The 72,089-nt window shown below is 31.7% G+C and overlaps 6 protein-coding genes and 3 long non-coding RNA genes across 14 annotated transcripts; 6 read left to right on the plus strand and 3 right to left on the minus strand.

The window, feature by feature from the left end:
• Nucleotides 1–23,063: 23,063 nt before the first annotated feature.
• LOC11428205 (probable LRR receptor-like serine/threonine-protein kinase At3g47570) lies at nt 23,064–26,775 on the minus strand. The gene is made up of 2 exons (XM_003602296.4): nt 24,046–26,775; nt 23,064–23,803 (listed from the first exon to the last, which is right to left on the minus strand). The coding sequence occupies exons 1-2, from the start codon at nt 26,756–26,758 to the stop codon at nt 23,382–23,384; spliced, it is 3,135 nt and encodes a 1,044-aa protein (XP_003602344.1). The 5' UTR covers nt 26,759–26,775; the 3' UTR covers nt 23,064–23,381.
• Nucleotides 26,776–29,141: 2,366 nt separating this feature from the next.
• Nucleotides 29,142–29,874, plus strand: LOC11430813 (uncharacterized). The gene is made up of 2 exons (XR_003010342.2): nt 29,142–29,439; nt 29,587–29,874. It is a non-coding gene; the product is annotated as an uncharacterized lncRNA (long non-coding RNA).
• A 2,726-nt stretch (nt 29,875–32,600) lies between these two features.
• Nucleotides 32,601–34,092, plus strand: LOC112420338 (uncharacterized). The gene is made up of 2 exons (XR_005645287.1): nt 32,601–32,968; nt 33,321–34,092. It is a non-coding gene; the product is annotated as an uncharacterized lncRNA (long non-coding RNA).
• A 1,294-nt stretch (nt 34,093–35,386) lies between these two features.
• On the minus strand, nt 35,387–39,074 carry LOC11430815 (probable LRR receptor-like serine/threonine-protein kinase At3g47570). The gene is made up of 2 exons (XM_003602299.4): nt 36,269–39,074; nt 35,387–36,052 (listed from the first exon to the last, which is right to left on the minus strand). The coding sequence occupies exons 1-2, from the start codon at nt 38,844–38,846 to the stop codon at nt 35,631–35,633; spliced, it is 3,000 nt and encodes a 999-aa protein (XP_003602347.1). The 5' UTR covers nt 38,847–39,074; the 3' UTR covers nt 35,387–35,630.
• A 1,389-nt stretch (nt 39,075–40,463) lies between these two features.
• LOC25489788 (uncharacterized) lies at nt 40,464–41,098 on the plus strand. Its single transcript, XR_003010024.2, has 2 exons — nt 40,464–40,646; nt 40,742–41,098. It is a non-coding gene; the product is annotated as an uncharacterized lncRNA (long non-coding RNA).
• Nucleotides 41,099–45,549: 4,451 nt separating this feature from the next.
• LOC11421664 (myb-like protein X) lies at nt 45,550–49,917 on the plus strand. 5 transcript variants are annotated; one of them, XM_039831683.1, is made up of 5 exons: nt 45,550–47,810; nt 48,079–48,145; nt 48,433–48,585; nt 48,733–48,797; nt 49,205–49,917. In XM_039831683.1, the coding sequence occupies exon 1, from the start codon at nt 46,055–46,057 to the stop codon at nt 47,225–47,227; it is 1,173 nt and encodes a 390-aa protein (XP_039687617.1). In that variant the 5' UTR covers nt 45,550–46,054; the 3' UTR covers nt 47,228–47,810; nt 48,079–48,145; nt 48,433–48,585; nt 48,733–48,797; nt 49,205–49,917. The 5 variants fall into 5 exon arrangements, with proteins under 5 accessions (XP_039687617.1, XP_039687618.1, XP_039687619.1 ...); XM_039831684.1 differs by lacking the exon at nt 48,433–48,585 and having other exon boundaries at nt 49,205–49,323; nt 49,418–49,917; XM_039831685.1 differs by lacking the exon at nt 48,433–48,585 and having other exon boundaries at nt 49,205–49,323; nt 49,469–49,917.
• A 627-nt stretch (nt 49,918–50,544) lies between these two features.
• Nucleotides 50,545–51,982, plus strand: LOC11419465 (small heat shock protein, chloroplastic). The gene is made up of 2 exons (XM_003602303.4): nt 50,545–50,996; nt 51,406–51,982. Exons 1-2 carry the CDS (start codon nt 50,705–50,707, stop codon nt 51,819–51,821), a joined length of 708 nt encoding a protein of 235 aa, XP_003602351.1. The 5' UTR covers nt 50,545–50,704; the 3' UTR covers nt 51,822–51,982.
• Nucleotides 51,983–52,708: 726 nt separating this feature from the next.
• On the minus strand, nt 52,709–53,478 carry LOC11437933 (uncharacterized). The gene has a single exon (XM_003602305.4). It carries the CDS (start codon nt 53,357–53,359, stop codon nt 52,934–52,936), a length of 426 nt encoding a protein of 141 aa, XP_003602353.1. The 5' UTR covers nt 53,360–53,478; the 3' UTR covers nt 52,709–52,933.
• An 11,807-nt stretch (nt 53,479–65,285) lies between these two features.
• On the plus strand, nt 65,286–67,185 carry LOC11444762 (RNA-binding protein 38). 2 transcript variants are annotated; one of them, XM_013605995.3, is made up of 6 exons: nt 65,286–65,762; nt 65,861–65,978; nt 66,110–66,224; nt 66,494–66,539; nt 66,613–66,799; nt 66,909–67,163. In XM_013605995.3, exons 1-6 carry the CDS (start codon nt 65,550–65,552, stop codon nt 66,983–66,985), a joined length of 756 nt encoding a protein of 251 aa, XP_013461449.1. In that variant the 5' UTR covers nt 65,286–65,549; the 3' UTR covers nt 66,986–67,163. The 2 variants fall into 2 exon arrangements, with proteins under 2 accessions (XP_013461449.1, XP_003602355.1); XM_003602307.4 differs by having other exon boundaries at nt 65,290–65,762; nt 66,616–66,799; nt 66,909–67,185.
• Nucleotides 67,186–72,089: the final 4,904 nt, after the last annotated feature.

Consider the following 72,089-nt stretch of genomic DNA (forward strand, 5'->3'; position numbering starts at 1 on the left):
TCGTACTTTGTTGGAACCTAGCTGATTTTGATGTACTATTAAAATATATAAAATAAGCATTAAGTAAACATGTATGAAGTCTGAAGCATTGTGACTTTGTGAGTAGAGAGAGTACAATCTTAGCTTTTGCTGTAACGACAAAAATCCTAGCCATCAAACATGTGTGTGTGGTTGGGGTGAGGTGAGGTGGTGGGGTTTCAGTTATGTCCATGTTATGTCAAATTGTATACTGGAGGATCAATCATTTTCATATATATAGTAGAACATGTGAAATATTATCTTGTCTCCTTGGAAAGACACATTAACAAAATCTTTTGGCACATGATATTCTTTATCTTGAAGTCGGGGAAGAAGGAAGCAGCAAAAGTGATCTAAATGAAAGATCAAGTTCAATACTGTTACATTACACTCATGTGTAGTGTAAGGTTGATGTCCATTCATCCGACCAATAAGCAACAACAATGCACTCTTTTTTGTTGTTGACAAACGATAGTTAACTCATTGTAGGCCCGAGTAAGTGTTGGTTTTATGAAGTAGGAGAACATGTAAAGCATTATACACCTTATTTTTTTCAGTCAAGTTCTCTCTATTAAACGAGTGACTGACTGTGATATAGGCGATCTTGATCATTTTAAATTGGACAGTTCAAATTAAAGATTCAAGAAATTAACTTTAAAATGATAATTGTTATTGATTCAATATTCAGAGGTCGAGATTTGTAACTACGTCGCATGGTTACACAAGAGAACTAAATCTAGTAAGGGATGGATGATGGCCTTCGATGCAATTTCAATATGAAATTTTATTCATAGTGTGAGGGATGGATACACTTTGTTCCGTGTTTTTTTTGTAACCCGAAATGCTAGATGATGCCTATGTCAAAACTAGTTGTTGCCTTTGCCTTAATTGCAGTTTGTTATATAGCGTGGAGGATAGAAATGTGGGATATCTATCGAATAATCAATAATATGAGTTTGTTATGGGCAGTTGACATCATGATTCATGCCTATATAGGTACTGAGTTTCTCATACTAGAAGTAAGTACAAGATCTGACAAACCTTATCAAAGGATTTGATGGAGTTCTTCAAAAGGTGGAAGAGATAATAGTCAAGATGCCAACGCCATATAGTTATATGATCCAGCAATTTTAAATTCTTGCAATTCGGAGGTATTATCATCATAATTCATATTTTCTAATTTGGTTGCTGCGTTTAAAAAAATCGCAGTTTATTAATTTGTCATACTTTTAGATTCATTATGAGACCACTATATCCTAGATTTGGAGAGACTGTGGCTGGAATGTTGATGCTATGGTTGTAGGATAAGAACTGGGAGAATAAAACAGGTGATGGGAAGGCCCTAAGGCTTGTTTGCGAGTTTGACGGAAAGGGAGAGGAGGGTTTTGAAAAAAAGAAAGAAATAGAGGATGTTGGGATGGGTGGGCTTTGAGGGGTTCATTTTTCTTATGTGTTTAACATAGATATTTTATTTAGGGCAAGATGTGAATGTAGGAACAAATTTTTATCTATGTAATGAACCAACTTAAGTCTGTTCTGTATAGTTATTTTTTGTCTTCAGCCATCCATTGCTATTTTAGTGTGTGTAAAATTGTGTACTATAGTTGTATGCATTCAAGACTAGAAGTTAAGGATGTATTGTGCTCTAGTTTGATTAGAATTTATGAAATGGTATTAGCACAATTTTTAGTTTCATACTTAGATAACGTTTAGTTAGACTTTTTTTCGGTTTAAAAGCTACTTTAAAACAAAGTTTAAATAAAGCCCTTTAAAAAAAAGGCTAAAGCTGTTTGGTTTCTTTATTTTTTTTAGTTATAAAGTTATTTTTAAGTTAAAAGTTGTTTGGCAAAATATTGTACAAAACTTAAAATTTATTATTTTTTTGGTGGTGTCTGGGATTCGAATCCGGAACCTTGCATATATTTATGCATTGTCTATAAATAAAAAAAAAAACTTTGAATTCATTATGAATTAACATAATAAATAAAAAAATGTCTAAAATATTTTTTGAAGGGAAAAAATGTTTAAAATATAAAAGATATATTTTTACAAATACTATATTTACTCAATGACGTTTATTTTGTGTAACATGAATACAAATTTGTATCATTATATAAAGGACTTGTTAAATATTTGAATAGGAGAAATAATTTAAGGAGGCTCAAATAATAACATAAATAATATCAAAGAAAATTAAAAACAATAATCATCTTTTAAAAAAAAAACATAAATCATCACAGACTCAAACATTTCTACTCTCTATCAACACAACTCCTATTTAATTTCTAACTTTATTCATGTAGTCTCCATCTTCTACTCTTCCTGGATTATATCAACTGATTTCTTCATTTATATTGCTTTCTTCATTACGCTCAATCATATATTCAAAGATAACCTCTATAATATGTATATGTGTGTGTATATATAATGAGAATAATTGATTTTTTCTTTTCCAATTATACTCTATAACAAATTTTGTTATAAGAATACCATATTTTTAGTGTCAGTCAAAAAGATAAGAATTTATATTATATAATATTATATTTGTTACATTGCTGGTGTCATTGGAAAATATATGTTTAATTTTTTTAATAAGAAAAAGATATGTATAGTTTGTTACAATACAAATGTATAAAATACATATAAGTATAATTTTTGTAGGCAACTACACTTGTACTTTTAATTAAAATCAAAATTTTATAAAAATAATTATACGCATTACGCAACACTAAAAAAAATTATACGCATTAGCGTAACAAAAAAAAAACCGACGAACATAAAGTATTACTCTAAACGCTAATGCGTGTCTATATATTTCCGAGGTTGAAGAAAGGGAATAAAAATATTCGGTGTCATTCATTGACAGCGTGAATAAAAATATTTGCGAGGTTGTGATAATCAAAAGATATTGAAATTAATATATAAGTGATAAAAAGATAATAAAATTCCTTAAAAAATAGATAATAAACTTAAATGGACCGTGATTAAAAAAAATTAAATGGATCGGTTCAAAAATTAAAATAAAATAAAATGGAAGAAAAAAATATATTGAAAAAATAAAAGAAAAGGTTGCCAGCGTGAGTTGAAGAGAGGTGCTTGTGAAATAAATTGGGGAGAAGTAGTTTTTTGAAGTAGCATTCAACAACTTTTGGTTAAAGCTCATTTCATTCAATTTTATGCATTCTAAAAAAAGTACTTTTTTTCGAAGGTACTTTATTGATATTGTGTTTGGCCTAACTTCTCCTTAAAAACGTAGAGAAGCTGGAAAAAAGCCGGACCAAACGGTACCTTAAGCTTTAGCAGATTTGACTTCCCACCAATGTTTCACCATTCCCTGAACCACCTTTGAGTAATTATCAGAACATTTTGCATTGAGAAAAGCTCTTCATATATTGTAACATATCTTTGATATAATTCATGCATTCATTTTTCAAAGAGTATAAGTTCAAATGTATCTCTATTCTCTAAAAAAAATTCATATCTGTTTTTTGCAAAGAATATCAGAAAATTTGCTGACAAAATCTCTAATAAGCTCAAATGCACATTTGTTCTCTAATGATTTTTAGTATTTTTGTTGTTGTTGTTGTTGCAGTGTACTTACATCACCTTTGAAGAAAATAATTACATGCAATACCACACTGAAGTATTTCACATATTTAGAAGTTTCTGCATTGGCATGATCAGACATTGTTGTTTCTTAAGAGCTAGCTTGCTGTCTGTTACATGATAAGAATCAGAACAGGTGATGCATTTGTTTAAGCAAAGTTCGCATTGATTTCAGATATATTTGGTTGTGTTACTATAGAACGAGGAAATAATTAAATATATGGTTTTGGAATTAATTTTTTTGCAGGATGTGATGAACTCTATATATGAACTATCTAATGCATCTCATCGTTGATCTGTTTGCATAATTTCTGTGAGCGGTTCTGTATCAAATTAAAGGTTGTCCTTCATACTCCAAATGGTCCTTTCACACACCAGGTACGTACATACATAGATTATCGGTCCAATCTGAATCTGTCGATTTAGTTAAATTTTGGCTTAAATAGTTAAATCTCAAATCTGATGTAGAAATTATACTTCATCATCAATCCCAATAGGTGAAATTAAACTTGGATGCAAGTGGAAGAACCAATATAAGCAGCAATAGAACTCATAATTTCCCCTCAGGTTCCAATGCATATTTAGTTTAAGCCTAAAAAGAGGTATAACAGTGCTACTCCAAATTCGAAATATGATACAAGTAACATTTAAAACAGGTGAAAAATATGTACAGATGCATTGCATGGAATTCGATCCATAGAATTTGAAATCATGATAAGTCTCTTAAGTTTGGCTTCATGAAAGCCATAGAGTGACTTTAGGTATGAAACTCAAATGTGATAAGCTTTTAAGTCCAAACCTTCTAAAGTTTTAAATTGGTAAAGTTGATTAGGCTGAAAACTATGTGACCAAAATAAGGTATGTATAAGTAATTAACTTCGATTTCTCCTATGTTTCTTTTTTATCGGTATGCTATTAGTGTAACGAATATCGAGGCCTAACTCATCCATATAAAATCGGTTTGTACGGTGAAGAGTGCCTCCTCTTATAAACTCTTCTCAAGATTCCTATCTATCCGATGTGGGATTAAATCCCACCCGAGAGTTGGCCGCTAACAATTAGCATATTTTTTTACATTCTCAACCCTGAAAATTATCATGTCATTTAAAATACATTTCATAACTATTATGAGATCGGTACTCATGTATATTTTTATTTATTTATATGGAAGCACATGAGACTTATTAGTTATTACAAACACGTATAGATTGCATCGGTTAGTACAGATTAAACATGTATAGAAGGAATGAGACCAACATCACAAGCCAAGATAGATGGCTTAATTCCATGCAATTTTGATAAGGCCTCTCACATGACAAACCAACTCTCATTACAGCAGTTATGGACTCCTCAACTTTATGCATCCCATCTGTGTTACCATCACTATAATGGTTCCTAAGCCTTTGATCAACAACCTTCAGTAATTTCTTCTCATCCATTTATGATACAAATTTTTTCATGCTTAATCCTTCTTTGAAAATCTCATCTGTTGGTTTTCTGGCTATGAACATCTCTAACAGTAGGATCCCAAAACTGTACACATCACCACTAGTTGAAGCCTTTCCACCTAGACCATATTCTGAAACATTAGGCATGAATTGCATAACAAGGGCCTTAAAATCACACCCCTTGTAATCAGTGCTGGAGCAAGAAGTGATTGTTGGAAATATAGGTCTTAATATAAATAGATTTCATAATACATGTTCAACAATTGTGAATCAATAGCGGAAGCAAACAAAACATTGAACCTGATTATGATCGGATCTACGACATGTTTGATTTATCAAGGGTATTAAGAATTAGGGTATTAGGAATACCTGGATAAAGCTTTCAAGGCAGCCCTCTCATCAACAACTATAACCAAAGAGAGGAGATGATCTGAAACACACAATAGAGTTAGCGGTGGCTGATTTGGTTCTTCCTCAACCGGTACCTTTATGCCTCAAGTTCTCTTCAGATGGGGAGAAGAGAGAGTATTGCCGTGTACGGTGTATTGGGGACCATAGCCTCTTTTATATTGGATGGCCATTAGGGTTTCCCATTATTCCGTTAATGGGCCATCCGGACATCCACTCATGTTGAGTCCATATCAACTAATTAAATAATTAATTATCCAAAATAGAAATCTAATTAGCCTTATTACTTAATTTGATCACTAATCAATTAAGGCTCACAATTGATAAATAGCTAATATAATTATTATTACGATATTTGCCCACATAATGATATTGGAATATTATTAAATAATAAAATATTCTAACAATCTCCTACTTGGGCTACATATCTTAATAATTATATCATAATTCTTTAGGCGCGCGTCTGAATGCTATTTATCTTTAGATTTCAACTTTTACAATCTAGTCCACCTCGTACATTAATAATGGGACCACCGCGGCTGTCGTCACTGACATATAACGTGACGGAACCCCGACGACCACCATATCAATGCACTTGATGACATAGATCGATATGGATGAGTGGCATGGAAATTTCATGCAATGTGATCTCTAAATCATGTCTATTTCCAACTGATCCAACTTAAAACTTTAGTGAGATCGAACTGAAGTATGCAAATTCAATATTTGCACAAAATGATACAGAAATGGTTATAACAAAAAATAACCTCATGAACTTTATTTCTGCAGAAAATCATAACATAAAGTCTGTATCAATTCCAAAAATTAAAAGTATAGAACATAAACTAAGAGACTCCCACTAATCCAAGACATCCTTAATGACAACAACCATATGAAAGACCTTATGTGTCATGTCTTTGATTAGTGGATCAGTTAGCATAAAGTTTGTCTCTGCATGTTCTATCATTTAACAACAATAATCTATAAGGTAATGAATTTTTAGAAATTTGTTGTTAAACAACTATACGACTGAATTATGTCACTATATAACTTGATCGGTCTTTCAATACCTTTAACAATATGCAACCAAGTGACATAAATACTTACAGTCATTTCTTGAGTTAGGATGTGTATTATCTACTTACATCCAAAAGCCAAAGTCTGACACATAAATGATCTCCAAATTGTCAGATTTCTGATGTGAGCATAAGCTCTCTTGTTCTCTTTAATAATCCTTATGGTTGCTTTTTAAACAATTCAAACTTTGAATTGCTAAAATATCTGCCAAACAATTTTATTATATACACCATTTCAAAATGCGTATAATAATATTATACATAAAAATCCTATAGACAAAGTGTAGGAAAATACTTAAATTTATGAATTCATAAATTTTCTAATGGGCAATATTTGAGACTGAAAAGTCTCTCTCGGTGATTGAGGTCATCCAAAAATTACGTCATTTCATTTTCAACTTTATTGATATAACTCTTTTGTGATATCCGAATAATACCTTGAGAAGAATCTCTAAGTATTGAAATGCCTAATACAAAAGAGGTGTCCCTAGGATCTTACATCACTAACTTTTGTTAGAGATTTCCTTAGTTTCACATAACAAACATATATCATCGTTGACTGAATAAAATAAAATTGACATATTAAACTAGAAATATAAAATTACTCCCACTGAACTTGCTAAGTCCACAATTCTCCATAATATTATCTCAAAACCAAATAAGACAATTACTTTATGAGAATTTTTGGGTAACACTAAAGAGACAAATTTCTTAACTTATAAGTGGATTTCATGACTTTGCAAACCATTTACTTTGTATCAATTGACACAAAAGTTTTATTCACATGCACCATATTGTATCGTTAATGTCACCATTAAGAAACACTATATTATAATCCATCTTATGCAGCTCCAAAATTATAATCAGCAAACTAGTATCATGACTTTCCTAATAGAGTCTTTCAATTAAACTAAATAGAACTTCTCTTTTCAGTCAATTCTTAATGACACTAGAAGCCATATTTCTTGAGGGTGTTGAGTTTGATCTATATGAATTAATTTCTTAACTTGATTGAGAGAAAGAACAATAATGTCCTCACGAGGATCCAAATATACTATACTAATAGTAACTATATGAATTAGTTTAGAACTAATTCTTCCTCATTCAATTTTGTTCTAAAAAACCATATCTCTCCCCCAAACTCAATATCCTCAAGAAAGCTTAACAATTTATGTCTCAAAAAAAAAAAAATTTCTTAATTTGTGGGACGAAAAACTTATAGTATTCAAAACCTTAAACAATATAGAATGTCACAAGTCATAACTGAATTGACTCTTATAATTGAATTTAAAAGACATATTGAATCATTATTTGCAAATGAAACTCAAAACATCTTGATTTATTCAAAGAGAAATTAAAACAAAAATTCATTCAAATAATGATTCACCAAATGTCTTTTAAATACAAAAATAAACTAGTAACGACAATCTAAAATTGGTTTAAAAAATGAATAAAGCAATCTTTATCGACTTTGTCCATTCTTAATTGATGTATCTTTCAACATCATTGGACATAAGTCAGTCAAGACTACCATTCTTTTGCCCTTATCTTTTATGAGGTATTTTCCAAATGAGCACCATTTTATTTTCTCTTGCTTCAGCCTTTCCTTATTTGCACACTTTATGAATTGATCATTTAAACGATCATTTCTAACTGTAACAGTTATAAACTTAACTGTGCAAAGATAATACAAAATACTGAATTCTCGAACAAGTCATATGATTGTCGAAATTACTGAATTTTCGAACCAGTCATAGATAGTCGAAATTATAGTGTCTTAGCAAGATTAAATATTTACATGATGTGCTTCTTACATTTTCTTTGCCAAATAATCTTAATGAAATACACTCTCTCCAATGAGAGTTTGTCTTTCTCTATATTGCTTTAAAAGCACCTTAGTTTAACCAAAGAAAATATGACAAAAATTGTCATCTTAAACAATACCTCTAATGCATATGAGATTTTAACTTTATGATCACATATGACCTATGAGATTTGGTGTATACTCACTTGTCAAACTTGATTCTCAAATTAGATGCTGAATATGTGAGAGAATGTGAGTTTCACCACCCTTATCTAAGGTCTAGATCCAAGAATAATGTTAATATTATACTTCAATTCCTAAAAGTTAGAACTTTTAAGAGTTTAAAAATTCAACTCAGATTAGCAGATACATAAACTATATTAGTTTAAAGAGAACAAGAGTAGCAAAAGCACTCACCAAAATACCTAATGCATCATCAATATCAAGTCTTTAAAAAATAATATCAATTGCTAGTGGTATTTTATAACAATGATCAAACAATGACAATTTACTTTGACAAAGAATAAATTCTTATAATTGTCAATTGTTTTCCATCATAGGTGTGGATGTAAACTCTTAAATAATTAAATAAGTTTACACTAACACAACATCAACATACATGTCAGTAAAATATTAAAGAAACATGCTTCTTTATTTGTAAATAAAAGACCTTAACAAGATACCAAGCGCACCATTAAAACACAATCTTTGGATTGCTAAGAATTAATTGCAAGCGGTACTCTCAATGTAATGATCAAACATTGGTGATAAGTCCTGTCAAATAATAGTCACCTTTGGACATCCTATTATCCACATGGATAATTACGTTATAATCACCACATATTTACCATCACAGGTATGTAACTATCCGGCCAAGTTGTGCCTTCCTTGGGGCCGACGACAACTCGCATAAATAATTACACACTACATCTTTTGTAACTTCAGTTGAATCGAATCTACGCAACAGAGGTTACTTGGGCAACATTATTGTTTCAACCGACTCAACTGCAGTTACTAGATAATCTTAATATATATTAAATGAGGTGATAAATCCTGTCAAATAATAGTCACATTCAGGTATCCTATTATTCACATGGATAATTACTATATAATCACCATACATTTACTATCATATGTATGTAATTATCCGGTCAAGTTGTGCCTTCCTTGGGGCCGACGACAACTCACATGGATAATTTCATACTACGTCTTTTGCAAGTTCAGTTGAATCAAATCTACGCAACAGAGGTTACTTTGGCAACATGTTGCTTCAACCAAAACAACCGCAATTACTAGACATTTCACAACAAATTAAATGGGAATGATCTTAAATTTACAAAGCACTACTGACATAATGTAGGCTGAATTAGTCCATTATGTTGCTAAGTAACCATAAGGTCACTTGACAACCCTTAAGTGTGAAGACAAATTCACGAATTTGAAAGAAGATGAAAGTCACAAATCACACCAATGTGTGTATGACAATACTTTAAGTGTGAAGACAAACTCATGAATTTAAATATATCGCATAAAAGCAGCAACAAACATAGCATGAAATATATTCAAAATGCATGATAAGACAAAATATTATTGTAGAAAACTTAATAACAATAAACTCTAATATGATAATCATGCTATAACCAAATATTCAATTTCAAATAAAAAAAAATTGAATCTTATATATACAAAAAAAAAATATTCATGCGACAATTGATTCACATATACCAAATGATTCTTTAAATAAAATAATGAATAACTCTAGACTCAATTATTTCCTAAATAAAGAAATATACTTTATGTTTATAAATAAACAAACAATACTAAAATTATTATTTCTCAAACTTTAAAGAATCAAAATTTTTACTTCATGTACTAAAAGTTTCTTCATAATATTTTGAGATTCCTTACATATTCCACAAATATATACAACAACCAAATATATATAACAAAATTTAATTTGCCTTATTTCTCAAAATAATCTCCATGTACAAAATCTTTGTGAATAAATACTAATTTCAAATAGAAATTAAACTGGAAGATATGATAAAAAAAAAATATTGGAAAATTATTTTGACCAAAAGATTTAATATAGAATCAAATCATCAAATGCAAATAAAGTCAAGAGCAGACACAATTGATTTCACAAATTTGAAATATGCAAAATACTTACTTCTAAAATTTCAAGTATGTGAATTCAATTTCATCAATGTATCTTGCTTTCGAAAGCTGCAGCAAACCAAATTCATATCCAAAAAGAAAAAATATAGCTCACAAAATTACATACACTTGAATTTAAATATTCATACTGAAAGAATATTTCTTCCAAAATCCAAATATTCACAGTAAAAGAATATTCCTAAAAGGACAAAAATACAACCCAAAGGATGCAATATTGATATCTTGAAAAGAAGCCAAACCAAATTATCTATATTCATGGACACAAGATTTAATCAAATTATTTGTTTTCATAAAATTCATGCCTAATGAATCACCAGCGTGCAACAAGGAGGATCCAGAAGAAATCAATTGATTAAACCGATTCAATTGAAATAAAGGTCAAACAAGAACCGATTGGAACACGCATAAAAAAAAATTGATTAAAGTAAAAGTAATCATCCACAAAAAATTGTTGTCCTTTAGTAAGCAACTATACACATAAGACATGGTTTGCTTGTTACGGTTATTCTCAAAACAAATAAAAAAAAAAAATTATTTCACGTTTTCATGCCGAAACGAGGCAAACATAAAAAAAATCCCCAATTAACCAAATTTAGGGTTCAAGCGATGGAAGAACAAAGAAAAATTTGTGATTTTAAACAAAATAATCCTAATAAATCAAACATGAAGACCGCTCTGATACCACTTGTTGGAAATATAGGTCTTAATATAAATAGATTTCATAATACATGTTCAACAATTGTGAATCAATAGCGGAAGCAAACAAAACATTGAACCTGATTATGATCGGATCTACGACATGTTTGATTTATCAAGGGTATTAAGAATTAGGGTATTAGGAATACCTGGATAAAGCTTTCAAGGCAGCCCTCTCATCAACAACTATAACCAAAGAGAGGAGATGATCTGAAACACACAATAGAGTTAGCGGTGGCTGATTTGGTTCTTCCTCAACCGGTACCTTTATGCCTCAAGTTCTCTTCAGATGGGGAGAAGAGAGAGTATTGCCGTGTACGGTGTATTGGGGACCATAGCCTCTTTTATATTGGATGGCCATTAGGGTTTCCCATTATTCCGTTAATGGGCCATCCGGACATCCACTCATGTTGAGTCCATATCAACTAATTAAATAATTAATTATCCAAAATAGAAATCTAATTAGCCTTATTACTTAATTTGATCACTAATCAATTAAGGCTCACAATTGATAAATAGCTAATATAATTATTATTACGATATTTGCCCACATAATGATATTGGAATATTATTAAATAATAAAATATTCTAACAGTGATCACCTTTACCAGATTCCGATGCCTAACATTTTTCAAAGCTTCACATTCTGCACAAAAACTCTGAGAGGCCTTGCTTTGTTGCAGGTCAAAAACTTTAACAGCAAGTGTCGTTGTTTGACTTTCATAAGTGCTGATGTTAAGCACACCCTTGTAAACAGAGCCAAACCCTCCTTTTCCAACCAAGTTTGCATCTGAGAAATTGTTTGTAGCAAGCCTAATATCACTGTATGATACATTTTGAGGCAACCAATTTAGAGGAGTTGATGACAAACTTGTTTTCTCCACCTTGTGTTTCTTTCTTTAAGGACATTTGCAGCCACAGTAGATAGAGAATTGACGTGAACAAAACAGTAGAACCTGTAATTGGTAGTATGATAGGGAGTAAAATGTTTCTCTTGTGTTTTTTACCTGCAACATACAAAGTTACTCCCAACTTGTGCATAACTTGATTGTTAAGGCCGCATAGTTTGTTGTTACCTTGGAGATCAACCTAGCTTAGGTTCATAAAAACACCTTTCATAGGAATGTCTCCTTCCAAGTCGTTGAAAGACAAATTTAATCTCACCATATACTCCAGCTTTTCTAAACTATCAGGAATTAGACCAGTGAGATTGTTTGATGAATAGATCCAAAGTCACAAGTGATGCTAAATCCCCTAGACTATTTGGAATTGAGCCACTAAATTTGTTTCTAGCCATCACAAGTATTTTCAATCCGCTTAATTACTTCTAATTTAGGAATGTTCCCTGACAACCAGTTGTTCGAAATAACCATGGTCTCTAGATGCTCCATTTTTAACTCAGGAGGAATCGAACCTTTCAAAGAGTTTCCTTGCAAGTTCAAGGTTGTCAAGTCATTGAATTGAAAAATCTCCATTGGTATGGCACCAACAAGATTATTCATTTCCATGTCAACAATACTCAATCTCGTGCATTGTCCAATACTGGCAGGAATTCTTCCCGAGAACTGGTTGTTTCCTATTGCAAGAATATAGAGATTTGTAAAATTGTCAAATATGTCTGAAATTTCACCAGACAATCTATTTTGGTACATCAATAGTCTCTCTAGTTTCTTGAGTGTTCCTAGTTCTAATGGCAACACGCCGGTGAAGTAATTCTGTCCTAAAGAAGTGGATGTGAGATTTTGAAATTTCTGCATTCCCTGAGGAATGCTTCCACTCAGCTGATTATGAGCAACACAGAACTGTTGTAGATTGCCTCACAGATATTCAACAGAATTTGGAAGTTCCCCAGTCAAGTTGTTATAATTGACCATAAGAACTTGCAACTGAGTTGAGTTTTTAAGGGAATCAAAGAACTGAAAATTCAATGATGTGGTGGAAGTGAGATAGTTATAACCAAGAGTCAAATGAGTGAGGTTTTTCAAGTTGTTGTAACCTTTTTATATCATTATAACCATAGTGAATCGAAAAACTGTTTGTTTTTCTTCTCTTTTTTCTTATCCAAATAACTCCATAATAGTCCAGTAGGATTAGTTTTATAAAGGTAAATTACACTAACCTCTGATAAGGTTTTCTTAAACAACACAAACATCCTCTCCAATTTTTAACTAGACATTAAACTCAATTATTTTGTTATTAAATTGAGGCTAAAATATGGTTTTGGTTTTAGTCCTTGTAAATTTTTTTTGTTGTTTTTGGTCCTGCAAAATATTTTGTTTTTAAAATAGTACCTCCAGGGACTATTTTCAAAAGTAAAATATTTTGCAGGAGCTGTTTTCTTCGAACTGTGGCCAATACTGTTTTTCATTCTATGTTTTTTTCTATGCACCCTTTTTTTTTTTTATGAAAATGCCCTTGAGATTTTTGCATTATACAATCCAAAAATCACAAAGGGTATATTTTGAAAGAAAAAATAAAGACGCAGAAATGCATAGGGTAAGAATAGTAAAAGCTATTTTATTTCTTTTAATGAATTAGGTCCAAATAAATTTTATTCATAAAGTCCATTTCTGTTTTTTTTTCTTGTTTTTTTAATGAACTCAGTCCAAAGTCATTTTATTTAAGTCGGGGCCACATTTTTCTGAGTTGGAAGTTGTTGCTTGTATGCCACATTTAATGTGGTTTCTAAACCGTGGATGTCAGCAATTTGGTTTGGTTTGATCAGGATTTTGCAATCTGTGACAGATTCACACATAGTTTGTGATATATAGTATGGTGTATCTAGGGATTGTGTTAATGGATTAACTTGAAAAATTGTCTCCTGTGGAGTTGTTCTAAATTCTAATTGAAGGTATTGGGAGTTTGTAAATTATTGCTATCTAGTGTTTGTAGGAGTATGTATCTTAGTTTCTAATCAAGATCAAGGTTCTAGTGCTGCTGCATTGCTGTACTATAACAATTTAGTATTTAACTTATGGCAATTTGTTCTGATTGAACCTATATATGGCTTGGTTTGGTATCGTTTTGTCGGCAGTTTTTGCGGCTTGTCTTCTGCTGTGTCTTTTATGTGTTTATGGCTTGCAGTTTTAAATTTGGTGCAGTGTTTTGTTATTATGTTGTATTGAGTTGGTTCTGTTTGGAAGCATTTTAGTTTAGTTTTTTGGCTTCAATATCAGTTGGATGCTCCCTAGCATGTGACGGGTCAGTATCTTTTTACCAATTCCGGATTCGTCTTGTGTGGAATTGGAACTAATGAAATTTTATTAGCCGATAAATAAAGAACTTTGAATGTCTTTGGGCTGTATTTTTTTATTATTTTTCAGTTTGGACTGTAACTTTAGATTAATTTTCAGTTTTGGAATGTAACTTTGAACGTTTTATTAGGATAGACATGGTACAGAGACAAAAATTAAAGAACTTAGAATTGCATTTTTTTTTTCCTTCAAGAAGTGATCCATCTCCTCAATGAAATAGCTTATGAGATAAATTGCAGAAATTTGTGGATTGAAATTGACTCTACTTTGGTGGTTTTATCCTTCAACTCTTCTAATTTGGTTACTTGACCTTTAAGAAATAGATGGAACAGTTGTAGGATCCTTTTTAGAGAGAGATATGATCTTTTTAGTCACACACATTTTTATGGGTCAAGTTTCAGCCACTTTAACTAATATTGGTCTTAATTTAACTTCTTTTGTTTTCATGGAATGATTTACCCTTGGTTATTAGAGAAGCTTCCATAAGGAATGAATTAGTGTTTCCTAACTTTAGATTTATTATCTATTCAGAAAGTTTTGATTTGGTTGCCTTTCTCTTTGCATCTTATTTTCCTTTTGATCAATATATTTGGAGTTGTAGTATCTAAGCTACACTCCTTCTTTTGGCTTAATTTTTTTTTTTCCGCAAATAAATCAAAATAAGCTCCCTTATTGTTCCTCTTATTTTGGATAAGGTATTATTTCAAACTGTTTCTATTGTCATGCGTTTTAACTAATTTTTTAATCAAAATTTTAAACAATACCATAAAATGATAAAAAGCTCAGCTTAGGCATAGCCTTGATATGCAATGCAGGTTTAAAGACTGGATGAAAGAGGAAATTTGTGTTACGTCTTAACAGTCAGCATAAAGGTTTGTCGAATCTCTATGAAGCCGACCCCATTTAATGAAAAAATGTCTCGTTGTTGTTGTATTATAAAAAAGATAAAATGAGAAACAAAAATGTTTAATGAATGACATGATTGAAACAAATAAAAAGCCAATCCAAAGTATACTAAGTACTAACCTTTTTATATTATTTTTTTGGTAGAAAGACAAAAATCCTTTTTATATATTGTTAGAGATTATTATTATTTTTACAATTGCATTCAAAATCTTTATAAGAAAATCATATCTCGTAGATCTTTTTTTTTTTTTTTTTTTTTTTAACAAATCGTAGATAATATTTCTGTAAAAGAAAAATCTATTAGATATATTTTTTGACAAAATCCTTATTATTATTTGTAACAAATTTTATCTTTTTCGATTTATTTTTTGACCTAATCTTTTTGGATATTTGAAAGTTAATTAACAGTATCACTATATTTATACGTGCCTACCAATTATTTTGTATTGGACTAACCAAGCTATAGTACAGTACTCCACAATTTGATTCATCTGATAAAGAATACAATACTCGTACCAAGAATGATGAAGCGCAAACATGCTTTGACGGAGGAAAGTGAATCCATTGATATGGTTGTTACTAGTGATGATCATGCTACTGAGGTAACAATGCTTGATGCAAGATTTACATCTTTTCTTGAGAAAGATAATTCTTTTCTCACACCATGGAGTTGGGAGTGGGACCCCAATGCTTCCATGAATAATGAGACTAATTCTACCAAAGAAAAGCAGTATCTATCTTTTCAGCCAGAATCCTATTTTACTTATGAGGTAATTTTTTCTGTTTTTTATTTTATTTTATTCCTAAATCACTAAATGTTCAATTATGTTCTCGATTCTTGGTACATACCATTGTCTACCTTTATAATTTGAATTCACCGCCAGACCTATTTGCCAGATGATATTTAAGAACCTCTAATAATGTTAGTCAAGTCTTGATGCCCGCCCTTACTAAAAAAAAAAAAATTGAAGTCTGCCAACTCTAGTGAACTTTCGAAACACAACTCACTTGAACTTTTTAAAATCTTAAAAAAAAAAAAAAAATCACCGTCACGTAGAGCTGTTGGATTTGGTGTTAGCAAAACTTATTTATAATAAATTAATAACATCTTAAATTTTGATAAGGTTTTCAGAATTTTGTAAATTTTATTTTGGCCATATATCATTATTTGTGTTGTATGATCAGTTGTTAAAGGATGTTTTGGCCATATTGGTGTTACATGAATTTTTAAAATCGCAAGAAAAAAAAAACTCACTAATACGTGTTAGCTTATCATGTTAATGACCACAAGACTTAAGTTATTTTTATGTTGTTTTCAGATTATTGATCAGAAGTGTTGGAACCACAATATTCAAGTAATCGATAATCAGTACAGGCCGTCTACAAGGTAATATGAAAAATAAATTGGAAAATTAAGGATGATTAACCCATAAACTTATTATGTTTTTCATAATGGTTTCGTGATACAATTTTTTTTTTTTTTCCTTCTAAAATATGTCTCCCACAACATGCAAAATATAATTTATTTATTGTACTTTAATATATGATATAATTATATTGAGGCAGATTTTTTTTACTTGTAAAGAAATATTGTTTTATTTGTAGTTCATTTTCAAAGATCAATACATTATTAATGATTGATTTGTTATTAGTGCCTTAAGTTATTTATTGCAGAGAAAAAATAGATGAAAGACATAATTTTTTTTTATGAAAGACATAAATTATTATTTGCATTTGAAGTTAAAAGAAATATAATTGTATTTTTCATTTTGAATTAAATCTTTTCAAACCTAAGGTAAGTCTCATCTATCAAAATGTTGACTACGTCATACCTACACAATATTTATACACATGATTGTATTCAATTATATTATTTTTTCAAATAATTATAAGCATTGATATGTCGGTATCGTGTATGTGCTTCATTCTGAATTTGCACAAGTATATCAGTGATCAATCCTAACCACAAATCACCATAATAACACAATATCTATTTATTCATCATTGTTATTATTATCCGTTTTCAATTCATATTTCTTAATTTTTGTCACGATACTTGAAATTTTATGCATGTTTTGGTGCTTGTTGTCTTTTTAATTTCAGTTTATACTCGCAAGTTTGGAATCCTGTCCCGCACACATTTGTCAATCAAGCACCAACTAGTTACCATCCTGCTCCACGCAAATATGTCAATCAAACACCGACAAATTACTTTCCTTTATCATATTATTATACAAACAGAAATTGTAATTAACAAAGAAGATTAGCAGTTCCTTAAAAAAAAAAACAAAGTAGATTAGCAGTATGTATAGATTTAATTTTAATTTAGAGGAGACAAAAGTCATTTCAGCAACATATATTTGATTTTAATTTGGTTGTGGAGTTGAATTATTTTTGCTTGCATAGTTGATTCCAATTTAAAGAATGAATATGAATTTGGTGCCATCTTTCTTGAAAGATGCCTAAAATATTTCTACTGCACTATAAATTTCCTTGCACTTTGCATATTAAACCAGTTTCATTATACTTTAACCCCTACATTTTTAGTTTTTACCATCATGCATACCATGCAGTTTTATAATCACTGCATATTATAATACATGCACCTATACTATCATACATACTTGCATATTAAATTTCAAATTACACATATTATTGCATATTAAATCTCAGAATTACAAACTTTAGCACGTACAACTTCGAATCTCAAATTACAAATCAGATAGTTCACTTAAAATTATACCAAATAAATTTTTAATATAAATTAAAATAATAGTTCACTTAAATGATTTTTTTTTTTTTGGGAAGTTCACTTAAATGACTTGATAATACACTCAAATGACTTGATAAAAAAAATAACTTTCAACTTCAATTTTTTTTTTAGGGAACTTCAAACATCTTTATTGACTTGCATCACAAATTCACTATGCTAAAATCAAATAAACACATGGTTAGAATATAGACCATTGAATTTATTTCCAATTTGAATATATTGAATTAATGTTAACCTTAGATTGTTTTCATTATGGAAAATTCTATCGTGAAGTCGTGAGAATGACTTTTCTGATGAAGTTAACCATATGACCTATTATTGAGCATTTGTGTATTTAATCTATGTCACATCGGATTATATGGTGTATTGCATATTTACTCATAAGGTGTGTCATATATCTTTACTTATTGCAATTGAGTCCTGATTAAATCAAAATTAAACATTTTTATTATTATTTTATTTTGTAAATCATAAATCTTATTCATCAAAATTGGGAAAAACTTTTCAGCTTTCATTATCCCTATCCATCATCGATTTTGTTCATCCCTTTCTCTCCAAAACTCATCTGCTCCAACACAAACCATACCGTCTTGCTCAATCAAAATTCATCTTCTCCAAAATTCATATTCTCGACCCCTAACACCGTCTTGCTTAATCAAATCGATCTTCACATCCGTTTTTGGGCTTGATTGGGGCGGTTGTGGCTGCTGTTACTGTCGGCAGTTGCTATTGTTTTCCTGTTGGTGCGTTCGGGTGCTGGTGCTGTCTGTTTTGAGGAGAGGTCAAGTTTTTTGGATGTTGTTTTGGGCTTGCAGCTGTAATTGTTCTGTTGTGCTCATGTTTATTTCATTTTCAATTTTCTGTCATGGCATTTTTTTTTACTGTCATGCCTTTTCTTATTTTGGTGTTAGCTCCCTTACCCTTTTAGGTACTTCTTGTGTCGGGGTTTATGATACTTATATGCTAAATTTAAAAAAAAAAGGACGAACGAAAGCGAACACGAAGGAAACTAAATTTTCACTTTTGTGTGAATTCATGTTTGTATGAAGAAGGACAACCGAGACAAAACTAACTATACTTTTGTATGAAGAGATATGAGATTGAGAAGAGTTGGGATTTGTTTGGAAACTTAATTTTCACTTTTGCGACCTCTCCTTCTGCAGTAATGGAGACGAGGAAAGAGGAAAGTGAAATTGTAATTTAAAATTAATTATAGACTTTATACATAATTAATAAATAAAATAAATTCATAAATGAAAAGTAATTACTCTTTTATGTGAGGATTGATTTGTAGTAAGGAAAAGTTTAAACTTACAATGGTCCACCATCAATACACTAGCTGACATGGCATCTAACAGTTATCCTAATGGCTAAACAAAATAACTTTTTAAAAAAATTTAGTTTCCTGACTGCACCGTAGAAGTGTCATTTCATTATTTATCTTTCCAAGCCACAAAATGTTGGTTGAAGCTTAAGCGTGAGAATGTGTGAGGAGGGATATTAATAAAATGTATAGCGGTATTAACATTAGTTTGTCAGTTCTTTATATCTCAAAATTAAAAACTAGAATAAATAAAGCAATTCAGTTTACGTCGGTTCAGTTTTGAAGTGAACCATAGGAGGTCGGATATTATGTTTTGGAACACACAATTATAAACATGAAACAAGTTAAAATAAACACAAATGTATACAAATATGTTTCATTAACTCTTTTGGTTCATAAATAAAGTTGGTGTAATTTAGCAAAGTGGGTGTAAACTAGCGACAATGAATTTTTTATGTCCAAATGAAAATGTACGCACTTGCTAACTTAAACATTATTGTTTTTAGCTTGGTCTAAGTTAGCAACTCTCTATGGAAGGCAGAAGGATAAAAAGTTGTGTCGCTTAGCCTTTTAAGATGATAAAATCAATCATCGTAAACACAACGTTTATGGATCTAGGATACATTACATTTCTATGCATGACCATTTAAACTCTATGTAGAATGTCAAATTACCTTTGATGCTAGAAAGTCAAAAGTGTCAAATGCAAATGAGTTTAACATCTAAGTTAAATTATAATTTTTTTTTTTTTGTTGTTGATGAAAACACTATATTGTTTATACTATACTTCAAACTAATAAATTTACAATATTTCACTATGCATCTCATTAGTAAAAAAATATGGTTCCACTACAATATTAAAATAAAGGTCATGCTAATTTGTGTCCTAAAGCACATGTTAAGCAACCAAAAAATAGAAATATTCTCTTAATACTTATGCATTCAATAAATTTAAAATTTAAAATAATGGTAGGGGTTTATAAAGCAATGACCGTAAAGAAAAAGGTAGTTGGCCGCAAAAAGCCCATAAGAAAAGCATCTCTATAAATAGCACAGTCATTCACGTTTGCTTATATGTTACGCTTCGAACTTACAATGCTAATGCGTTTGATAGGTTTCATTATTTTTTCTTTAAGAAAGAAACCATACGATTACGAATGTTTGGTCCCTCGATCATCTTTTTCGTTTGATACTCCAACATAAATTCAATCTTCTGCTTGAGAAAAGAACCGTGCTCAGTTGACGCTAATGTTTCGAAACATAAATGTTTTTGTTTGCTACGGTAATTTTGTTTCGAAACATTGATACATGCTAGGATACCTATTCTTCTTTCTTGATTATTCAACAACATTCAATTAAAAGAGAACCTTCAATTTTGTAACATCAAAAAATCTTGCAGTGACATTCATCTGAATGTTGGGTCCCTCGTTCAATTTTGAGGGTAGGAATTGATGCACATACATCGTTTCATAAATATTTTGTAAGGGATTAGGGATGGATGCCTCCTCAATGACGTTATAGTAAACTGCATGCATTATGAACTCTTTAGTCATCAATTTGTTATGAGCAGTGGGCATCATCATGGCTCTGTAAGATATTAGCTCTGAGAATAGTAGGATATTCATTTTTCTGTATTTTATTTTGATGAACTGTTATAAGTGGGTACAAAAATTTCAATTGATGAACTGATCATGTATGTGGTAGTTGTACAGCCTTTAGGTTATGCAGCCTTTCTGTTATATTATGCTTTGAGTGCTTGTTTGAAAATTGATCAATTACATGTAGCATATGAAAGCTTGGGGAACTCTTCTAATTACTCCACTCTTTCTTGTTGGATAGTAGACACCAATGTTGAAACTTCACATGAAGTTGATTCGATTCTGGGCAGAGAATATGTATCCCTTGGTTTGGTGATGGATAAACTAACATGTGTGACATCTGTTCAACTTCTAAAAGAGACTGCATTTTAGATCCTTCTGTTATTGAGGTTTCATTATTTTTTCTACAAGAAAAGAACAAAACTATACGAATGTTGATCGAAACTTTTACGAATGTTGGGTCCCTCAGTCATCTTTTTCGTTTGCTACGGTAATTTTTGAATTTTAATTCCAACATATTTGCATTCATACATGTTGGGATATGCCCATATTCTCATTCTTGATTTTTCAACAAAATTCAATCTTCAGATTTGAGAAAAGAACCGTGCACAGTCCCACGACTCTATTTTATGCTAATGTTTTGAAATATAAACTTTTTTGTTCGCTACGGTAATTTTGGAATTTTGATTCCACCGTATTTAAGTTGATGAATGCTCTTTTTCATTCTTGAATCTTGATTATTCAAGAACATTCAATCTTCTGCTTGAAAGAAAGAAAACGTGAGAAACTTACTCTCTGCCAAGACCCTGTTTGGCATAAAAAAAATTGAAAGATATTTTACATTTGTTAGTTGTTACCATAATGGAGTTTCCCACGTTGTTTCCACTAACGGTTTATAATTGATGCCTATTGGGAATGATGTTGGGTTACCTATTTTCGTGTTCTTGGTTATTCAAGAACATTCAATCTTCTGCTTCAAATAAAAGTGAACCTTCAATTTTGTAAGTTAAAATTTTACAGGGTAATGATAAACCCTACAAGACTGTGAATCAGTGCGGGATGGAGTCTTATTTCATAATTGATAAGGGTAGCATATATGACTCTAGTAACCCCAAATCCGACGGTATGAAAAGATTGATGACTTAAATGAATATTTGCCATTTAGTTGGGTTGGCGAAATCATTTCGGCAAATTTTACAAACTCACCGTGATACCAAACATGCTTACTTTGTTTTAATCAATGACCACAAAGTAAAATGCATTACAAACTCTTCATTCATAATGTAAAGGTTTGATTCAGGCCTTCAATGCAATTTCAAGTATTTACAGATTGCACCCGCAAGTAGAAATATTTTCTCTGTGATTTCATCTCTCAAATTTAAGATAGAGGTGTATGCTAATTCTCGTAAATCATAATATCTAACATGAGAATGTGACTGTACTGTTTTAGTAATATTGTTCAATTTCCCCTTTGAATTTTGGTGGACATGGATAGATTCAGAGGTATATAATAGTCTATTATTAATAGTGCAGCTTTGGTTTTGTATATCAAAGTTTTGTTATATCCATAAGTATGTACATCTGATATATGCCTGCATAAACATGATTATGATAGTTGCATAAACATGATTATGATAGTTGCTATATGAGAAGAGGTTCTGTTAGCTTGTGTAAAAATTGATCAATTACATGAGAATTAGAAGTAGGGAAAGTGTTACTTAATGGCATGTAGCATATGGAAGCTTGGGAAACTCTTCTAATTCCTCCTCTTTTTCTTGTTGGATACGACACCAATATTGAAGTATCACATGGACTCTTAGCTTGGATACTAGTTTATCCCTTGGTTTGGTGATGGATAAACTAGCATGTGTGACATACTGACATCAATTTCTATTAATTGATCAAATTCTGAATATGGAGAATGCATTTTAAATCCTTTTCTGTGAATTGTTAGAAACTGGTACAAAATTACTATTTAATTGTGAAAACTGACTTTTATTGATGGTAGAATATGTTTACAACAGAAACCGAATTACACACTAAAGGGAATGCAAAATTCACACACAAACTAAGGGAAGAGATAGTCTGTTGTTACGAGACAATTCCTCAGCCACTAGCAATAGAAGTTGGTCTGATGCAATTTTGTTTGTCATTTTAAATACATTTCATAACTATTATGAGATTCCTATTCATATACAAATTTTTTTATGGAAGCACATGAGGCTTTTTACAAATATTTACAGATCGAACCGGTATACAGATTATACAAGTATAGCAGGCATCAGACCAACATCACAAGCCTAGTATAGACTGCTTAATTCCATGCAATTTTGATAAGGCTTCTCTCATGGTACACCGATCTTTGGGATGATGGGCTATACATGACAAGCCAACTCTCATAGTAGTAGCTATGCACTCCTCAGCTTTGTGCATCCAATGTGCGTTACTACCATCACTATAGCTGATGCTGCCAGACTCACCACTATGACTATCACTGCTTGAAATTTGTGTCGAATATTCGTATTGGTTAATAAGCCTTTGATCAACAACCTTTAGTAATTGCTTGTCATCCATGTCTGATACAAATCTGTTCATGCTTACTTCTTCTTTGAACATTTCGTTTGTTGGTTTTTCAGCTATCAACATCTCTAGTAGTAAGATCCCAAAACTGTACACATCACCACTAGTTGAAGCCTTGCCTCCTAAACCATATTCTGAAACATGTCACCCCAATATTAGATAGCTATATATACACAAATATATAGTTATGCATAAAAGAAGTGTTGTTGAATAGTGGTGCCATAGCGCTGTAGCATAGCAGAATTTGAACAAATTGCTATCGTTACACAGCGAAATTTGAACAAACCGCTATTTTCTGCAATATGCGGTTGATAACACTGGTAGAAGGTAAAAGAAAGTACAAATCGATGGAGAAGACTCATTAGTAAGTAAGTACCTGGGGCGATATAGCCGATTGATCCCTTCAGTTCTAGGGTGCTGTTATGTTTCTCTGATGGATTTTGAGAGAGAAACCTTGCCAATCCAAAATCTGCTACATGTGCAACCATATCTTCATCTAGTAGAACATTGACAGGTTTCAGATCACAATGGACTATTGGTGGGTCACAGTCATGGTGCAAGTAGTCCATGGCAGATGCAACATCAATGGCAATGTTTAACCTTTGCAACAAGGTTAGAGAAGATCCTGACTCAAAATCTTCCGGGTATAAACTCATCTCCAAATTACCATTAGGCATGAATTGCAAAACAAGGGCCTTAAAATCATCCCCCTTGTAGTCAGTGCTGGAGCAAGAAGTGATCACCTTTACCAGATTCCGATGCCTAACATTTTTCAAAGCTTCACATTCTGCACTAAAACTCTGAGAGGCTTTGCTTTGTTGCAGGTCAAGAACTTTAACAGCAAGTGTGGTGGTTTGATTTTCATAACTGCTGATGTTGAACACACCCTTGTAAACAGATCCAAAGCCTCCTTTTCCAACCATATTTGCAGCTGAAAAATTGTTCGTAGCAAGCCTAATATCACCATAGGATATATTTTGATGCAACCCTTTTATAGTAGTTGATGACAAACTTGTTTTCTCTGCCTTGTGTTTCTTCTTTAAGGACATTAGCAGCCAAAATAGATAGATCATTGAAGCAAACAAAACAGCCGCACCTATAATCGCTAGTATGATAGGTAGTAAAATGTTTCTCTTGTTTTTCTTACCTGCAACACACAAAGTGACTCCTAACTTGTGCATAACTTGATTGTTAAGGCCACATAGTTTGTTGTTACCTTGGAGATCAACCTGGCTTAGGTTCATAAAAATACCTTCCATAGGAACTTCCCCTTCCAATTTGTTGAAGGACAAATTTAATTTCACCATATACTTGAGCTTTTCTAAACTCTCAGGGATTGGACCAGTGAGACTGTTTGATGATAGATCTAAAGTCACAAGGGATGGCAAATCCCCTAGACTATTTGGAATTGAGCCACTAAAATTGTTTCTTGCCATCATAAGTGTTTTCAATCCGTTAACTTCGATTTTAGGAATGTTCCCTGACAGCTTGTTGTCCGAAACAACCATGGCCTCTAGCTGCTCCATTTTGAATTGAGGAGGAAGCGAACCGTTCAGAGAATTTCCATGTAAGTATAAAGTTGTCAAGCCAGAGAGTTGAAAAATCTCCATGGGTATGACACCAGCAAGCTTATTCATTCGCAAGTCCAGAAAACTCAATCTCTTGCATCGTCCGATACTTGCATGAATTCTACCTGAGAACTGGTTGTTTCCTATTGCTAGAATAAACAGATTTGTAAAATTTCCAAATATATCTGGAATTTCACCAGACAATCTATTTTGGTATATCAATAGCCTCTCCAATTTCTTGAGTGTTCCTAATTCTAATGGTAACTCTCCTGTGAAATAATTCTGTTCAAAAGAGAAGGATATGAGATTTTGAAACTTCTTCATTCCATGAGGAATGCTTCCATTTAGCTGATTATTAGCAACACAAAACTGTTGTAGATTGCTTGAAAGATAATCAACCGAACTTGGAAGTTCCCCGGTCAAGTTGTTATCATTGATCATAAGAATCTGCAACTGAGTTGAGTTTCGAAGGGATTCAAAGAACTGAAAATTCAATGATGTGTTGGAAGTGAGATAGTTTTTACCAAGAGTCAAATGAGTGAGGTTTTTCAAGTTGTTGAAAAGAGGCATTGGCCCATGAAACCTATTGTTAGAAAGATCAATAATTTGAAGATGTGATGAATTGGATATGGAACTAGGAATTACCCCTTCAAATCTATTGGTTGCCAAAGCAAGTGTCCCTATATTCGGAAAAGCTTCGCCGAAATTTTGTGGCAACTCGCCTGATAGATTGTTCTGTGTGAGGGATAAGAAAACTAAGGAAGATAAGTTGAAGATAGAAGTAGGAAGCTTGCCGGTGAAGTTATTCTCTGAGAGTTGAAGTCTTGAAAGATTGTGGAGATTGCCCAATTCACTTGGAATTTCACCCTCAAGCATGTTCCTTGCCATGGAAAGATTCTTGAGAGATAAGAGATTGCCAAAGGTTGAAGGAATTTTACCAGTGAGATTATTGACAGAAAAGTCTAAACTTTGTAGATTATGGAGTTGACCCAATTGTGGTGGAAGTGTGCCATTGAGATCGTTCATAGCTAATTGAATGACATTGAGGAGTGAGAGATGAGAAAATTGGAATGGAATTTGGCCATGAAAAGTGTTATTGGAAAGGTCAAGTGAATGAAGGTAAGTGAGGTTGGAGAGGTTAGAGGGTAGTTTACCAGAGAGGCCAAGTCCCCGTAAGGTTAGAGATTGAACTCTTTCATCAACTTTGGAACAGTTGACACCATACCAGGTACAATGATTAGAATCTTGTTTCCAACTGGACAAGGCATTGTTTGGATCAGTTACTTGTAATTTGAATGATAGAAGAATATCTTTGTCTGTGTTATTGTTGCAAATGATGACATGGAAATGAGAAAGTAGGAAACATAGGAGCAAAATAAGTCGTATTTGGATCATATTGATAGTAGTATAGCTCAATGTGGTTGGTAGTAGTAGGACTGAAATCCTTGTTTGATATTTGATGTCTGCTAAATGGTGCCTTTGGACTTTGGTTTTAGTAGTAGTAGGAAAAGAACTGGTCATAGTATTTTTGTATTTGGACGCGGTAAAATTTGAGAATTTTTTTGACCTTTTCAACTCAAAAGTGTGATAATACACAACTCATCGTTTACTTGAATATACTTTTTAGGCTAAGATGTAACATGTAACCTTGACAATAAAACACATATCACGATCAATAGACATATTATTTCATTTGCTTTGATCATAAAGTTTACAACAATATATGTATTATTGTTTGACATTATCTTTGAGCAAAATTAGTCGTAGGTTCTGTTGTTGACTTGCCGGAGATAGTATGTTTCTATGATTGATTATTTGGTACAAAATAAAGTATGAGTCTAATTAGTATTTAGAATATTTAATTAATTCGATGTGACAAACTACCCAACTAATTAAGCACTTTTGTCACGGTTAACTGAAATTTAATCATTATTATTATTAGTGATGTATGTGAGAAAGAATTAGTCTGGGCCACGGGGAAGAATTAGTAAAGGCTTAATTACTCTTTCGGTCCCTTAATTTATTTTTTGGTTTCGTTTTGGTTCCTTAACTATTAAAAGTTTCGTTTCGGTCCCATAATTTATTTTTGGGTTTTCTTTTGGTCCCTTAACTATTAAAAGTTTCGTTTTGGTCCCTTAACTTATTTTTTGGTTTCGTTTTGGTCGCTTAACTTATTTTTTGGTTTCATTTTGGTCCCTTAACTTTAATACATTCATCCTAACATAAAAGTCCAAAGTGGTTGACGGAGGAAGAGTTAAGGGACCAAAACGAAACTAAAAAGTAAGTTAAAGGACCAAAACGAAACTTTTAATAGTTAAGGGACCAAAACGAAACCAAAAAGTAAGTTAAAGGACCAAAACGAAACTTTTAATAATTAAGGAACCAAAACGAAACCAAAAAATAAGTTAAGGGACGAAAAAAGTAATTAAGCCATCAGTAAACAACGGGATGATAACGCTTCTAAACATATATGTTTCGCTATAAATAACTATTCTTCATGTGATTTTAATTTGTTAGAAATGACACCTCTCCAAATTACTTTTATTACTTTGTCTTCTATGATAGGTATTGCTGCCCAATCCAATTTTGACAAACGCCGTATTTTGTAGTTTACATAATTTAATTTAGAATAGTGATATTTTAGACATAAATTTAAATTAATACAGTGAATTTTTCTATAAAGTGTGATAAATCTCAATTGAATACTTAAATGATTGAACTCAAGTTATTATTAATGAACTTTGGTTAAAGATATATTCTTCAGAAAAATCCAAGTTTGAATTCTGATTTGGAATAATTTTCGGCCACCTTCTTATAAGCTCATTTAACACAAAGTTCTTGAATCTTTTGTGTTCTTAAACTAAACTAATTCATCATCTTTATTTAAAGAATATATCACCATTCTTATCAATTCCAATAGGTTGGCCAATGTTGTGTTGGTGTGTTTTTACCAACTCATGTGTTACATATTAATCATAAAAACATGGACTAAGAATAAGTTCATTATTTTATATATTAGGAGATTAGACTCATATTTCTTACTAGTAAAGATGTTGTATCTCGATCTCATGATAGTTCTAAATCACACTAGCTTGTTGGATTTTGTTGGTTTATATAAGTATCAATCAATTCTTAAAAACATCCATCCAATATAACCATTCAACAACTAAAAATAGTCTCGTATCTATGCATCTTAGGATCATAATTCACAGACAATCACTCTTTTGTCCTTGTGCCTAGGCACACGACACCCATATGTACGGTCGAACAACTTTGCTTGAGTAGATGTTATGTTAGCAAATGCCCTTAAGATACTTGGCAAAAATTTAAAAAAGAAAATAATTTACAAATTTAATGTATGAAAAGTTGCTTTTTAAAATATCAATACGTTGGATACACAAATCCTAAGAAAGAAAAAAAATCTTTAGACTTCTTTTTTTTAACAAGTGTTTTGTTAGCATTTCCTTAAATAAATTCACAGAAGTTGCATACAAGTTGAAGAAATTTTTTTTAAGGAAGTTGAAATTTTTGTTTGTATGTATATTTGACCTTTTCAACTAAGAAGTGAAATCCCTAAAAAAAAAAAAAATAGTGAGATGATAATATACAACTCATCCTCGTTTACTTTATTTTACGCTAACATCATCTAACTTTGACAAAAAAATACATATCAAGATCAACACACATATCAGTTCCCTAAATTTTACAACAGTGCATGGTTTGAGATTGATATCATCTTTTAGCAATATATAAGTCTAACTTCTGTTGTTGACTGCCATGCTAGTTTGTTTTTAAGATTGCATATTTGGTCCAATAGTATCTTACTATTAGTTACTGCGTTTTTAAGCGATTGAATTAAATGAGCAGCTGTAACTTATTTAGATTTTTTAATTAATTTGACGTGTGACATATATACTTCTCAATTGGAGTAATTATTTATTTATGTCACTAACTGTAATGCACAACAGTCATGTAATGTAATTTGAGAAGGAATCGGTCAGCAAAGGGATGATCATCAGCTTCTAAACATCTACGTTTCTCTATAAATACAATATTCTTCAACAAGTTATACATATTGTTAAAAATGACGACTCTCTTCAATGCCTCTAAATTGAAGTCGTTTTTTGCTCTTTTAGGAATACTTTTACTACTCATGTCATCTATGATGATGGTTAGTGCTGCTCAATCCAATTTCAAACACGGTATGTTGCCCTAGTGGCCTATATATTAAAATTGTGACAATCATACATACACTAATTTAAAATATATAACCATATGTATATCATGATCTTTTTTTTTTTTTTCTTGTTTGATTAAATGATTCATTTAATTATATATATATGGTGCAGGGCGGAAACTTTTCGATGATACACCCACTTATAGTCCATATCCCGGAGGTGGAGGATATCCATGAAATATTAAGTCCCGTGGAAGGTGTTGAAGTACTTATGTCTATAGCTATATAGTTCTAAATAAGGAGTTATACAAGTTATTTGTATCTTATTTGGCATTGTACTATTAGAATAATTTGGCAAGTCCAATTTCAACATGATCATATCATATTTAATATGTAATATGCGAGAATATCTACTTTCCTGGTACAATCGAGTATGTAAGAAGAATTAGTCTCCGCCAAATTATATAGCTTTTCATATATATCTAATTATGGAGTTGTACAATTTATTTCTATCTTATTTGTTAGTAGTATAACAATATATAATATCAAATATAATATCATTACCACAGCCACTTATGATTGGAGATGGTCGTAGCAGGTGTAACTTTCCTCCTCATTAATTCGTCCTTCAAAATTACTCAGCGAAATATATGAGGGATAGTATGGGATTGGGAAATGTAAACATGCCTTTATGGATGTATATAAGAATTTTAAATTTAATCGCTTTTGGTTTGGTTTGGTTTTTAAACCATGCACATCCCTGCTTAGGATATGAATTCAAAGCCACAATCTCTCACTTGTGAGCAATATGACTTTAGTTGATAGAGTTTTTCAAAAAGAAATAAAAGAGAAATGATTTTTCTATAACCACCAATTGATATCTTTTTACAACAATTTAACTCTAAGTGCAAATAAATCGTGTGGTTAACTATGTTAAATATATTTCTTTCAAGAAAAAGCTATGTTAAATATATTGTTATTGTTAATGGATATTGGACATCGAAACTCATTAATCACTGGCATAATTTCATTATCCACGAAATTAAACATGATTAACCATATTTAAGACACTTAGTGTGAGCCAATAGCAAGTATGTGAGTGAGATCATGTATGGCTATTTGTAGTGAGACACGGCGAGCATAGTTTTAAAAACCGGCTCAGACCGGCCGGTCGAACCGGTCCGACCTGGACCCGGTGTCTATGCCGGTTTGAGCCATACATTGGATCGGTTATGTAAATAAACCGGTAGAAACCGGTAAGACTCGCTAAAAACCGGATTAAACCGGCAACTCGGCCGGTTTTCGGAGCTAACCCAGTTCAATTATTTTTTTATCATAATTATTTATTAATTAAATTTATTAATGATCCATAATGCTGTTTAATACCGTAAATGGTCAGACTTTTTTCAGTCTTTTAAACTTTGTAGAAAAAATCAGAATTTGAAAATGTTGGGGATTATGGGAATCGAACCACACACATCAAAAGGAATAAGCGGGAACATACCACCACAACAATGAGTTGTTTTTTGTTTTTAAATGAAATTTATTATATATATTTAAGTAGATAATATTTTTCTTTTATGGTAAGTATTTCATTATTAGATATATTATTTACACAAATTACAATAATAGTAATATCTAATATCTTATCATCTCTCCCCTAGAAAACATATACACATCAAAATATAACTATACATATTATATGTCAGTTTTTTTTATTTTTAAGTGACCGAGTCATTGGTTCAATCCGATTTAATCGGGTTAATTACCTATAAATATTAAATCTTAAAACCGAGTCATCTAGCCGAGTTATTCGGTTTAATCCGATTCAGTCATGCGGTTCAACCAGTGACTCAGTGGTTCGACCATTAACTCAATGACCCAGTACCTTTACCGAGTCGATGACCGAGCCGAGTTTTAAAACTATGCTGGCGAGTATGCCGAAATTGATTGCTATCATGTTTTTATACATTAGTTGTTTAATGAATTTGAAAAATAAATTTTTGTTTATGCCCCATTTGAAAAATAAATTTTTACTGATCACAAAGATTCTATAACCCTAATACTCCATTTGAAAATCAAATTTCTCATTTTTCACCAATTTTATGGCATAAGACGGGTTTGAAATATCTGTAGGAATGTTTGGATTATAAAATCTGAAATGATTGTTTTTGTTTTTATGGGGTTTTTTAATTTGAATGTCTCCTATACATGATTTGAACTCATCTTTATCGAAAATTCATGGGAAAATTAAATGAATCATAAGTGTTTATATTTTCAGATTTTAAAATTCAAATGAAGGGTGTGTTTGGTAACACATCTCAATTAGCTTATAGCTTATAGCTTATAAGCTCGTTTGATAAAAAAAGCTCTGTTTGGTAATACTTTTTCACCATGAGCTTATAGCTTATTTCACGAGCTTATAAGCTATTTTTCAGAAGCTATTCCAAGTAACGTTTGAGCTTATAGCTTCTCATATTTTATCTCATTTTTACCCTTATTATTTTAATTAAAATCCATGTTTACCCTTTATAATTTATTATACTTTGAAAGAAAAAATGCTACTGGACAAATGTGACATATATACCTCCGCTAAATTAAAAAAAAAATATATATATATATACATACCTCCCACTGTGTGTTTTTATTTAAATGATAATATACCTCACTTTTTTTTTTTTTTTTTGCCTTCTTTTGAACCGTATAAAATTGTTTTAAAAATCTATGATTGATAATGCATTGATTTAATAATTCAGTCAAATAAATTTCAAGAAGGTCCCTTAAAAATAATCAAGAAGATATTATTCATTGTGACTATCAATTATTGCTTTTTTTAGGAAACTATCAATTATCGTTAATAATACATATAAAACCCTTTAATATCAATTTTTATTTTATTTTTACATATCAATTTATATAAACTTTATTACATATTAATAATACCCTTTTATGTCATTTTACATTTATCAGCTAGTTCAACCGCTAATTTTACCAAACACTTCAATTAACTTATAAGCTATTAGTCATCAGCTATAAGCTATCAGTCATCAGCTATTAGCTATAAGCTATCAGCTATCCGCTGTTTTTACCAAACAGAGTCGAATTTTCCTCCAAAAAAAAAAAACAAACAAATTGATTAAAAAGGCATTTTGAAAAACCTTAATTAAGCATTTATATTACAAAAGCTGAAAATAATGGCAGAATTTCGGAGAGAAGGTGGGAAAATAAATTCTCTTCTCCATGCATAGTTGCATTGCATGCACTACTACTCGTCTTTATTTCTCGTTTTGATTACTCAAGAACCTTCAATCTTCTGCTTCATACAACAAACATTCAATTTTGTAAATAAAAATTTGAATCACTGCGAGATGGAACTTTTTTCATAATCTGAACCCCCAAATCAGACGGTAGGAATCAATGGATGATTATACCTTGTATGCAATTTTAATGTGAATTCTTATTCTAATAGTATCTTTTGTGCTTTGATGACCCTACTCCCTAAATGCTATTTTGCATATGCCTTTGCTGGATTAGCTTACTGATAAGGGTTTCTGGTAAGTATCTTTATGGAATGCATAATTATTGGGTTCTAGTATAGTTCAATTTCCCCTTTGATTTTTTTGATTGATTCAAAGCTCATGAGACTGTATTTTATATAAGTATTCTCCATCCTTCCTAAAGTAAAGATTTTTCTGCAAATAGATATCCTATCCTATCTTGCTTTATATTCTCTAATAAATTAATTGGCAATATGATCTTTTCACAACAATTATCAAACCTATTCTTGGTGTATGATATGCAATCTGTTGGTTGTAATTTACTTCAAGATTTATTAGATGGAATTCCCTGGTCATCTGCAATTCAAGCTTTATTTGTATTGCGCTTTAATCGATGCTTTGGTTGCAGGATAGAAACTAGTGGCAACAATAACAGATTTTGGGAACTTTATCAAGTAGAGAATCCCAGGTATCAAGGTTGATTTGTTTTGGAATAATGCATGTATTTGCAATTGTGTGCTAGCATATCCTCAAGAACTTTGAACATGCTGCCAAATTTATTTGCAGTAGGATTTCGAATGCTGTAAACAATTCAGTTGTTGTCCATTGTCAAATTAACCATTAATAACTTGGTCGGGATTTAAAGGTGATTGCTTTGTTATAATGACTGTACTGATGTGTTTTTTTTATGCAATAACACTTTCTGCCAATTATCTCAAGCGCCGGCAAATTCATGATGCTGTTATACAACTGCAGTTCTGTAATTAGTTGGAACAAGAGTACCTCTATGACTTATGTGATGTATTTGGGAGATTGGTGCTTAATGCAGTTTATTTTGGTTGCCTGAAACTTATTCAGCCTGTAAGCTATAGTTGGTTAGCAACTAACTAAAGGCTAATTGAGTTTAGCTATGTTTCATCCTTTAATATTTTCCCACAGTTTGTGCTGAAGTCTAGATCTTATGCTTATTCACTAAATAATAGACATCATTAGTTATTCAATAGAAAACACAACATTGGATGCTTTTGAGTCAAAAGTTACTTATTTTAAAGCATTGATCATGAAGAGTTAAAGGTTTCTGTGAATGATCAACATGTTATCGAGATTACATGTTTTGGTTTTGTGTATCAACGATTTTTTATGTCCTATAAGTATTAACAATTTATATATGCCTGCAAAAATATGATTATGATGATTGCTGTATGACGAGAGGTTCTATTATAATATGCTTTCAATTCTTGTTTGAAAATTTATCAATTACATGAGAATTAGAAGTATGGAAAGTGGTACTTGAGGGCATTGGCATGTAAAGTTGATTTTGGATGGGGTTAGGATTAGCACCTCATACTTTGATCGGTATATGCTATTATAAGTCTAAAAATGAGTCATTTCAAAAATGACAAGTGGTTTAGGATATCATAGAAGTATACGGATGATCAGTTAACAAAACCATAGGTGATGATGCAATATATGACTTACAATTTTAAAACCTAAACCCTCAGACTTTGTCTCCTTTAGAATACAAATATTTTTTTGTCTTTGGTGTAGAACCAACTTAAGTCTTGTTCTGTATATTATTTTATTTTTTTGTCTTCAGTCTTCTATTGCTATTTTAGTTTGTTTAAATACTTTGCTCTATTGTTCTATGCATTCAAGACTAGACGTGAAGGAATTATTGTGTTCTCTTGTGCTCTAGTTTGATTAGAATTGATGTAATTGTTTTATCACAATTTTTAGTTTCATACTTTAACTTTAGCAGATTTGACTTCCCACCAATATGTCACCATTCCCTAAACTAAACCACCTAAATCAAACTCAATATTGTATTCAAGAGTGAACTTTTGGGCTGGTTCAAGCCCAATACCACCTCTTTAGGCTATAAGCTTCACATCATCACCTGTCAAGGTATGTCTCGTTCTAAACCCAATCATATACTAATTTGAGTGTCGGAGTGTTTTCAGGAACACCCTACCAGCTGGCAACATCTCTGCCGTGGATTCCAGCTGAATGCCACTGTTCTCAGGCATTTATCCCACCGATCCACCATCAATATGAGCTCCGTCGTCTTCCTTGATAATATCTGAGTTATGATCAGAACATTTTGCTGACAAAAACTCTAATAAGTTCAAATGTAGTTTTGTTCTCTAAGGATTTTTGGTATTTGTTTTTGTTGTTGTTGCAGTGTAGTTACATCACCTTTGAATAAAATAATTGCATCCAATACCACAAAGTATTCACAGATTTAGAAGTTTCTGCACTGGCATCATCAAACTTTGTTGCATCTTATGAGCTAGCTTGCTGTCTCTCACATGATAAGAATCAGAACAGGTTATGAAATTATCTTATTTTCTTTTCTCTAGTAAAAATACTAAAGAAAAAGTTATTGATTGCTCGAGACAAAGAACCAAGCTATTATACAACTGCATATCCATTCTAATCCAAAAATTCATGGAAAAAAGTGAACTTCGGCAAAAATAAAAGGTAGCTAAATAATAAGAATTAAAATTCAAAACTCATCTTACAATGTTCTTTTCTTATCAATAAGCTATTAGCATGTTTATTTTACATTTTTCACCCCTGAAAAAATTAGCAGAGGAACAAAATTATTTTGTTTGTGAATTTAAATACATCTCATAACTTTTTTGAGATTCCTATTTATGTATAATTTTTTTAAGGGACCACATGAGGCTTATTACAAATAGCAGGCATCAGACCAACTTCACAAGCCTAGTATATACCGCTTAATTTCATGCAATTTTGATAAGGCTTCTCTCATGGTCCACCGATCTTTGGGACGATGTGCTACACATGATAAGCCAACTCTCATTGCAGCAGTTATGCATTCTTCAGCTTTATACATCCAATGTGCTTTACTATCATCACTGTAACTGATGTTGCCAGACTCACTACTATGACTATCACCGCTGGAATTTTGTGTCATATATTCGTAACGGTTAACAAGTCTTTGATCAACAACCTTCAATAATTGCTTTTCATCCATGTCTGATGCAAATCTGTTCATGCTTAATTCCTCTTTGAAAATTTCATTTGTTGGTTTTTTGGCTATGAACATCTCCAATAGTAGGATCCCAAAACTGTACACATCACCACTAGTTGAAGCCTTGCCTCCTAGACCATATTCTGAAACATGGTACCCCAGTATTAGATAGCTATATATATATATAATAGAAGGTAGTGTTGTAAAATAGGGGTGCTATAGCATAGCGGAATTTGAACATCGCGCTATTATTACACAAAACTTGGAACAAACCGCTATTTTTTGCAATTTGTGGTTGATACCACTGGTAGAAGGTAAAAGAAAGTGAAAATAAAAGGAGAATAATCATTAGTAAGTACCTGGCGCGATATAGCCGATCGATCCCTTCAGTTCTAGAGTGCTGTTATGTTTCTCTGATGGATTTTGAGAAAGAAACCTTGCCAATCCAAAATCTGCCACATGTGCAACCATATCCTCATCTAGTAGGACATTGGCAGGTTTCAGATCACAATGGACTATTGGTGGATCACAATCATGGTGCAAGTAGTCCATGGCAGATGCAACATCAATGGCAATGTTTAACCTTTGCAACAAGGTTAGAGAAGATCCTGACTCAAAATCTTCCGGGTATAAACTCATCTCCAAATTACCATTAGGCATGAATTGCAAAACAAGGGCCTTAAAATCATCCCCCTTGTAGTCAGTGCTGGAGCAAGAAGTGATCACCTTTACCAGATTCCGATGCCTAACATTTTTCAAAGCTTCACATTCTGCACTAAAACTCTGAGAGGCTTTGCTTTGTTGCAGGTCAAGAACTTTAACAGCAAGTGTAGTTGTTTGACTTTCAAAAGTGCTTATGTTGAACACACCTTTGTAAACAGATCCAAACCCTCCTTTTCCAACCAAGTTTGTAGCTGAAAAGTTGTTTGTAGCAAGCTTAATATCACCATAGGATATATTTTGAGTCAACCCCAATAGAGTGGTTGATGACAAAATTGTTTTCTCCTCCTTGCGCTTCTTCTTGGAGAACATAAGTAGCCACAGCAGATAGAGCATTGACGTGAATAAAACAGTACCGCCTGTAATTGCTAGTATGACAGGGACTAAATTGTTTTTCTTACCTGTGAGACACGATGTGACTCCTAACGTGTGCATAACTTCATTGTTAAGGCCACATAGTTTGTTGTTACCTTGGATATCAACCTGGCTTAGGTTCATAAAAACGCCTTCCATAGGAACTTCCCCTTCCAATTTGTTGAAGGACAAATTTAATTTCATCATATACTCAAGCTTTTCTAAACTCACGGGAATTGAACCAGTGAGATTGTTTGATGATAGATCTAAAGTCACAAGGGATGCTAAATCACCTAGACTATTTGGAATTGAGCCACTAAAATTGTTTCTTGCCATCACTAGTGTTTTCAATCCGTCAACTTCGATTTTAGGAATGTTCCCTGACAGCATGTTGTCTGAAACAACCATGGCCACTAGCTGCTCCATCTTGAACGAAGGAGGAAGCGAACCATTCAGAGAATTTCCATGTAAGTATAAAGTTGTCAAGCTAGAGAGTTGAAAAATCTCCATTGGTATGACACCAACAAGCTTATTCATTTGCAAGTCCAGATAATTCAATCTCTTGCATTGTCCTATACTCGCGTGAATTTTACCTGAGAACTGGTTGTTTCCTATTCCAAGAGTAATCAGATTTGAAAAATTGCCAAATATGTCTGGAATTTCACCAGACAATTTATTTTGGTGTATCAAAAGCTGCACCAATTTCTTGAGTGTTCCTAATTCTAATGGTAACTCTCCTGTGAAATAATTCTGTTCAAAAGAGAAGGATATGAGATTTTGAAACTTCTTCATTCCATGAGGAATGCTTCCATTTAGCTGATTATTAGCAACACAAAACTGTTGTAGATTGCTTGAAAGATAATCAACCGAACTTGGAAGTTCCCCGGTCAAGTTGTTATCATTGACCATAAGAATTTGTAACTGAGTTGAGTTTCGAAGGGAATCAAAGAACTGAAAATTCAATGATGTAGTGGAAGTGAGATTATTCTTACTGAGATACAAATGAGTGAGGTTTTTCAAGTTGTTGAAAAGAGGCATTGGCCCATGAAACCTATTGTTAGAAAGATCAATAATTTGAAGATGTGATGAATTGGATATGGAACTAGGGATTACCCCTTCAAATCTATTGGTTGCCAAAGCAAGTGTCCCTATATTCGGAAAAGCTTCGCCGAAATTTTGTGGCAACTCGCCTGATAGATTGTTCTGTGTGAGGGATAAGAAAACTAAGGAAGATAAGTTGAAGATAGAAGTAGGAAGCTTGCCGGTGAAGTTATTCTCTGAGAGTTGAAGTCTTGAAAGATTGTGGAGATTGCCCAATTCACTTGGAATTTCACCCTCAAGCATGTTCCTTGCCATGGAAAGATTCTTGAGAGATAAGAGATTGCCAAAGGTTGAAGGAATTTGACCTGTGAGATTATTGACAGAAAAGTCTAAACTCTGTAGATTATGGAGTTGACCCAATTGTGGTGGAAGTGTGCCATTGAGATCGTTCATAGCTAATTGAATGACATTGAGGAGTGAGAGATGAGAAAATTGGAATGGAATTTGGCCATGAAAAGTGTTATTGGAAAGGTCAAGTGAATGAAGGTAAGTGAGGTTGGAGAGGTTAGGGGGTAGTTTACCAGAGAGTTTAAGTCCTGATAAGGTTAGAGATTGAACTCTTTCATCAACTTTGGAACAGTTGACACCATACCAGGTACAATGATTAGAATCTTGTTTCCAACTGGACAAAGCATTGTTTGGATCAGTTACTTGTAATTTGAATGATAGAAGAATATCTTTGTCAGTGTTATTGCTGCAAATGATGCCATGAAAATTATGAAGTGTGATGCATAGGAACAAAATAAGTCGTATATGGATCATTGTAGCTTAGGAGGTAAAGTAATAATGTGGCGTTACACTTTAATGTATAGCTCAATGTGCTTGCAGGTATTTATCAAATTATTATAACTGAAATTCTGGTTTTTTAGTAGTAGTTGGAAAAGAACTGGTCATGGTATGAACGTTGTATATTCAACACAAACAGGCAAGATGATGATTTTTTGTTTTTGACCTTTCAACTGTTGTATACATTTGTAGGCCAATATGTAACATCTATCCTTTGACAAAAAACACAAATGATCAATACACATATTAAAGTAGGCTGTGTTGTTGGTTGGAGACTTGGCACCTCCACAGAAAAGTCATGCAATCACTTTTACCAAAAAAGATACACAAATATCAACACCCGTGTTAATTAATTTCTTTGCTTTGACCCTAAAGTTTACACAACTTGTGCATGGTTTGACTTTGAGATTGATTTCATATATCCCTTCCCTTCCAAAATAAGTGGCATAGTTTTACATACACTGCTCACGCATCGAACTTTCAGCATACTTTTTCACTATTATATAAAAATGAGCTTGTTGAATTTGTTTTGATGAATATTTTTAAAATACTAAATTTTTATAATTTTTGCTAATATATAATTAAAATTATAAAAAGTTGCAATGTCATGTGTAAAACCATCAACAATATCACTTATTTTGGAACGGAGGGAGTATTAGCTATAGTAGTATTACACGCACACTTGCACGCAGATTTAAATAAATATCCACCCCTAATTATAAGCACTAATTGTGAGAGAAAATTTGTCCCTAAATAGATCTATTTATTACTCCCTCCGGTCCCATTTACAAGAAAAAATTAATTTTTTAGATACATTGAATAATGTATGTATCTAGTCAATAACCTAAACTAAATACATAAATTATTTAATGTATCAAAAAAGTAAATTGTTTTTTGTAAATAAGACCGGAGGGAGTACTACATCCCTAAATATAAGATCTTTTTACAAATTTATTCTCATAAAAAGGGACAATTTTTTTTCTTCTCAAAATGATCTTATAATTAAGGACACATGTAATATTTTTTTTTTCAAACACAACCCTAATTAATATCCTTTTTCTAGAATATAAAAAGTCAATTATAAATACATTCATACAAATGGTAATTTAGTCTAGTTGTACGTAAAATGTATACATTAATTACACTATCAATATTTTTATGGTTATGCTAACAAGTGTCCTAAAGACATTGTTTAAGGAATCTATTATAAGAAATTTTATCTTGAAAACATAAATCTAACATATTTAAAAGTAATATTACACAAGTTTGTATACAAAAGTTAATACTTTTAGTTGCTTAAGCAATATCTCGTTATATATACGTATAGAAGAAGGTATATATAGTCTCTGTGAACTTTGCTCAATTGGTAGGGATATTGCATAATATATCACTTCTTTCACATTTAAAATGTGTGATCATCAATCATTAGACTACTTGATAAAAAAGGAAGAAGATATATGTATGAATTATTATTATTATTTTTTGTAAAAATTATAATTAGTCAGCACACGCTTGTAAACATCTCTGCTTCTCTATGAACTTTTCAAAAAAAAAAAAAAACTGTTTCTCTATAAATACCTGGTCCTAAGTGATATATTATGATCATCCCAAACTTGCAATTAACTACATCTATAGATTACTAGTTTTTGTTAGAAATGACTTCTCTCTTCAGTGCCTCCAATAATAATATGAAGTCATTTGTTGCTCTCTTGGCAATACTTTTATTACTCGTGTCATCTATCATGGGTATTGCTGCCCAATCCAATTTCAAACACGGTATATACCTTGTTGTTGTTTTTATATCATGATCTCTTATTTTTCTTCTTGTTTCATAAAATTATATTCACTTATCTTTTTTATATATGGCGCAGGGCGAAAACTTTTCCAACAATACTCTGCACCCTCTTATGGTTCATTCCCTGGTGGTGGAGGATATAAATATCCATGAAATTATTAGCTCCATGGTGGAGAAAATAATCACTCCCAACTGCTATGTGCCTAAACTGGAGCTGCTAATTAGTACTCAATATATAGCTTATATGAATTCTTTCAAAATAAGGAGTTATACAAATTATTTGTATCTTATTTGGCATTGTACTATTAGAATAAGGAGTTTTATTTTTGTTGTTGTTAATCCTCCGGTTTGTATGTATGGTAATATGACCCTCTTAACCCAAGGGAAATTTAAAATATAAAAGCATCTGCCGGTTAAGATTTTTCATTGCCCAGTATGCGAGATTTCTTTTTTTTTTTTTGGTATTGTCAAGGAAAGCATCTGCATATTAAGATTATTTTTTTTTACCGACATTAAGAATTTTGATAAAATTAAGACCAAAAAAAAAAGAATTTTGATAAATCTATTCTTCTATAACATAACGTAATAGTACATAGAGGGATACAAATTTTTGGGCTGAATTTTTTCTTTGGTAAAAAATACCCTTAAATAAAACTTACTCATATTTTCAATAAAATTAAATTAACATAATCTTATGCTGTCTGTGTCTTTGAGAAAGATAAGATTTATTATAATTTGAAAGTCACAAACATCAATATCCTATAATTTTAATCAAAATTAAAAAAAAAAAACATTTTTATAATTTACACGTGTTTACACGATAAATTAGAAAAGCGGGCAGGTGCATGGAGTAAAAAACATAGGAGCAAAATGATCCGTATATGAATCATGTGATTGAGGAGGTAAAGTAAAAATGATGCGTTAGACTTCCATGCACAGCTCAATGGAGAAGCAGGTAATATTTATAGCAGGTAATATTTAATGCTGCCTCAGGACTTTGATTATAGCAGGAAGAACTTGGTGTTTAATTGTGAATGTTAGTCTCGTCAACTATAAAAGAGTTCAACGTTGAATATATAATAAATTTGATTCATATTTTCAATGTCCTCAAATTATAAGTGAAAATATTGTGTCACCATATTTTCGTGGTTCGACAATAAACAAGTTTAATATTGAATATATAAAAAGTTTTTTTTTTTTTTTTACAAATAAATATATAAGAAAGATAACTTTTATTTTTAATGCCTTAAAATTTTAAATAAAATTATAAAGTTATGATCTTTGTAATTTTAGATCATTAATTTATTGTATCTCGTTGAGCCACAACAATTTGCTTGAGAAAAGTCATGGTAATTTTAGACCAACACACTCAAGTTGAAGACTTTTATGTTGTATTGACCTTTTCAACTTAAAAGTGACATAATCTACAACTCATCCTCGTTTACTTTTATTAGGCTAACATCATCAAACTTTGACAAAAAATACAAATCACGATCAACAAATATATCAGTTCATTTGCTTTGACCTTAAAGTTTACAGCAATGTATGTATGGTTTGAGATTGATTTCATCTTTGAGCAATATTAGTCATACCTTGTGTTGTTGACATTGCCAAGCTAGCTTGTTTTATTTGGTCCAATGCTCTTTTTCTCATGTCAAAAATCATACAACAAGCTCTTCAACCATATTGCATTTTACTCATTCAAAAACGATGTGTGATTTAACAACTCACACTTAAAATCAAAATAAATGAGTATAAGTTGTTTAAAAAGAAGAAAAGTTGTTTGAGAAAAAAAAATTTCAATTTTATATGATGTTTTACAATTTCAATTAAGTATTACTTAATTTTAACTAGTAACAATTTTTTAACAATTTTTTTGTTACTATGATATAGATATGGAGTTTCCGTCGTTGTTTAATAGTGACTAATCTCGGACAAGAAACTTGTGACGCACATAAGATGGACTATCTTCTTCCAACCAAATTTTTTCTATACGTATGACTCAAGAATCAAACTCTTGTCCACGTACTTAAACGGTTCTAGTACTATATCACTTCATTAATCTATTGTTGATCTAGTAACATATTTTTATCAAACGTGGCGTGTCGATCTCTTTTGTCCTAAACCACTAGTATGTTGTATCTTGTTGATTTAGATAAATTTCAATCAATTCTTATAAACATTCATTTGATCGTCGTGCCTAGACGCGACATGTCGTCGTGCCTAGGCGCCACATACATGGCGAAACACAGTCCTGCTTTGCTTGACTAAACTCATAGCAATTTTAGACAAACACACAAGTTGGAGATTTTTTGTTGCATTGACCTTTTCAAATTAAAAGCGAGATAAATATATACAACTCGTTGATCACTCGTTTTAGGCCAACATCATCTAACTTGGACAAAAAAATACAAATCACGATCAACACACATTACAATTTCTTTACTTTTGACCCTGAAGTTTACAACAATGTATGTATGGTTTGAGATTAGTTTAATCTGTTAGCAATATTAGTCGTACCTTCTGCTGTTGACTTTCCAACTAGTTTGTTTTTATGATTGGCTATTTGGTCCAATAGTATGATTCATTGCGTTTTTAAACGGTTCAATTATATGAGTAGTTGTTGACACAGTTTATTTAGAACTTTTATTTAATTCCATGTGACATGCTATATCCCATTGATTAATTACTCGGGTCACTGTTAATTGTAATGTATTTGAGGAAGAATTAGTCAGCTATGGAATGATCACACGCTTCCAAACATCATGTTTCTCTATAAATACATATTCTTCAAGTGATATTATGTACTTCTCATCCTAAACTTGCAATTAAACTACATACTGCATACATAGATTTTATTTTTTTGCTAGAAATGGCGCCTATCTTCAATGCCTCCAAATTGAAGTCATTTGTTAATCATTTAGCATTACTTTTATTACTTATCATGTCCTCTATGATTGTTAGTTCTGCCCAATCCAATTTCAAACACGGTATGTTGCTCGTTTGATATATAATACTCTATCCATTCTAAAATAAGTGACTAATTTGATTGTGTGTACTTTTTACCTAACCTATTTTAACATGTGAAGCTCCAATACTTCAAAATAGATGACGTATTATATCCCCTGCGTATCCTGCACCGATACCTGCCCGATACTTCCTGATACGTATCAGAAGAGTATCCGAAAATTAAATTTTATTTTTAAAAAAAATAATTATCCGATACGTATCAGGAGAGTATCCGATAATTATCCTGCACCAATACCTGCCCCAATACTTCCCAATTAATGTTAATTAAAATAACTTAACTCTTGAGTATATTGCTTCTTTTTTGAATCGATATAGTATAGCACTAACAATATTCCTTTTGGATATAGTATAACATTTATATAGAAAACAGCCTATGATTTATTTTGTTTGTTAATATATTTGGATATTAAAAAGGCTTAATTGCACTTTTGGACCTCTATCTTTCCAAAAGTTGCGGTTATGGATCCCTAACTAATTTAAATACAAAACAGCCCCCTATGTTTTGATTCTTTGGCAGTTTTGGACCCCCAAGGCAAAAAAAAAAAAATATTGACACGTGGCACCTCACTTAGGGTGTCACGTCAGCGCTGACCGAGTCAACAATGGACTGGGGGTCCAAAACTGCCAAAGAATCAAAACATAGGGGGCTGTTTTGTATTTAAATTAGTTAGGGGTCCATAACCGCAACTTTTGGAAAGATAGGGGTCCAAAAGTGCAATTAAGCCTATTAAAAAAATGGTTATAATTATATTATACATTAAATTTTATAATTTTTTATTAACGTATCTCAGCCGTATCGTATCTTGATTTTTGAAATTTTCTCGTATCGACGTATCGGTGCAGTATCGTATCCGTATCATATCTCGTATCCAGGCTTCACAGATTTTAACCATATTTTTCTACTAATTAATAAAGATAAGTGGGATATGTGGTTGTTGGATTTTTGTCCATGAATAATTTTTTAATGATAAGTGAGAGTAATTTAAAAGTTGTGATAATCATACATACATGGATTCAAAATATAACAATATACATATATGCATATTCGAGACTTCTTGTAATCATGTCCCTATTTTGAATATGAGGCTGATCATTGATGATTTCTATAAATGAATCCATGTTTTATATGATACTCTCTTTGGTTTATTTTTTCCTCTTCTTGTTTCATTAAATCATTGACTTAATTTTATATATGGTGCAGGGAGAAAACTATTCCAAGAAGATGTACCCGCTTATGGTGGATATCCTGGTGGTGGAGGATATACACCATGAAATTAGCGTGCCTAAACCGGTGGTGTGATATCTGAGTCAAAATAAAAGTACTTGCAACATTTCTAAATAAGGAGTTTGTACAAATTATATGTATCGTATTTGGCAGTACTATTAGAATTATATGGCATGTCCAAACCATATGTAAAATTACTGGAGCTTTTTTTTTTTATATATATATTTTATATTAAAAAAAAGAGCTGTTTTGTAGCAGGAATAATTTTTATTTGTTTATTGAAAACAAATAAAAATTGGAAACAACACTGTATACGATAATTTTTATTTGTTTATTGATTTTTTTTGAGTAATTGGTTTATTGAAAACTTGGAACGTTCTATAATCATAAGACTTTTTTAGAACAATAAAAAATGGGACATATATATTAATCTCCAAAGTACAACGTGTCCAGAGACCCCAAATAATTATAGTGATGCAAAGCCAAAGTTATTAGCTCAATTTCCAAACATGTCATGGGACTTGACCATCAAAAATTAAAATCGTAGACAAAAATGACATTATCAGCTTTTAATCACTAAAGAGAGTACCGCTTTATTTTATCCAACAACTGATATACCTATATTGTTAAACAACTTTTGATTACGGTCATTTCATATGATACACGCCAAACAAGCTGTATAAAAGAACGCCTTGCTTGCAAACCACCTGACTGAAAAAAGTCTCGATGTCACCGCACCCTGACAAACAAGCAGCCGCGGCTCCAGAAAGAATACCACGATGCATTCTAAGTAACAAAATTTGGTTCAAAATGTAACAAATGAAATCACCTGAATTCTCCTTTCCCTTTCCAAACTCACTCTCTCACTATCAGTAAAATGGAAGAACAACAAGTCTCACACTTGAAATCCTCGCAACGGCGAAACCCACCAATTCGAACCTGGATCCACCATCAAAATCGGTCGGGTCATACGCGGCAACAACCTCCCCATCAAAGATCCAGGTATTTCCACCAAACACCTCACTATCCATTTCGATTCGTCCTGTAATTGGATTCTCACATATCTCGATTCCTCAAACGGCACCGTTTTAGATAACAAACCCGTTCCTCCAAATACCCCTTTTCATCTCACCTATGCTTCCACCATTAAGATCGGTGAAGTCACTTCCATCCGAGTCAATTTCATCAACTGTTAAATTTAGGGTTCATGAAGATGGAATGTTGAATGGTGATTATGAATCTGGTGGAATTGTAGATCGACCTCAACCGATGAAGGTTACGAGGAATACGCGGAGCAGGAACGTTGTTTCTGATTCTACTCATGTGTATTTGGATGCTGCTGTAGAATCTAAGAATGTGAGGGTGTCGAGGAATTCGAAGAATAAGAAGAATGCAGTTGAGATTTGTGATAATGGGGATATGGAGGGTGTGGAAGAAGTGAAGAAGAATGTGAGGGTGACAAGGAATTCGAAGAACAAGAAGAATACAGTTGAGGTTTGTGATTCGAGTAATGGGGATTTGGAGGGTGTCAAAGAGAAGGTGGAGGAAGTGAAGAAGAATGTGAGGGTGACAAGGAATTTGAGGAATAAGATGAATAAAATGGGGACTTCTGAATTGAGTGTTGGGGATTTCGATGGTGTGAAGGAGCCGAGGAATGTGAGGATGACAAGGAACATGAAGAATAAAGGGGTTGTGATTGGGGAAGATTTGAGCTTGGGGGATGGAGTGGAGAATGTTGAGAATAAGAAAACGAGGGGTGGTGCTAAGGGGAAGAGGAAATTGCGGGAAGAGATTGTTGGTGATGGAGATGGTAAAGAGAATTGTCATGATGCTCAAGAAACGGAGAAATTGGAGGAAGAGTGTGTTGGTGATGGAGATGGTAATAAAAAGGACAAGTTACCAGAAGGGCATGTTGGTGATGGAGAAGATAAAGAAAAGAACAAGTTAACAGAAGAGCACGTTGATGATGGAGAAGATAAAAAAAAGGAGAAATTACAGGAAGAGTGTGTTGCTGGTGAAGAAGATAAAGAGAAGGAGAAATCACAGGAAGAGTGTGTTGGTGATGGAGATGGTAAAGAGAATTGTGATGTGAATGAAAAGGAGAATTTGATTGGGGATGAGAATTGGCCTGATTTGGAGAAGATTAGTTTAGGTGAGTGGTTTGATTTCTTGGAAGTTTGTTTGCCGAAACAGATACATGATGAAACGAAAGAGATCATTGATTCCATGAGACAAAAAGCCGAGGGACTCCGCGAGTACGTCATAATGTATCAGAATCAGCAAGCTGGAACTGCCACTGAATGCTAGTATATGTAGTTAACTGATAGTTATTTCAGCATTAGCACCAATGTTGTCAGATAGTTAGATTTTGTTAACTGAATGACTTTTTAGTTAGCACTCTTTTGTTACTCTCTCCAGAATATATTGTTTGTACCTCTATTATTGCTTTTAGTGAAGTAACTGAAATTTACAGAAACTATTGTTTTCTCCCTTACATCTTTCAATGCTGATTCTCCTTGTCAATAACAATTTTACATCCTTGTTGGTGTTACAAGTTTGGTTCACTTTTTAGTTTGTATTATTACGAGTGTACACTAACATAAAGCATGGTCTCGATCAATTTAACTTGAATTCAACTGCTGTAGCCTCTTAGAATAGGTAAACTGATCATATAGATCGATAGTGTGATTGGTGGTAAGTTTCAAGCATTTGGGGTTCCATTTCTCTCTAATTTGCTTGCTGGGTTCTGTTTCTAAATCATTTCAGCCATCCACAATCTTCTTTCATGATTGTGTTGCTTGATTTGTGATCAATCTATTATAGTGATAAGTTCAAAGGAGAATCGTGAGATTGAGAGTGAGAAGAGAATCCCGCATCAAAGAAAGTTAAGGTAATGATTGATTAATGATTCGTTATATTTTGCTTGCTATAGATACATAGATGAATAAATTCGGTGGCTTGCCTTCATTTGATTTTGCTTGCTGTTGAAATTTTGGATCAAGAATTTGAAAACTGTCTTCATATGTTTTACACCTACACACATACTTTGAGTATAATTTTCATTTGTTTCAATAGAGAAATAAATCGACATGGTAATAAAAGATTAGGTTGTTTTTAAGATGATTAAGTTTTCTTTTGGGCATGTGTATGGACTGCAGAAAAATTGTGGGCGTGTGATGCACAAGGCTTTTGCAATATGACAACATATGGAAGAAATGTTCGGAGGTAATTCAAGGATTGATGAAGAGAATTTGTGGCTAAAATATCATTGTTATTTGCTTTTTGTTTTTGAGCAAACTATTGGATTGTTAAGGAACCGTATGATAATGCTGAGTTTAGTATGTTTTGATATTGATACTCTAGAGATATAGATAATTAAATTTGGTTTCTTCCTCACATAATGTGAGTCACATTGCTTTACTTTTTGTATGGTTACCATTTAACAAAGGTTATTATATGTCAAATGCTCTAACTATCTATTCTCAACACTATCTTATTATTTCCTTTTTCAGGTTTTCTATATGGGCTCAGGCTCATTGTGTTACCAATCTGTTAACTCGATTTGCTTCGGCTACATTGGTGTGCTATCATAAAAGCTAGAACATGAGATATTTTTTAAGTGATGCATGCCTCAATTGCAGGGTTTATGTTAGTTTTAATAGTTTGTAAGTTGTTTGTATGTGTGATCCTTTTGTCCGTGTTAGCATAAATAATATATGAAAATTAGATATTTGTTTTAATTTTGAAGTTTATATTGGTTGAAATGACGATAAAGCATAACATGGGAGCTTCATTGCGTGTGATTTTGACAGGTTCAATTGTATTGGAGCAGCTCAAATACGTCAAGCATCTGTATCAAATTCGAAATCTCACTTAGGTATAGCGTTTTTCTCTTGCCTATATTCCCTATTTTGTGATATCACAAAATTTGACCGAATTCAGTCCCATTTTCTTCCAGATTTTCAGGTTGTCTCTTATCCATGCATTCATATCCTGTAACTTGGTTTTCTTTTTATGGATTTTGGTTGAGTACTTATTTGTGTGGATTTATTGTTCCCAGGCTTGCTAATATTGTTTTGTGAAATGTAATTTTGGTTGCTGTCTGTTTTCTATGGCTATTGTTTTTCATATCCTCTCAAGGTGAGAGGAAGGAACTATAGTGCCTTCCTCTTATTTGGAGTTATCTTCTTTTTGACGACAAAAACTCTGATATTCTAAAATACAATACATTTATTATGTGAAACTTTATGCAGTTAATTTGATTTTACAAACCATTGTTGTCAGTTTATTGCATGCTGCTCCCATCACATAAATAAGGGTCTGGAAGGTCAAATACAAACCTCAATTGTAAATGCTACATATTATGCAAGAGCAGCACATTCATTCAATTTGAGCAGCATGAGGTTAGTATCAAACTCTTACTCTTTCGACATGCATATCAAATAGTTTGAAGCTTTCTATTTATAGTTTGAAACTCTTATTCTTCCAAAACACAAGCTAAGGTTAAAAGTAGGTGTTCCAATTATGATGTTGAGGAATATTGACCAGACACTGGGGCTATGTAATGGAACACAACCGGTCATTACAAAAATGGAGACATATGTTATAGAGGCACAAGTTATATCATGGAGGCATATTGGTCATAAAGTTTTCATCCCACAATTGTCATTGACGCCATCAGATGAGAGGATTCCTTTTAATTTTCAGCGTCGACAATTTTCGTTATCTGTTTCGTTTGCCATGACCATTAACAAGAGCCAAGGACAATCCCTTAATCATGTTGGGGTATATCTTCTGCATTCAGTGTTTTCTCATGCTCAGTTATATGTTGCCATGTCCAGAGTTACTTCAAGAAATTGGTTGAAGATATTGTTGATTGATGAAGAAGGCGATGATATAGATGTAACCTCTAACGTAGTTTACAAAGAGGTGTTCGAAATGTTTATCCTCTTATATTGTAATGAAGTTGACATATATTTTATGGCGTTTTTATTGAATGTCTTTCATTTAAAACAAAGTCCATATGTTGCCTCAACATGAATCTCATTAACCCGTGCTATCCTAGTTTCTTCTAAATGAAATCATCACTAGTAAAATGGTTCATCGTATATTTAAATTAAAATATGATCAGTTTTTATTGACAAAATGAGAAATATACAAATAAAATTAAATGCATATTTGTTGACAGACTCTAACCATGTAACATGCGGTCATAATTGAAATAAGGGTTAAATATGTTTTTGGTTCTTATAAATATACTAACTTTTCATTTAAGTCAATTTTTGTATATTTTTAATGAAATTGTGCATAAATGTGTAGAATATTGTAGAAAAATCTCTTCTAAAAAAAATTAAATTTTTTAATAAAACATCAATTACATATGAATTTTTAACTGCAAAAAATATAAAAATTCATACTTAATTTGTTAAAAAATTCTAATTTTATTTGGAAGATTTTATGTGTAGAATCGAAAATTTGAACAAAGAGTGAACATAACATGATGTGAAATCACTTTCGAAGATCGTTCCCGAAACTATGAGAGTGAGATAAAAACAAAAACATATAGCAAGAGACAAGTGTTGTGTCCAGAACTTTCATATTTTCTCTCAAACTCTCAAGACCCTTCTCCACCTTTCACACCAACTCTATATATTCACAACTCTCACTTCCCACTCCTATCATCAACAATTGCAACTGATTCTATCTAGCAAGCTACTAATCTTTGTTGTTAATTGTTTCATTTCTTCATCCTTTTTCTACTCTACTTTCCTACGTATAATAGCCATGGCTCAAGCAGTGTCATTGTCAACAACTACTTCACCTATGCTTTCCCCAAAAGCAGGGTACTCGGCAGAAACACGTAACAAGACTACTGCACCTTGCATGGCCTCATTTCCATTAAGGAGGCAATTGCCAAAGCTAGGACTAGGAAGGGTGAGAGCTCAAGCTCAAGCTAGTGGTGATAACAAAGACAATTCTGTGGAAGTTCAACATGTTAACAAAGGTGATCAAGGTCATGGTTCCGCTGTAGAGAGAAAGCCTCGTAGAGGTTCCATGGACATGATTTCACCATTTGGTGAGTTTTCATCTCTTTTTTCATCAACACCAAGAATACTAGCAACACATTTTCTCATACCAAATTTAAAATTTATGATTCTTGTTAGATCAGGTGCGCGCGTCTCATATATGTTTGATGAAAAATAAATCTTTAATGTGTGATTCTTGTATTTTTCATTTCAACATTGATCAATGCAATTTTTTCATAGTAGCCTTGCTTGATACTTATATTTTAAATTTTTAAGATGGACTATATGGTTCAATAACATAACAATCATGGAATTTTCTTTTTACGTTTTTAAAATGCTAAGAATAAGTAAAGGAAAGTCCTAATCCAATTTCCCTCATGAAGGAAAAAAATATGTTTGTTGTTTAGAATTAAGTGGTTAATTAAGATTACTAATAACTTATTGTGTGGCCTATTATAGGTTTATTGGACCCATGGTCGCCTATGAGAAGCATGCGTCAAATGTTAGACACAATGGACCGAATCTTCGAAGATACAATGACATTTGGTGGAGGTGAAATCCGTGTACCTTGGGACATCAAAGATGAAGAGAATGAAATTAAAATGCGTTTTGACATGCCTGGTCTTTCCAAGGAAGATGTTAAGGTATCGGTTGAGAATGATGTTCTTGTCATAAAAAGTGACATGCATAAGGAGGAAAGTGGTGAAGAAGATTCTTGGTCAAGAAAGAGTTATAGTTCTTATGATACAAGGCTCAAGCTTCCTGATAACTGTGAGAAGGATAAGGTTAAGGCAGAGTTGAAAAATGGTGTGCTTTATATCACTGTTCCTAAGACCAAAGTTGAACGCAAGGTTATTGACGTTCAAATCCAGTGACATGCGAGGACTTTTTATAGCGTCCTCTTCAACTGGTGTGCTTATATATTTTGCTACCATGTAACAATGTTTTTATTAAGTTAAAAATAAATAAGATACTTTTCTACTTTGCAAATGTCTACTTCTCCTTATATATTTAGGTATGGTTTCTTTGGTATTGATCTTTGTTAGTTTGTTTGAAAGAATTTATGAAAATAATTTATGACATGTTGATAAACTGTTTTAACTTATTTGTATAAGTTCTCTAAACTAGTTTACCAAAATAGCTTATAATTTTATAAGAAAATAATTTAATTAACTCTAAAAAAGAAAAACAATTTAACTTTGTTTTTTTAATGGAAATTTAACTTTGTTTATCTTCTTATAGAAATAGCTTGTTTGTGCTATAAATTGTAAATAAAGTTGCTTGTCAAAACAGAGCCTTAGCATCTATATAATTCTATGATAACAAATGTTGATTGAATTTGGATTAATCAATTATTTTGAAGTTGAGTACAGTTAAAAGGGAAGTTTATGTACACTCATATAACACTATGTTGAACAATAAACTTAAGATTAAAAATCTACAAGATTAAAAATCAATTGCAGACATAAAAGTTTTAAATTTTAACTTTAATCTTTATCTATTTTTTAGGGGACATTTAATTTCAATTTAAAATCATTTTCTTCGGATGAATGAAAGTTTATATGAGTTGAACTTCAAATACTATCAAAGACGGATTTTAAAGCTCATAGATAGAGCGTTAACATGGTATTTACCGATTAACCACCAAAAAGAGCACTACGCTAACTGCAGAAATTGAACTTTCGCTTGCATAGGCTATAAGTCAACTTCTTACCAACCGAATAAGACAAAGTCGATTTCTATCTGTGAGCACTCAAACATGTCAAAATGAATTATACAATACTACAATATCTGTAAACTGCATATTGTATCTAAGTCATTATTTCATATCAGGTTATATTTCTGCCTTTACATTAATTTCTTTCAGTGAGTCCTTAATTATATAACCGAAAACAAAACCTTAAAATCTACCACATTAAGACAGGATGAAAGCTAGGAAACCAAAGGTTGAAACAAACAACCAGAAGAAAATAAATAGTTATATAAGTTACTCGTTTTCTTCGGGTATAGAATCCAATATTGGCTTCCGATCACATGTCAAACTAACACCATCTGTTTTAACAACTGATAATAGTTCCTGTAATGACATTTCTTTGGTCACTAACTGTTGAAGCTGCTGTTTCGTTATTAAAACTTTGATCCTCTTTGTCTTTGTCCCACCACCACCTTGTTCTTCTGCCTCTTTGTTATGTGGAATCAAGTAGTACAATTTTCCACCCTTCAATTCATGATCTTGTGATAGAGTTTCTGTTGCATTCTTCGAATCAACAATAGCAGCATTAGTAGGAAAATTTATCAAAATGTCTTTCACATGGATTGGTGAACTAAACTCTAGTATCTTACCATCTTCTTTGACAACTTTAACATGTTTTCTCATGGTACATGCTATGATGCAAGATGATCCATTACCCATTTTTGTTGAAACAATACCAACTATAGATCATAGAGATAATAATAAAATGGAAGGAGTTTAATGAGTATGGGACAGAGAGAAAAGGAGAATGTAAGTTATGTAAGATTTAAGGGAAAGGAAGATATATAGTGACTAGTGTGGTAGGTCTTTTTTATAAAAATGGAAGGGTTTGTTTCGTGTGGAGTGGAGTAGAATGCTGTTTTTCCGTGAAGTGTAAAACTTGTGGAGTGGGGAAAGAATGATAATAAGAGAAAGAGAAAATCTAAGTTGTGCACGTTACATCTAGATTATCTGATCAAAATTAGACGATTTAGATTTAAGTTTGGTATTTTAGATATTTTTAAAAAATAAAAGTTTGTATTAAAATTTAGAGCGTTCGATTTTGATCGAATAGTCTAGATTCGTTGAATACAATGCATGGTATCCAAATTGAATGAGAGAGTATATGTGTGAATTGAAAATGAATTATTGTCCATGCGCATGTAATAAGAGGTCGGTTTAGTGGAAAGTGGCAAAATTGCATTTGCTCATTTTACCTAGTATTTTTTAAAGCACCTTTTAGACCAAGATACAACTTTACTCTTGTGACCATATGATATGATAAGGTGGGTGTGCAGCTAGGCTTTGCTTTTGAACTAAACTATCAAATATCAATGTCCCAATTTGGTGTAGCACAAAAAAAAAAAGACTTCAACAATCAGATGAAGACATGAAGTTGAGAGAGATATTTTTGTTCCTTTCATATTCATATGAAATATCTTAGTTTTGATTCTATCAAAAAAAAGATATCTTAATGTTGGACCATATATATTGCATTTTGTTTATTATTTTTTTTGGGCATGCGTCAGTTCATAGTTTTGTGACGTCAAAGACAATTAAATAAAAAGAATGGTTTCATAGACACAATAAGCAAAACACAACAAAAGTGATGCAACAACAAGAATGGAGGTTTTCAGTAGGAAGGAAAAGAGAAATTGGATTGGATAGTTGAATGAGAAGAGATTAAGATTAATTATTATGTGTCATGCTGAGGACAAATGAAGTTGATCATCTAATATGGTTCAGGTAATATAAGGCCTAAGAGTTTAGGTAGTAGGTTTTAGTTTTGTTTGTATTAGATTTTATATTTCAAATTGACATTATTTAACTGGTAACTGCTATTTGGTTATTTCTCTTCAATAAATACTAAATATTACTACCATGTATCTACATTTCATGACTACTACTAAGTTTTAAATCTGAAAATCTGCTATAGTGCAATTGTTATAGGTTTTGATTACCAAGTACGCACTCTCAAAAACCAATATAATTAGACAGTAGGTAGGTTTGGGACCAACAGAAGAATGTCGCTGTCACATTTGCTAAAACATAATTAGACAAAGATCTTCTAAATCCACAAAGTGCTTTAATTTAAATTAGAGAATTCACTCGCAATTTTAGTCTCTTACATTTTTATGAAAGCGACATATTAGTCACTCTGTTGATTTTGACTCATTATAATAAAATGACTAATTTAAATATTAGTTTTTGTGATGAACTGAATTAGACCATACAAAAACTGTGAGGACCAAATTGAGTTTTTATTCTTTAAATTATTTAGAATTTGCTAACTTCCAAGCTTCCTAAGCCCCCCTTCATTTGCCTAAAACAAATGGACCTAACTTTCACCGATGTTCTTATTTTGTTGAGGAATTCACCAAGGATTTTCTTTCTTGTTGTTTCTGTTGTTTGCTCTGTACTTTTTTTTCCCTTGACATGTTTTGTTCCTCTAAATTTTTCTGACAAGGTTTTTATTAAGGTAGATGTTGAATTTTCTTGGTTATTGTGGAGTTTTGGTCTAGTCCCTCCAAATACATTTGTATTTGTATCTTTTTTTATTTTATTTTTATTTTAATAATATTTCTTAAGTATTGCACTTAATAGGGTGGCTGCCAAAGGGTGCAACATAGTTGTTATGTTTTAGTTTGCTGTCTTTGCCCACTATTTTCTGTTAGAAAAAATAATTTAAAGTAATGAACTACTTATACAAAGTTATTATTCATGTATCCTTTTAATTAGACATTTCATATTTCTTTAAAAAGATTATAAATCTTTCTAGCAATAGATATTAAAAAGTCAATCTAGTATACTAAAACTTCGACATACGCAGGAAAAGAATCCCGCCAATTGATATATCATACGTAGTTTTATCATATTTTTAACCCAAAAGACATTTTCAAGTAGCAATAGACAACAATTTCTACTTTATTAAATGACTAAAAGAAGGAATGGAAATAAGAAAGTGTGTCTCCTTACTTAGCCAAATAATTTTTTTTCTCATAAGGATTTTCCAAATCAAAAGTTAGCATCTAATTCTTTGAGATATGTGAATTCATGTAAGAGATTAACCTCTTTCAATAGATATACTTTCATATGCACCGACTATATATCGAACTCACAATAAAATTTACATGAAATTTTCTTATCATCTAAAGTCATCCCATGCAGTTATCATTCCCATCACTGCCAATATAATATTTATCCAGTGTTAGGTTTATTGTACCTTAGGAAATTAGGCCACATGCATGATACATTATTGAGTAATCACTTGCATAAATATATCAATATACTTACAGTAATTCACATGAAAACAATTACCAGTATGTTATGGTGTACTACCGAAAAATCTCCATGTTTTTGAAAGTACAAAATTAGTGATTTTTTTGGATGTGCATACCAAATTTATGTTGGGTGGGAAGGTAGGATACTAGGAATAAAGGGGCATTGGACCCATGTGTTTGTCTTTTCAATTAGGTCTCCTTAAAAAATAAAAATAAATTAGGTCTCCCGCCAGAGGCATCCACAATCCATTCAATCTAGCACCGTGGTCCATACTTTTTATTGCTTGCAAAATTCAAATAATTCCACATGTTTGTCGCAAAGATTCAATTAATATGATTTCAATGTAACCATTTTCTTGGTTAGTTTCCGTGCCATGCCATTGTAGGAGCAACAATTCCACACGCTTTGTTATCTTAGTTTTGCTTTTCACTTTTGTATGATTACATTGGAATTCTCTCCAGCACACAAGCTCTTTCCATTGCAATTAGAGGAAGGAAAAAAAAAAAAATGAGATGATGGAGAGCCAACCCACACGTCAATAGAACATGAAAAAAAATATGTTAGGTCTATAACACTTTTTACATTGAAAATGTATGAAGATTAAAATTACTTTTTACTTTACTTCCATTTTTCCACTTTCATGTGTTTCAAATTATATGTGCTATATCACGTTACGTGAGGGACTGTGTATTATAGTTCTCTACTTAGGCTCCGTCTACGGTGCATGATGTGAATAGGTCATGCACCCGTGAGAGATGTAATGCTAATTATTTTTGTTTTAAGCATCTAATGGTAGCAGTTGGATATATTATAAAGTAATGAACGGTTATGATTGAATTTAAGAATTACCTATTAAAGTGGTATTGTTCGGTAATTCACCTTGTTACTAAGGTGATAATAATATGATAATACAAAAAAAAATTATAAAGCACAGATTATGTATTAGGTGATATTAAGAAATAAACAAACAAATTGTTTCGTTCTTGATAAAAATTTGTTTCATCATACTAATATTTCATTTTATTCTACATTTATCCTTTTTATCAACAAAATTATCTTTAATATATTAATTTAATTTTTATTATTTATTTCGTCTGTTTTTAATTGTCACTTCAAGAATTTTTTTGTCTCAAAATAATTGACACTTACGAATATCAACATCAAATGAAATAATTGTCACTTAAGAATATCAATGTATCATTTTTTTTTGTATTTATATACCCTTATTTATTGAATTTTATCCAAACACAACTACGCTACTTACTAAGACTAACTTTCGTTCTACACGAATTTCATAAGAACTAAGATTCTTATTTATGAGAATCTTACTAAGACTAACTTAATAAGTGCGGCAATGGGGTTGAGCAGGGACGAGTTTTACCTTCACCGTCTCCATGCCCTACTCTCATATACTTACCTTTTACCTTACTCATAAAAATAGTTGTTCAAATAACACAACTCTTATATAAAAGGGGTAATAAATTGATTTTCTACATTTAGGATGGGTTTGGGTATGAATTTGGGGTGGATAAATATATCCTCGTTACCCATCTCATACCCGTGTATTGAAATCGGGAAAAACCCAAACTCATACCCAAACCCAGTCAAACCGGGGAAAACCCGTCAAATTGGGTTTGGTTCAGACGGATGCCCGCAGATATGGATTTTGTTGCCACGCCTATAACTTATGTTATATGATAATCTTCCAAAGAACTAAGATTCTTATCTATGATAATCTTACTAAGATTAACTTTGAAATTTTGGCACGCAGTAGAGATGTTATACACGATGTCAAGACAAGTGTGATGTCAAGAAAGATGTCAAGACATCGTGATAACACAAATAACAATCAACAAATGAAAGTAAATGATGCATAAAGTAATATGGCACCAGTTGTTTGTTAACCCAGTTCGGTGCAACATCACCTACATCTTGGGGCTACCAAGCTGATGTAGTAAATCCGCAAGTGCACGGTTTACCGAAGTAGTAAAAAGAGTATCGTTTCGACAGTGAGTTATGAATTCAATTAACTTTAAATAATGATTAGATTGAGAGTTTGAGATTAAAAAGTTTGGATTTTTAATTGAATGAAAATAATAATAATAATAATAATAAAAGCGCATTGGGATTTATTGGTTCATATGGTGACAAACCCTTCACAAACCAAACCCTAAACCTAGAACTTTATGTTGGACCTACTTTATAAATACAAGTTTCTCTTAAGCCTATCACATCTCCTGTCGGTTTCAGTGAGTGTGTTCCTCTAGCAACCACGCCTATTCTCATGGTTGATTGCTATTAGAATCCTTGAAGAACGAAACTTATTTATTGTCTCAAGGTTTGATAGACTATTCTCATGTTTTGTAGTCCTTGTCTAATTTCACTTGTTCAATATCAAAACTTCTTCTTTTGATGCTTCACTTTGATATTTGTGATGATGAATTAACAAGTATTAACCCTCCGTTGTCGCTTTATGAGTTTGAATATTCTTAATTCATTATAAAAACGGTGAAATTAGATTAGAAATTAAATTTACATAAAATTAGGGTTCGAGGCTTGGTTTGATCAGGATTAGGTCATTAGACTCATCCAACAATCCCAAGACAAAGAAGTCTACTCACTAACGTTCATTGTAGACATAGAGAAGAAGAAGAAGAACATAAAATAAAATAAAGAAAATAAAGATGAACTTTTATTCAAATAAACAATTGTCACTTATTATTTCAGAGAACAAAAGATGATTTGTTGTGGCTGCTAGCTACTCTATTTATAGTTTACAATGACTTAAGACCTAAGAAATATATCACTAGAATGTTCCACAAGAAACCATGGGCTTTTAGGTCAGGAATAAACTAATAGGTAGCTTGTCCATGAAGCAGAAAGCAGCAAAAGGCATCCTGAGAGTTGGCACGACCGTGTGGCTGGTGGCACAGGCCGTGCCAAGCTTCTGACTTGGGGGAGTCATATTTTTGTATTGAATCTTCGTATTTTCAACCCGAATCAGCTTCAAATCCCTTTCTTTTGCTCCAAGACTCAATCTTTAGAATATTTGTTCCTGAAATTAAATAACTTGCAATTGAGGTAAAATAGTTCTAGAAAGAAAATAAAAACAAATAAAATTTAAATAAAATAGACTCGAATAATATATTTAAAACACTAATTATTGACTCATCACAATCCAGGAAGGAAATTCACTATAGTAGTATCAATTCAAAGCATACATAGAAACCCTTGGTCTACTATCTTCTCACTTAATCACTACCAGTGTAATTTCTACCTACGACTCTCCTAGTCCTAGATATGAAATTCCCTACTCAATTCCTCTTACTCACAATCACAGTGATTCCCTACATAAAAACCCTTGATCTACTATCATCTCACTTAAGAATATCAATGTATCAATTCCTCTTACTTCTTAATACCACCTAATAATACACAATATGTGCTTTATAAAAAGATTTTTTGTATTATCATATTACTATTGCAGTTACTTGAACAAAAAATATATTACCCCTTTAGTAACATTTTAAGTATAAGAATGCATGGCTATTTTCTATCAACCAGTAAATCAAATAATTGAGGTGAAATTTAATACGCTGAATTACTTTATGGGATATTCCATCCAATTGCACAAGGGTTCTTCATAAATTTTTAATCATTTCCAGAAACACCGTTTATAATATTATTAGAAATTAAGGTACATATGTATATAAATAAACAAGGAGAATTACTCATCAATACCACTTTAACAGGTAACTCTTAAATTCAATCATAACCGTTCATTACTTTATAATATATCCAACAACTAGCATTAGATGTTTCAAACAAAAAAAAACTAGCATTACATCTCTCACGGGTACATGACCTATTCACATCATGCACCGTAGACGGAACCCTCTACTTATAGTAATATTGTTGCTTGTCCTTGACGTAGGATTGCATGAGAATACAATGACGGTGGCGTGGCTAAAAAATGAATTGGACCGTGATTGGAAAATTTAAAACTTCTCCATACAAAATGCCACCTACGATGACAGAGAAGGAAAAGAGTTTGGACTCAAATTTTGTCAATTTACAGTTACGTTTTTCTTTTTCTTTTTTTTACCAAAATTTACAGTTACATTTGTTGAGTGCAATCAAGACAAGAAACCCTTAAATTTTTGTTTAAATACGGAAAATTCAGATATTTAATAATCCAAATTCCAAAAACTCATGTGGTTAATTAATACATATGTCAGCTCAATCAAACAAATATTAACAATTTCTATCTAAATCAACTAACCCCACTATGCCTTATTGGGTTCAAATAGATAATAGTGGTGTGCAATCATATGATCAAGAGCCCTAAACACCATAATTTTTCACTCAAGATGGCTTGGAAATTATTAAAATGAAAAAGTTGTATATGCATCGGTTGTGAATATACCAAATTAAAGGAAGATTTCAACCGAAGGATAATGAAGTTGTGATGCAATCATGGCTCAACATTTGAAAGGATCCAATTGTTGGGGTTGATAAAAAGATAGATAGTTTTTGTATGAGGATTGGTGAAGCTTATAACATGTATCATAACAAGAACTATAATTAGAGAGGAAACCGGTGGCACTAAAATGTCGATGGCACAAAATAAATTATGTCATTCAAAAGCTTGCTAGATGCTACAAACAAGTTGTGGCTACACAAAAAGATGAATATGAAAAACTAATTTTAGTTGAAAGAGCAATATCATTTTAGCCGCAAAACACATATTTTTCACCAAGAAATTAAAAGGACTGAAATTTTAACTAAAATTTTGTGTGAATATAGTTTATTATGTCTTAAAATCTGTGACTAGGTCTAACACAATCCCATAAAACTAATTTGTGTCTTAAAATTTCATGAATATCTCGCATCCAACATGATGCTTTTAACACCTACCTCACGCCCAACACTATTGAACTTTATATACATGGATGGTGGCTAGATCATGTATAAACTTGATAGCATGTGATTCAACGGGTCTTGAAGGTTAGGTCTAATACAACCCCCACAAAATCGATAATAAAGTGAGAATTGCTCTGAATTATAAACATATCTCAAAATCATCTTCATTCAATGTTGAACTCTTAGCACTATGCCACTTTTATTTTTTTTTCTTTGATATGATATATTGGTACAAAATAAATGTTCTTTTCATTTAATTGACTTTTAAAAATTATCACACGCTACCGAGGATGCAAAAACAAATGCTACTCCCTCTCCCACAATAGATGGTTTGTTTGACAATGTGCATTATTGACGTAATATATTTTGACCATATTTTTCTACTAAAATATAAAGATAAATAATATCTTATAAGATGTTCTTGAATTTGTCTCGATGAATATTTTTAATATATAAAATTTTTATAATTTTTTTTTCTAATAGAGAATTAAAAATATTAAAGATAAAAAAATATGTATTGGTATGTTTTCTAGGGTCAACTATATCACTTAATATGGAACGGAGGGAGTAGTAAATACTAACTAATAGATTTTGATCCAAAGGATGCGGTTGGGTAAAGAGAGTAAAGACCATCAAAATCATTTTCATGTTTATTTTTCTCTCGTTTATCCAATTATGAGTGCATCATTATCATCATGTGAATGGAACGGTATAAAACACCACTTTTATGGAAATTGGATTTAAAACACCTACTAGGTGGATGCAGTTAGAGGTGAAAAAAAAAAACCAAAAAATCGAACTAATCTACCGAAGTGAACCGAACCAAATAAAAAAAATGTATTATTACTAATAATTCTAGAACTAAACAGTTTAGTTTAGCTTAAAACAATTCGATTTGATTTGAAACAGTTCGGTTCAATTTTAAAATATAAATTGAACAAACAGTTTAGTTTGGTTCGGTTCAATTTTTATCCTAAATTGAACCATACCTGCCCTTAGATGCATTAATTGATATGGACTGCCCAACTAAAAATGAATGGCCGAGTGTAAAAATATCGATGTTCAAATTGTCCATTGTGAGTTGTTGTGACTAACTGTGTGAATTCACAATAGCAAAAAACTATGTTAATCATTTTTTTTTTTTTGAGTAAATATGTAATTACCTCTTTGAAATTGTAAGTTTTGTCAATTATCCCCTCTGAAATTAACAAAACTTTAATTACCGCTTGAAATTGCACAACATTACGTTAATTTTTTTTGTTAGTGAACATGACGTTTTGCAAATACCCCCTGAAATTTTACACTTATGTGCAAAATACCCCCGAACTTGAAAATCTATATTATTTTTTTCGTATAGGCAAAGAATTAACCTTATTCACTTTATTCTTTCTTAACCATGTTGTATTTTTATGGAAGAATACATTATTATAAATAATACATGTAGGACACTTGTGATTAGATCTAAGTAAGAAGTTATGAACTAACTTAAACAATAGTAAACTAAAATAAATATAAGTATAATAAATTGAATATTAACTTAGAATGCACTTCTTCAAAAAGCATGAAAATTGTGATTATAGTCTTAGTATATAAAATAGAGGCTAAAAAGGTTTTACTATCACAAAATAAACGTATAAAGGAGTTTTTTTTAGGGTAAGATGATTTCACACATTTTGACCAACATATAAAAAAAAATTGAAAAAAGAATGTGAAATTTTAAATTGCGGTTGCAATAGTGACGGCCATTACGATGCAAACCTCGATATTATCGAGAAATACGGTTAAATGTTGCCACAATTATGATTGTGATGTCGTTGTGGATATATCTAAAACTTTTATATTGTTGTTGTTGCGGATATAATCACCAAGAGTATTCAAACTTGATCAACAAAAATAAAGGAGAATTGCAAGAAAAGATGATTTCATGGGAATATGAAATGTGATCCAAACATAGATTAGGACAAATTGAACGGAAAAAAAAAAAAAAAAAAAGATATAAACATTTGATACTATGCTTCACCCCACTTTTTTTTATCCAACCACAATAAAAAAATGAAATAATATAAATTTTTAAGTTCGGGGGGCATTTTGCACATAAGTGCAAAACTTTAGGGGGTATTTGCAAAACGTCATGTTCACTAACAGAAAAATTTGACGGAGAGAGTAAATTGATTAACGTTGTTCAATTTCAAGGGGTAACTAAAGTTTTGTTAATTTCAGAAGGGTAATTGACGAAACTTACAATTTCAGGGAAGTAATTACCTATTTACTCCTTTTTTTTATATAATATTGAAAGTAACCTGCCCAAAATATGCACATTGTCCAACATGGTTTAAAATAAAAAATACATTGTCCAAACAAAAAACCTATGCAGTGTGGCGGGTTCATAAATTTATTTTTGCGAAGGCAGGAATATAGTTTTTTTTTTTAAATGGGGTTAAGGGTGCAAGATATCTCTAATCATTTCATTAAAGTGTTTTTGTGGATATAAATATAGTTTTTTTTTTTGTTTTTTTCCGTTAAGAATATACAGTTTATTACAAGTCTTCTATAAACAAGAGCATAAAAATGGTCAATAATATAACACTGACTTTGATGAGAAATGATATTTATACTATTATTTTGTGACAATTTTTGGAGAATTTTCTTTCAAACTCATGTTATGTCATTATCCTCTCTTCATTTTCTCTCTTTATTGTTTTTAAGCAATAAAAAGAGGGGGAAAAAGAAGGTTAAGTTGTCACCAAATAATGTACAAATATTGTTATTCTGCCTTGGTTGGTATACATGAATTTCACGCGTTAAGCATCGTTATCATGGTGGTGATTCCATACTATATAAAAAATATGGAATGGAAAGGGAATACATGGGATTAAATAATAGAAAAATTCTTTGGTACCTACTGTAACGAAGAAGAAATAGAAAATTAAATACAGCCAGATACGTTCGTATCTTTGGACCCATTGAAAAGTTGGGAAAGAACTGATACCGTCAAACATATAAAATAATGAGATTAATATATATTACATGGAGTTTGTACGAAAAAAATAAATAACATGTGTAAAACATTTTAACATTTGTGTTCAATCAATTTATTCAGAACGTTTACAATGGAGGGTTATTTCCCCTGATTAAGATCGTGTTGAATAAGTAACTTGTTGAGAGCGTATCATTAGCATTCGTGTTAAATAAGTACCCCCTACTTAGCAATGGAGAGTATGTTTAGTTAATAAAAGAATATATGCAATTGTTTTGTTTATTTGATCAATGTTGAATTTTTATTTTCCGTCAAAGATTTTTTTCCTCTTTACTATAACCTTGATCAGATGGGAGTTGTTATTTAAATTATGTAATTTACCATCTTTTTAAATTATTTTTCTTTAGTTTTAATTATTTTTCAAATTATTATAAAATTGAAGGGAAAAAATAGTACACATATTTTTATAAATTAAAATTGAATTAATTTAGTATTTCAAAAATTAGATGATTATGAATGAATAGATAAATTATTGATTAAATTTAATGATGGAACATATTAAATAATGTTTTTGAAGTGTTGGGTTGGAGATATTATATGTTTATTAAGTATTAATTAAAAATGAATCATGCGTACATACGGGGCTTGTTTAAACACTTAAACACGGAGTTCGATTGTGAATGATCGTCAGTTTCTTAAGTATGTTCTTAAAATATCTCTACAAATGTTTAAATGGTGTCATTTATTTACACATGGTGTAATTTGATTGTATGGATGTATAAAAGTGAGAAGCTGGAGACTTGGAAGCAACTCTGAGGGCCATAAGACTTTGAGGGAATGAAGCTACTAAAGACTCTCAGACTTTGAAGGCCACGTCAGCATCAAAGGTTTTTGGCTAGTTTGGTCGTCTTCTGATGGAAGGTCACTATCAGACACTAGTAGTACAATTTGTCTTCTTCTCACCCCGTGCAAAAACAAATAAAGAACTTCAAAGACAAATGGAATGAAACAGATAATTCCAATTGAAGCAAAGAAATTTCAAATAATTTTTCAACGACATTAACCAAATCAAAAGACATTCCAACGTCTCTCATCGAGATTCTCAAGGACTCAAATTTATGTTCTCTCTCTAAGATGCTTTTAACGTGGTCTTGGCGCTGAATGTTCACCAACAATCTCTCACCTATGTCTGCTCTATTATTGATGATTGTATTAATTTTTACATTTTCATAGTTTAGAAGAGCAAAAATATTTCTTTGAGACTTGATCGCAACCTCATAGTGAAAAATATATATTTTTGAATTAATTAATTAGTATATTTTGACGGGTATGTGTCGAAATAATTTGTATTTAGGATTCCGACCAAGTAATAGCTGTCACTCTATTTACACCCAAACATTTTCAATCATTTATTACTATTTATTCATAAAGTTTCTTGTTAAAGGAATATTATGTTGTAGAATCTGAGGAAATATTACCAGTATGAATGAATAGACCACATTGAACGAAAATTACTAGACCACATTGTTAGTGCAAGATTTCCTCCGAAAATATTGATAAATGATAATGATTAGAATCATCACTGTTCATACTTTACAACAAACCAAACGGCTATTCTGACTTTTTTTCCTCTCTGTCTTTGTCTCTTCGTTTATTAAGTCCTTAAGTGCTTTTGTGAATCAAATTCATATGTCACATACAAGGCAAAACAAGATAACGATGAGTCTCAACGTTGTTCCTAAACATGTTGGTGACACAACTTATACGAAGATTTTTGTTGGAGGGTTAGCTTGGGAGACCAAAAGAGACACACTCAAACGTTACTTTGATCAGTTTGGTGATATTTTAGAAGCTGTTGTCATCACTGACAGAACCACTGGAAAATCAAAAGGATATGGCTTTGTAATTTGCACTTACTCTTTTGATTTTAATTTATTTTCTTACTCTAATTAATCACTTTTAAATTTAATCTTTGGTGTTAATTTTCTTCTTACTATTAGGTTACCTTCAAGGATCCAAATTCTGCTATACTAGCTTGTCAAAATCCTAATCCTATGATTGATGGAAGAAGAGCTAATTGTAATCTTGCATATCAAAAACCTGATCCATCTTTAACAGGTGATCATTGTTTTGTAAATTGATTTATATTATATTTCTTGCATGCAAAATTGCAAACTAAATGAAACAAACATGTTATTGTTGGTTGGTTTCACATATTGACTCATTTTACTGTTTTGGCCTTTTCTTAGGAAAGCAGAAATTCAATAGTCCTTCAAGGAATACTTCACCAATCCAAGTTCAAGGTTCCTCAGCTTATTACAATCAACATATACCACAATATGCATTTCCTTATCCACTTTACAGGTATACAATTGAAACATATGTAAAAAGTAATAAGCACTATGTAGCACCGACACTTCAGATTGAAGGCATGTCATTGTGTCGTGAGTCGTGACAGGTGTCTGACACGAAACATGTGGTTACCTTTAAATATTTCATTTTCTCAAATTATTGTTGGTGTCGGTGTCATGTTCGGTGTCTGTGTCGGTAAAAGTGTTTCGTAGGTAATAGCTCTTTTATGCTTTCATATTTATCTACCAATTTGACATATGCTAAAGAATGAATACATTCAGGTACCCTCACCCTGGTTATCCTCGTCCACAAGACATATATGAAATGGTTAGTTTTCTATCAAGCAGTAATTCTTTCATATCAGATTATATTCCTAATCTAAATTGTGTTTTTCTCTCAGCAGAGCTATAATAATGCATATGGTGGTGGACCTCAATTTCCATTTCGCTGGTTCCCAGCATATTACCAACCATATTATGGCCTTAGTAGACAGTTAATTCCAACAGCATATATGAAAAAGACACAATTCCATGATGTTGTTGGCATATCAGAACCTATTTCACCTTCAACTTCAATTTCCAGCACTGGTTGGTTAATTAGTATCTAATCAATTACTAATTTACTATGATTTCGTTATGACTAATTTTTTTTCATGTTAGCTAATTTATAAGTTTGTTGTGCATTGGATTAAAACAGGAGTTATCACAGAAACAGTAGGTCCAACAAGAGTGGTGGAAGTAGAACCTTCCAAAGATCAAACAACTTCAGCTTAAGAGGAGCTTTTCGATCAATTGACTAGAAGAAAGAAAGCAAAAAGAAAAATGACATTGTTCAATAATGTATAAAGTTTTGAGAAAATGTTCAATGATGTGGTCTAGCAATGACAATGTGACTTGGATGAAATAAATCAGGATTTCTTCATTATCTTCAAAATTTTATTTTGTGAATTCAGATGCACATGATTTATTCTTTTGTTTTTCTTGTTGATCTTTTCTTGCTACGTTATAGTTTAAAAAGGAAAATAGTTGCTTATTGTTCTTGTCTTACTCTCACACCTATATTTTCCATTTCATATATTTAAAGCCCAATTTTTTGTTCAGCAGTACAATCAACAATTTTAGCTCATCCTTTCCCTTTTTTTATGTAAAGAAGAATTTTACCTCCGTTTAGCTGAATCAAAATTAAGTTTTGAAAAGAATTTTTTTTTCTCCCTAAATTAAGATATTGTGATAGACAATGGTTTCAACGGTTGAAAAATTAGTCATAATAATTATCTCTAAATATTAATCAAAGTAAACATATAGACGTGAATAAAATATAAGCAAAAGAGATAAATCAATCAACTTATCTAGTTCTTAAAACTGCATTGATTTGACGTGAACAAACAAGAAATCATGACCTGCAAAATAGTAAACCGTTATATAACATGAGGCGTGACAAAGTCACTGTCCTTAAGGATTTACCCGCCTCATAAGCGCATATCCTCCAAGGATACAACATGTTCTTCAAGAAAACTCAATATTTTGGCACATTGCAATCTATCTCAAAGATAGCAGAAGATGTAACCCAGAAAACTCAATATTTTAGATATGAGAAAATAATTGTGTATAGGGAAATATGAAGCGAGAGAGTATATATTTGCAGAATTTTTCTGATTGTGAGAAAATAGTGAAATTTCTTCTTGTTGTATCTCCCAGGATACACAGCTCTGCTGTATATTTATTTATATGACTCAGTTAGTCTATTTTACCGTTGCAATTTGCTTAACTGACACAACCTTAAAAGCTAGAAATTAGACTTGACCAAGTATTGGATTAATTTGCAATGTGCCAAAATAGTGTAACTGAAGCCATAATGAAATAACGGTATTGACCAAGCAAGAGGCAAAATCACTTTATTATTAATAACAAATTAATATTAAAAATAATATTATAAATATAAAATAAATTTGATAAAGAAGGCTTTGACTAGATAAATATCACATGGTTAAATTCACAATAAATAATGAACAACTTTTAATAACTTTTTGAAATATAATATCAACTCAAAAATACAACAATCCCCCACATATTTCAAAAGTTAATAAAAGGTCAAAAAGAGTTTTTCTGGGTAAACATCGTAGATGTAATGCATCGGAACGGTGTAGCAAGCTATGGAAGACTAATGAGACTTAGCACGGAGTGAATTGGTTTAGCAAGCTATGGAACCCAAGACACTTGTTGTATGCAAGAGGTCTCACAATCACATTACACCCCCACAATTCTTGATGTTATGTGGTTGTACGCTAATAGGCCGTGCGCGTGTCTGGTATTCATGAATGCTCTAGAACCCGTCACGGTCTCATGCAAGCGGCCCCAGTTGACACTCATATAGGTGATTCCATCTAGTGTATGCTACAACCAAACACCTACCATAAGGGCTTATAGTAATCATTAAAAGCCTTTAGTGCTAACAGAACTAACAAGTAACTTGTTTTTACCCATTGAACCTTCTTCATGGGATCTCCAATCACAAAGGTTGGTTCCCATTACTTGTCGTTTTCGAGTGGCAAAGTCTCATTTCCCTAAATTTCTTCCCAAGGGGTTTTATATACGGATATGCTTAATTCACAAAAATTGACTAAGACGTCTCTAAGTCAATTAAACTCATATTTCATCAAGTTTATAAAAATAAACTCGGATCACACAATAAATTAATACAAGTCGTTGTCTATTAAGCGACAACATGTTCATCAATAAGATAAAACTACTTATAGATTTATTCTCATTGGATTCATATCTATTTGACATCTTTGCATTATTTAATACAAAGGTTTATCCAATCTGTAAACAATATCTCATATATTATCAAACTAATTTTCATAATATATTTTATCAGGTCTATTTCGATAAATACTAAGCGACAACATCTTCATAAAAGGGGAAATTATATTTATGATTAATTCTCTACTTGAAAAACTTTCAGGCGACAATACCCCCACATCACGTAAAATAGATAAATTTCTATTCAGGTCTACTTGAATGATTTTCAAGTAACAATACTCTCACAATGGAAAAAATAAATTCTAATAAATATATGTTTTCACATAAAGAAATTTAATTAAACATCATTGTATTATTTTAATACAATGGATAACCCATAAAATATTTTTCATAATTTTTTCAATACAATATCTCATGTCAATTCACTTGTATAAAGTAAAATTTTCGAAATACTAAACTCATACATACACATGTCAAGGAGTGCTATCAATATAAACATATATGACATATACCCAATCAAAGTCAATTTTATAGAGAACTAACAAGTATCATATTATATTAAAAGAGACAGATTTATAAACACTTTGGCCACAAATTAAAGCATAGACAATAGCAGTTTTCGAAATTCTGAATCTTAAATTGCAGAACTTTCTAAAGTGTTTAAATTACATAACCAATTTTATCTACGGTCCAAAAATACAAGTTTGATATGATCTTATACGTGACAGTTATCATATATATATATATATATATATATATATATATATATATATATATATATATATGCAGTTGATAGATATAAATTACTTAAACTCACAAAATATAACAATGCACGCATACAAATGATTCATGTACATATTTTGCACAAACAATTTAGCGCATCAACAGAGAGGCTTTAATATACATACTTTAAAACTCAAGCAATATATACAGCTAATTAGAATTGAACCTCAAAGCACATACAACTAATTAGAATTGAGTTTTATATCTCCTCCATAAGCAAGAGACTAATTATCACCTTAATTATTTCTAAATCTCACAATAAAAATTTACACCATTCACCAAATAACAAAAATCATACATTCACAATTATCACAAAATAAGTACATTTAAAAGAGTACATACTTGTGGCTTCACACTATTCTAATTTACATACATAATATAAACATTTCAATGACTATATTCACAACCGATTTACACATATTGCAAGCACAAACAACAATGATCAATTAGTCCACAAAGTGAGAATAAAGACCACAATATTTCTTTCAAATAATGATAATCCACAAAGATGAATAATCTACCATTTTAAAGTTCTTTAAGATGCTACTAATTTCTCAAATTCCCTTATATTCGTCTAGCTCAATTCAAATAAGCCAATATCACAAGAATCATGTAATTAATATTATATATTTGATGACTCCAACCAGCATGTGAAGATAAACAACAACCAAAAGTAATTGTACGATAATATAATATAAACCGAAGCTTAAATCATGAAAATAATAACCTGGACTTTTCCTTGGCTCAAAATAGCTACTGATCAAATTTAGCCTCAAATTGATCACGCCACTTCAAGACATTAAATATAGTTGCGTTCCTGCATTTCCTTTGACATCGTAATTGGTACTCTAAAGCCATCTAATTTAGTTTGTGTACTTTGATCAAAACAACCGCGAAGTTGTATCTGAGAATTAGGGCACAAACAAATTTCATTAGAAGATAAATCCTTAAGATTGTTGAAAAATTAGTCATAATAATTATCTCTAAATATTAATCAAAGTAAACATATACATGTGAATCAAATATAAGCAAAAGAGACAAATCAATCAAATTATATATTCTTAAGATTGCAGTGATTTGACGTGAACAAGCAAGAAATCATGACTGCAAACTAGTAAATCGTTATATAACATGAGGCGTGACAAAATCACTGTCTTTAAGGATTTATCCTCTTCATAAGCGCATATATATACTCCCAGGATACAACATATTCTTCCCTGATATGAATCACATCAGCTTGAATCTATCTCAAAGATAGCAGGAGATGTAACCAGAAAAATCAATATTTTGGATAAGAGAAAATAATTGTGTATAGGAAAATATGAAGTGAGATAGTATGGAATTTTTCTAATTGTGAGAAAATAGTGAAATTTCTTTTTGTTGCATCTCTCAGGATACACAACTCTGCTGTATATTTATATGACTCAGGTAGCCTACTTTACCATTGCAATTTTCTTAACTGACACATCCTTAAAAATTAGAAATTAGGCTTGACCAAGTATTGGATTAATTTGCAATGTGCCAAAATAGTGAGGTTTAGCATGGGAAAACTACTTTTTTCCCACCATGGAAAAGTTAGTTTTTGACCATTAAATCAAACCAAGAACACATCTTTATCATACTCCCTCATCACTAGATTTTCTTCTTTTGTCTTCAACCTCACAAACCATGATCATCGTAACCATTTAGTTTTGTTTCCTCATCATTATCAATAACCAATTGAGATTCTTCTCTTGACTTAATAACACCAGTGGAACCTTTAACACCGACACAAAGCAGAAAAAGTGAAAAAGGTAATGAAACAAAAGACACAACATCATCCACCATGAAAAAGTAATTTCCCTCCAAAGAGACCAAACGAATAACACCAGAAGCAGTGAACAAAGCAGCAACAACGAAATTCGCAATCCAATAAATTCGCAGCGATAAAGGGTGAACAACAGCTTCAAATCTTTTGACATGGATGATTAGGATTACAAGGACTAATTGAGTTATTGCTTGAACAACCCAAAAAAGTCCATCAAGTTGTTTCCATGGTGATTCAACATTGGAACTGCTAAACACTAAAATGCAACCAACAGTGTACAATATAGTTAAAACAATGGTTGCAATTAGAGTTAGCTTGAACCATAGAGTTGTTCTTGTGTTCGAAGCTGTTGTGTTACCGATAAGGGGTTTGTTGATTTCTTCCGAGTTGGTTCTATTGGAACTAGTGAACCTAAGAATAAAGCTTTGTGATGGCAAAGACTAACAGAGTAAACAATAGTAAGACATCAACGGCTGAAAGAAGAGCTCTTTGAAGACAAAAGAAGAAAATCTAGTGATGAGGGAG

This window comes from Medicago truncatula, chromosome 3 (genome assembly GCF_003473485.1).
Source record: "Medicago truncatula cultivar Jemalong A17 chromosome 3, MtrunA17r5.0-ANR, whole genome shotgun sequence".
In the NCBI taxonomy this organism is placed as follows: domain Eukaryota; kingdom Viridiplantae; phylum Streptophyta; class Magnoliopsida; order Fabales; family Fabaceae; genus Medicago; species Medicago truncatula.

Excerpts from the sequence above, each read along its gene's own strand:
- LOC11428205 (XM_003602296.4), bottom strand. The coding sequence starts at position 26,758 with ATGACCAGTTCTTTTCCTACTACTACTAAAACCAAAGTCCAAAGGCAC. Across the intron at positions 23,804-24,045 it reads AATCGGCTATATCGCCCCAG|AATATGGTTTAGGAGGCAAG; the intron begins GTACTTACTTAC and ends GACATGTTTCAG.
- LOC11430815 (XM_003602299.4), bottom strand. The coding sequence starts at position 38,846 with ATGATCCATATACGACTTATTTTGTTCCTATGCATCACACTTCATAAT. Across the intron at positions 36,053-36,268 it reads GATCGGCTATATCGCGCCAG|AATATGGTCTAGGAGGCAAG; the intron begins GTACTTACTAAT and ends ACCATGTTTCAG.
- LOC11421664 (XM_039831682.1), top strand. The coding sequence starts at position 46,055 with ATGCTTCCACCATTAAGATCGGTGAAGTCACTTCCATCCGAGTCAATT.
- LOC11419465 (XM_003602303.4), top strand. The coding sequence starts at position 50,705 with ATGGCTCAAGCAGTGTCATTGTCAACAACTACTTCACCTATGCTTTCC. Across the intron at positions 50,997-51,405 it reads GGACATGATTTCACCATTTG|GTTTATTGGACCCATGGTCG; the intron begins GTGAGTTTTCAT and ends GGCCTATTATAG.
- LOC11437933 (XM_003602305.4), bottom strand. The coding sequence starts at position 53,359 with ATGGGTAATGGATCATCTTGCATCATAGCATGTACCATGAGAAAACAT.
- LOC11444762 (XM_013605995.3), top strand. The coding sequence starts at position 65,550 with ATGTCACATACAAGGCAAAACAAGATAACGATGAGTCTCAACGTTGTT. Across the intron at positions 65,979-66,109 it reads ACCTGATCCATCTTTAACAG|GAAAGCAGAAATTCAATAGT; the intron begins GTGATCATTGTT and ends GCCTTTTCTTAG. Across the intron at positions 66,800-66,908 it reads AACTTCAATTTCCAGCACTG|GAGTTATCACAGAAACAGTA; the intron begins GTTGGTTAATTA and ends GGATTAAAACAG.